Below are 72,089 nucleotides of genomic sequence, written 5' to 3'. Positions count from 1 at the left end.
TGCAGGTGGAAACCACATCTTAATTGTGTGTGTGTGTGTGTGTGTGTGTGTGTGTGTGTGTGTGTGTGTGTGTGTGTGTGTGTGTGTGTGTGTGTGTGTGTGTGTGTCAGACTCATTTTACCAATCTGGACTCAACTCAAGGGTAGACGTAACATAGTAAACGTAAATCTGGAGCACTCCATGATATGTTACGTTTTATATGGTATGTATTAATTTGTGGATGTCCATCATCCATTTCGTATAATATGTTATGCATTGCACTTCCTACAAAATGTTACAAATTTGCTAAACATATAGTATGTTACGAATTCCAATTTGTTAGCCAATTTGTTAGCCAGGTGGCTAGCACTAACATTAGCCAGGTGGCTATACTATGGCACCTTGGCAGTCTTGTAGCCAATGAGATAAGCTTTCCAGGGATATGCAGTTGAGTGGGTGGGACAAAACAAGGCCCAGAACCTTTTATGCGTAATGGGCACTATTTCTACCTGGCTCCGAGACGAGACGCACCGAGCACACTACCTTACATTGTAAACAGATTTCATAAAATATGTCTTCCCAAGAGGGGAAAAAAAGGAAAAACAAAGAATATCGAACAGGAATCTAAAAAGAAGGCAGCTATGAATAAGTATACCGACATAGAAGCTTTGTCGGATCAGCGATTTTGGAAACGAGGACTTTGACTTGGGCCAAGGAAGTCAATTATTCTCATGACTTTATAAAGCTAATTTACTATATGTATTTAATTTTTTATAAGTTGTATTGCTTTTTGGTCTTAGGATTTAGTTGACATAGGCCTATGTAACAAGTAACTCCAATGTTATATAATTCCAAAGTAGTTATTGTCTATGTTTCATATTAGTTCACTGTTCTAAGTTTCATCCTTGTAACTTTGGAGAGGCCATTAAACTCTCATGGCCATTGGAGGAGCCACTAACCTCTCATGGCCATTGGAGAGGCCATTAAACTCTCATGGCCATTGGAGGAGCCACTAACCTCTCATGGCCATTGGAGGAGCCACTAACCTCTCATGGCCATTGGAGAGGCCACTAAACTCTCATGGCCATTGGAGAGGCCACTAAACTCTCATGGCCATTGGAGAGGCCACTAAACTCTCATGGCCATTGGAGAGGCCATTAAACTCTCATGGCCACTAAACTCTCATGGCCATTGGAGAGGCCACTAAACTCTCATGGCCATTGGAGAGGCCATTAAACTCTCATGGCCACTAAACTCTCATGGCCATTGGAGAGGCCATTAAACTCTCATGGCCACTAAACTCTCATGGCCATTGGAGAGGCCACTAAACTCTCATGGCCACGAAACTCTCATGGCCACTAAACTCTCATGGCCACTAAACTCTCATGGCCACTAAACTCTCATGGCCATTCAACTCTCATGGCCATTAAACTCTCATGGCCATTAAACTCTCATGGCCACTAAACTCTCATGGCCACTAAACTCTCATGGCCATTAAACTCTCATGGCCACTAAACTCTCATGGCCACTAAACTCTCATGGCCACTAAACTCTCATGGCCACTAAACTCTCATGGCCACTAAACTCTCATGGCCATTAAACTCTCATGGCCATTAAACTCTCATGGCCACTAAACTCTCATGGCCTTTGTTTATTTGTTTGCATTGTGTGTGTGCTTCACACCTTATATATGAGTCACTGTACAGATAAAGTTTAGGCTTGGTGTGTTTACTTTACAGTAATGTCGTTTTCTAAATTTAGTCAACTGTAATTCTGTGTGTCTTACAACAGTATATCCCTTTATTTTATTCACCACAGAGTGGAGGATGCAGAGGGTTTGGATGATGACGTTTGGGAGCCACCCCTTTTTCTCTGTACTGGGAACACTAATTAGTAATGCCACCTTTACTCCACACACAGAGACACATACAAAGCTCTCCCTCGCCCTCCATTTGGCAAACTTGACCATAATTCTATCCTCCTGATTCCTGCTTACAAGCACAAATTAAAGCAGGAAGCACCACTGACTCGATCAATAAAAAAGTGGTCGGATGAAGCAGATGCTAAATTACAGGACTGTTTTGCTATCACAGACTGGAATATGTTCCGGGATTCTTCCGATGGCATTGAGGAGTACACCACATCAGTCACTGGCTTCATCAATAAGTGCATTGATGACGTCGTCCCCACAGTGACCGTACATACATACCCCAACCAGAAGCCATGGATTACAGGCAACATCCGCACTGAGCTAAAGGCAAGAGCTGCCGTTTTCAGGGAGCGGGACTCTAACCTTATAAGAAATCTCGCTATGCCCTCCGATGAACCATCGAACAGGCAAAGCATCAATACAGGACTAAGATCGAATCGTACTAGACTGGCACCAATGCTTGTCGGATGTGGCAGGGCTTGCAAACCATTACAGACTACAAAAGGAAGCACAGCCGAGAGCTGCCCAGTGACACAAGCCTACCAGACGAGCTAAACTACTTCTATTCTCGCATTCAAGGCAAATAACACTGAAACATGCATGAGAGCACCATCTGTTCCGGGAGACTGTGTGATCACGCTCTCCACAGCCGATGTAAGTTAGACGTTTAAACAGGTCAACATTCACAAGGCCGCAGGGCCAGACGGATTACCAGGACGTGTACTGTGAGCATGCGCTGACCAACTGGCAAGTGTCTTCACTTACATTTTCAACCTCTCCTTGTCCGAGTCTGTAATACCAACATGTTTTTTTCAGACCCCCATAGTTCCTGTGGCCAAGAACACTAAGGTAACCTGCCGAAATGACTACTTCCCTACCGACCCGTAGGGAAGTAACCAAGCTCACCTCACAGCATACGGCATTCAATAACAACCATGTTTCACCCAAGGAGGGTGAAAAATGACAATGGTGCATGGGTGAGGAAGAATTTATTTATTTTATTTTATCTTTATTTAACTAGGTAAGTCAGTTAAGAACAAATTCTTATTTACAATGATACCCTACCAAAAGGCAAAATGCCTCCTGCGGGGACGGGGTCCTGGGATTCAAAATATAAAATAAATACAATATAAATATAGGACAAAACACACATCACAACGAGACAACACAACACTACATAAAGAGAGACCTAAGACAACAACATAGCAAGGCAGCAACACATGACAACACAGCATGGTAGCAGCACAACATGACAACAACATGGTAGCAGCACAAAACATGGTACCAACATTATTGGGCACAGACAACAGCACAAAGGGCAAGAAGGTAGAGACAACAATACATCACACAAAGCAGCCACAACTGTCAGTAAGAGTGTCCATGATTGAGTCTTTGAATGAAGAGATGGAGATAAAACTGTCCAGTTTGAGTGTTTATTGCAGCTCGTTCCAGTCGCTAGCTGCAGCAAACTGAAAAGAGGAGCGACCCAGGGATGTGTGTGCTTTGGGGACCTTTAACAGAATGTGACTGGCAAAACGGGTGTTGTATGTGGAGGATGAGGGCTGCAGTAGATATCTCAGATAGGCCTCACTTCCCCCTAAGAGGGTTTTATAAATAAGCATCAAACAGTGGGTCTTGCGACAGGTATACAGAGATGAGGAGTATAGAGTGCAGTGATGTGTCCTATAAGGAGCATTGGTGGCAAATCTGATGGCCGAATAGTAAAGAACATCTAGCCACTCGAGAGCACCCTTACCTGTTGATCTATAAATTACATCTCCGTAATCTAGCATGGCTAGGATGATCATCTGAATCAGGATTAGTTTGGCAGCTGGGGTGAAAGAGGAGCGATTACGATATAGAAAACAAAGTCTAGATTTAACTTTAGCCTGCAGCTTTGATATGTGCTGAGAGAAGGACAGTGTACCATCTAGCCATACTCCCAAGTGCTTGTATGAGGTGACTACTTCAAGCTCTAAACCCTCAGAGGTAGTAATCACACATGTGGGAAGAGGGGCATTATTCTTACCAAACCACATGACCTTTATTTTGGAGGTGTACAAACAAGGTTAAGGGCAGAGAAAGCTTGTTGGACACTAAGAAAGCTTTGTTGTAGAGCATTTAACACAACATCCGGGGAGGGGCCAGCTGAGTATAAGACTATCAATCTGCATATAAATGGATGAAAGAGCTTCCTACTGTCCGAGCTATGTTGTTGATGTAAATTGAGAGGAACGTGGGGGCTAGGTATGAGCCTTGGGGTACTCCCTTGGTGACAGGTAGTGGCTGAGACAGCTGAGACAGCCACTACCATTCCTGTTTCTGTGAAGGACTACAATGCCAGCATGGGGGGTGTCAACCTATCTGACGCTCTGATAGGCTACTACCAGGTCCTCCACAAGACCAGGAAGTGGTATAAGACTTTTTCCTACCAATTTGTGGACATTGCTACAGTAAATGCTTACATTCTTCACAAGCAGATGGACAAAGCAAAAGGTCAAACCCCTCTCCCCCAGTTGGCCTTCCAAGAGCAGCTGGTGTTAGAAATGGCTGAATTGGGGGCCCAAAGCAACCTCACAACTATCACAAGACCCCCCACAAAAGGTGAGCGCCACTATCCAACACACATGTCAAAAGACAAAAAGGGGGGGGTTGAAATGCTAGATCTTCTGTCTGAAATGCCAGTTTTCTTTCTGTTTCCTGTCACACAGCTTCCTTACGTTGGCATGGGAACTGTCTGGCGCTATGGAAACAGAGAAGCCATCCGTCTGCATCTCGCTTTGTGGACGGTATAGACTGGAGGGAGGGAGGAGAGTAAAGAGGGATGGGAGGGAGGAGAGGAGAGAGGGATGGGAGGTGTGGGGGAAAAAGAGGATTGGGGAAGAGATGGAATTTCATTGATGTGACAAACGTGGCATGCACACAGCCATTTATATTCTCAAATATGAGTCCATCTCCACGATCGTTTAATAAATGAGGTCTCTCTCTCTAACAAACACAACACAAACTGACCTGCGTTTGCGGAGTCGCCTGTTCTCAGTCCTGAAGCGGTGGAGTTGCGTAGCGAAGAAGACAATGATGATAATAGGTATGAGGGTCAGAGAGGCCACGCCCACTACCACACACAGCACCTGGAAGTCTGTCACCACCCAATCACAACGAGAGCCCTTATTCCACATATAGTCCTGAGCATTACACCTAGGGAGAAAGGAGGGAGAACTATCCCACTGAGGACTCTGTTCAATTACCTGCAGAATGCTCCTGTCCCTGTAACGATGGTACACACTCCTCTGTTGTAGCAGAAGTCCGGCTGTGCATCACACTGAGACACACACTCACCTCCGACCTCTGACCTCACAAAGCCCAGACCACACCCATCTGACCCCTGAGGAGGGGAAGGAGGGGCTGGGGATCGTCATTGCCGGGGGTAACAGAGGGGACAGTAGAGCCAGTGAGCGATGGGTTTTCATCCTCAATGTCTGCTGGAGGGTTCAGGGTTGGCTCAGGGTCAAGGGTCATTTCTATGGCAGAAAGATCGTCGTCGGGGGACATGTAGAAGTCTGAAAGGGTCTCCCGCCCGCTGCTGCAGGGGCTGAGCTACAGCGGTCAGCCAGTCAGAATTAGACAAGAGATCAGAGGACGGTCGGTGTTATTGAACTCTACCTTGATGATGTCATCTGAGCTTTCCGGAGTTTCCCCGCCAGTTAGCTCGTCTCTGATTGGCTGATTGTCCTCTTCAGAGGAGTCCAGGTGTGAGTGTCTTCTGTGAAAGTGGTCATGCTTGGTGGCGCTGAGAGGAAGTCCAGCCCCTAGTCCTAACCCTAAACCAATCAGCTCTGCTGAGTCATCACCGATAAGCACCGCCCTTTTTGCAGCAGAGAAAGAAGATTGGCTGTGCTTGATTTCCGTCCTGCTGGCAGTGGCCAATGAGAGTTCTCCTGTCAAGTCAATCAGAAACAACAAACAGATACAGTATACACACAGGAGACCGACAACACCAAAGGATCTGATTCACCACGCAGACATGATCATTCAAAATCCAGGCCAGCAAGACAGGAAGCCAAGGTGCTCAATTAACTGCTCTCTGATATTTCTCTGTCTTTTTCCCTCCATCTCATTCTCTCTCCCCCACCTCTCTGTCTTTCTCCCTCCCCCTTTCAGTTTCTCTCCTCCATCTCTCATTCTCTCTCCCTCCATCTCTCATTCTCTCTCCCCCTCTCAGTTTCTCTCCTCCATCTCTCATTCTCTCTCCCACCCTCCCCCCTGTCTCTCCATCTCTTCCCCCTTCCTCAATCCCTCTATAATGTGGAGAAGACGCTGTGTGTCAGAGTGGATTAGGAGCAGTGCTGTTCATGGTATACTGACCACGGATTAGGATTACAGCTACAGGTTCAACTCTGACCATGTAGAACTGACAGGGACACTGACGATGGGAGAGGAGAAATGTATGGACACGCCATTAAATATACAGTTTGTCACTATAGTAACAGATCTATAGCCATAGAAACAGAGCTTTGGTTTGATTGGTCAGATCTCAGTCCCAACAACCTCCCCTCGCAGGAGAGCAAGGGATTATGGGTAGCTACACATATTATGATAGTGCGTGCGTATGTTGACACTGATTCATTGTGACAGAATGTTGTTCTCTGGGACTACAGGGCAGATGGTCCTCGCTGGGTGGGTCCACACACATTTCAATACACACACACATGCAGTTCAAGTTCCTTATCTCTTCTACACCACTAACCGATCAACTCCAACTCTCTCTGTGTGTGTGAGAGGGAGAGAGAGAGAGAGAGAGAGAGAGAGAGAGAGAGAGAGAGAGAGAGAGAGAGAGAGAGAGAGAGAGAGAGAGAGAGAGAGAGAGAGAGAGAGAGAGAGAGAGAGAGAGAGAGAGAGAGAGAGACAGAGAGACAGAGAGACAGAGAGACAGAGAGACAGAGAGAGAGCGGTGGCCCGTTGGCTAAACAACAACGGTGATGGATAAAGAAGCTCTCAGAACCAGACTTTATCACAGCAGTACAGTAACACACATTCCATACTATATCCTAATACCAGCGACAGAAAATGGATTTTAGTCTCTCTCTCTCTCTCTCTCTCTCTCTCTCTCTCTCTCTCTCTCTCTCTCTCTCTCTCTCTCTCTCTCTCTCTCTCTCTCTCTCTCTCTCTCTCTCTCTCTCTCTCTCTCTCTCTCTCTCTCTCTCTCTCTCTCTCTCTCTCTCTCTCTCTCTCTCTCTCTCTCTCTCTCTCTCCCTCTCTCTCTCTCTCTCTCTCTCTCTCTCTCTCTCTCTCTCTCTCTCTCTCTCTCTCCTGCTGAGCCCACATTGCCTGACTTCTGTGGTGAAATAGTGAACACACACACACACACACACACACACACACACACACACACACACACACACACACACACACACACACACACACACACACACACACACACACACACACACACACACACACACACGCACGCACACAGGCACGCACACAGGCACACAGGCACACAGGGCTGGCGTGTGTGTGATTCCACTTGACATACTCTGACCCACAGAGAGACGACAGTGCTGACTGGATTCTGAATGTAATCACCCGATGGTTCTCCTGCGTGATGCCAGGCGCTCTGTTAAGCCTTTGTGACTGTGACACGCCATACATCTACCCTCTCCCTCACATGCCTCCCAATTTGTTCTCTCTTTTTATTCTCCCCAGTCATTTTTCAGTAATGTGTGTGTGTGTGTGTGTGTGTGTGTGTGTGTGTGTGTGTGTGTGTGTGTGTGTGTGTGTGTGTGTGTGTGTGTGTGTGTGTGTGTGTGTGTGTGTGTGTGAGAGACAGAGCGAAAGACAGAGACAGAGAGAGAGAGATTTGAGACTGATGTTCATGGATAGCTCAGGTCATCCATCCTATTACGGCCCAATAGAATATCCTCCTCTCTCCTGTCTCTCCCATCCCTCTTCTCTCTCCCATCCCTCTCCTCTCTTTCCCATCCCTCTCCTCTCTCTCCCATCCCTCTCCTCCCCACCCCTCTCCCCTCTCCCATCCCTCTCCTTCCTCTCCCATCCCTCTCCTCTCTCCTCCCTTCTTCCTCCCCAGCTCTCTCCTTTCACCTCTTCCCCCTCCCTCTCCTCCCCCTCCAGAGCAGAACTAAACTGTCCCACACCCACACCCCCCCACACACACACGGGTGGGAGGGAGGGAGTTGACACAAAGACAACAACGTGTTTTACAGAATATATTAATGTTAGACAATGTTATAATTATGTTATATTCTATTTGACCTTTTTCTATACAATAATAATGTCTGTGATCTTGAACTGAAGGTAAAAATAAACAGTCCACTCACCCGATATCTCAAACTGGCACCACAATAAGTACAAGAGTATCCTAGACAAGACAAGCCTTTCAAACAGGTGACTGACCAGGGAGGACCAAACTGGACCCGTCTCAAACCCTTCTTCACATTGATATACTTTTCAGGCCAGATGGACAAAGCAATGAAACAAACAATAAATGGGTTAGTTTTCAGGGTGTATTGCCCGACGATGATCTGTTTTTGTAAGTGGTGATTATTTACTTAAGCAGACAGTGAAGATAGATATATGTGACGGGACAAGAGACAGTCCCTGAGAAAGGGGTTTTGGTTGGTTAAACTAGTATGAATTAGATGTTTAGAAATGCTACGTTTTCTATTTATGTAACAACAAATCACAAATTAAGTGAATTAGAAAAGAATGTGTCAGATCAAATCAGAAGCTGGATAACACTCAGGTTCAACGTGTCATAACCCTCAGGTTCAACGGGTCATAACACTCAGGTTCAACGTGTCATAACCCTCAGGTTCAACGTGTCATAACCCTCAGGTTCAACGTGTCATAACACTCAGGTTCAACGTGTCATAACCCTCAGGTTCAACGTGTCATAACCCTCAGGTTCAACGTGTCATAACCCTCAGGTTCAACGTGTCATAACCCTCAGGTTCAACGTGTCATAACCCTCAGGTTCAACGGGTCATAACATTCAGGTTCAACGTGTCATAACACTCATGTTCAACGTGTCATAACCCTCAGGTTCAACGTGTCATAACCCTCAGGTTCAACGGGTCATAACACTCAGGTTCAACGGGTCATAACACTCAGGTTCAACGTGTCATAACACTCATGTTCAACGTGTCATAACCCTCAGGTTCAACGTGTCATAACACTCAGGTTCAACGTGTCATAACACTCATGTTCAACGTGTCATAACCCTCAGGTTCAACGGGTCATAACACTCAGGTTCAACGGGTCATAACCCTCAGGTTCAATGTGTCATAACACTCAGGTTCAACGTGTCATAACACTCAGGTTCAATGTGTCATAACCCTCAGGTTCAACGTGTCATAACACTCATGTTCAACGTGTCATAACCCTCAGGTTCAACGTGTCATAACACTCATGTTCAACGTGTCATAACACTCATGTTCAACGTTTCATAACACTCATGTTCAACGTGTCATAACACTCAGGTTCAACGTGTCATAACACTCAGGTTCAACGTGTCATAACACTCAGGTTCAACGCTGAGCTGCCTAGAGGGAGAGACGTACAGAGACACAGGGTCACACTCAGACAAAAATATGCACGCACACACACACACACACACACACACACACACACACACACACACACACACACACACACACACACACACACACACACACACACACACACACACACACACACACGAGTTCAATGCAATGTTGTGTATTGAACGTTCCATTATGCTACGATGCTGATATAGATAAGCAACAAGCCTAACACATCCCTGTCCTCTAGTGTGTTTTACTGTCCCGTGGTGTAGGAGGCCTAAATCACAACAGAGAAAAGGTTAGAACACACACACAAACACAATGTTCTCTAATACAACACACACACACACAACGTTCTCTAATACAACACACACACACACACACACACAACGTTCTCTAATACAACACACACACACACAACGTTCTCTAATACAACACACACACACAACGTTCTCTAATACAACACACACACACAATACGTTCTCTAATACAACACACACACACAACATTCTCTAATACAACACACACACACAACATTCTCTAATACAACACACACACACACACAACATTCTCTAATACAACACACACACACAATACGTTCTCTAATACAACACACACACACAACGTTCTCTAATACAACACACACACACAACATTCTCTAATACAACACACACACACAATACGTTCTCTAATACAACACACACACACAATACGTTCTCTAATACAACACACACACACACAACATTCTCTAATACAACACACACACACACAACATTCTCTAATACAACACACACACACAATACGTTCTCTAATACAACACACACACACAACATTCTCTAATACAACACACACACACAATACGTTCTCTAATACAACACACACACACAATACGTTCTCTAATACAACACACACACACACTACGTTCTCTAATACAACACACACACACACAATACGTTCTCTAATACAACACACACACACACAACGTTCTCTAATACAACACACACACACAATACGTTCTCTAATACAACACACACACACACAACGTTCTCTAATACAACACACACACACAATACGTTCTCTAATACAACACACACACACAATACGTTCTCTAATACAACACACACACACACAACGTTCTCTAATACAACACACACACACACAACGTTCTCTAATACAACACACACACACAATACGTTCTCTAATACAACACACACACACACAACATTCTCTAATACAACACACACACACACAACGTTCTCTAATACAACACACACACACAATACGTTCTCTAATACAACACACACACACAATACGTTCTCTAATACAACACACACACACAACGTTCTCTAATACAACACACACACACAACGTTCTCTAATACAACACACACACACAACGTTCTCTAATACAACACACACACACACAACGTTCTCTAATACAACACACACAGAAACAACGTTCTCTAATACAACACAGGTGAGAACAGGTGAGAGAGCAGAACAGGTGAGAGACATAGTTTGTGTATGTGTGTACTCACTAGTAAACGCGAGGCTGAAGAAATAGCTGGCGGCAGCACCACTCTGAATCACCAAGATCACATCACGTAGAGTACCCTGCAGAAAACACTATTAGACACAAGCTCTCACACACCTGTGTCCTCAGGTTGTACATGACGCCCATGATACTGGACAGGAAACTAAACTCGCCTTTAGAAGCCAACTTCTTTTCATTCTTCTTCTTGGAACCTAAAGCTGGGTGTTTGTCTCTTGTTGCAGCTGCAGAAGCCGTTCTGGTGCTGGCCATAGCTGCTAGCTACATTAGTTGGCCAGTTAGGGGGTCTATATTTTCGAAATAATAATGTATAAGCAGACTAGCTGCAATGGCAGCTATAACTCCCACTGCCTCTGCTGCTGCCAATGTCCACTCCACAGTACAGCCTGTTTGTTGGTGTTAGCAGTTATGCTAATTTCGCTTGCTATAGAGTGCGTGCCGCTACACGCGAGCAACACATGCATGTCCAGCTTGTACACACACACCAGTCTTGATGTTGCCCCGCTGGATGTAAACCACTGGGCTATAATATTAGTTTAGTTTGCTGACAGAATAAGTTATGTGTTAGCTAGCCGGCTAGCACTACTCAGTTTCTCCTTTCTTCTTGGTTCCTGTTGTAGTAAAATCAGTTGCAGCGGCTGTCAAATATCGCCCTCTAGCGTCGGTTTACAGACCGCCTCTGCTTGTCCGTTTTCATTCTTGATAAGGAAACGTTTACTTGCTGCAGATAGGCCTACCGTTTGTCGTTTCATAAATGCACTACTGAAAATGACGGCGCTGACGTGTCAAATGTCTGTGTTTACTGTTGAATGCTAAAATGTTTCGCTATGCGTGTCACAGTTCCAGCGTATCAGATGGGTGCACCTGTCCTATCTATAGCCACACCTAGAAAACTTTTCCGCAAAACCAGTCCCATGACAGGTGACGTCACCGGGAATATGGGCAGAGGTGGATTGACCAGGATATATATATAGAGAGAAAGAGAGATTGTGGAGAAAACGAATAAAGAGAAATTGATTGCGGAAATTAACTGTTGGGATCATTTCAGCGAGAATGTCTGTGCTATTCTGTTGCTGTGTCTCTCCTTCCGAAGACAATGACGAGGTATTGTATTGGAACAGGAAAGAAACATGATTTATTGTCTGGGGTTAAACTACACAGTAAAAAAGTTGCCTATAACTTTATTTTTCGCGAAGGAACATCATTTGTGGAATCAGACACATAAACACGGACGGCGGGTAGCCAGCCTATTGGTTAAGAGGTTGATCCAGTAACCGAATCCCCGAGCTGACTAGGTGAAAAATCTGCTCTTGAGCTGGACACAACCATAGTTGCTCCTGTAAATTTCTCTGGATAAGAGCGTCTGCTAAATTACTCAAATGTAAAAAATAATCACACATGCATTAGGCTACTTTCAAATAATAAGCTTGATCAGATCATATTTACAACTAACCAATGTAATAGTGCACAACACATGACCTACGTGTATCTGCATCAGGAAGTGTTATGCCACAATATTACCCACTTGAGTAAAACACACACTACTGAATATAATAGGTCTGTTGTTACAGTGTTTTAGACATGGATTGGATTTGTTTAACCCGCCCATACCTCAGTCACACAGTGGAACGTGTGTGTTACAGAGACAGCCTCTACTTCACACCAAGCCTTCAAAATCAGCCAGAGTCGGCCAGACAGCCTCGACCAGCACCCACAGGTTCAATCACACATATTACCATCATATTACAAGTGTGTGTGTGTGTGTGTGTGTGTGTGTGTGTGTGTGTGTGTGTGTGTGTGTGTGTGTGTGTGTGTGTGTGTGTGTGTGTGTGTGTGTGTGTGTGTGTGTGTGCGCGTATGTGCGTATGTGCATGCACATGCTTTGTTGTGTGTGTGTGAGTCGGAGTGGTCAGTTGGTCCCAAAGCGTGTGTGTGTTATTGACTATGTTTGTGTGTGTGTGTGTGTTTCAGTGAGTCAGAGTGGCCGGTTGGTTCCGAAGTGTGTGGGTCTAATAGACTTGGACCAGCGGTTCTCTGATGTAGCCGTGACGTTCAACCAACAACAGGAGAGCTATGATGCCATGAAGGAACGCATCATCTCTCTGCGACGCACCTACGACTGTAACAATGACAGCAACCTGACTCTTACAGAGTGTGTGAGGAAGATTAAAGAGGAGCACAGTGAGACACACACACACTTGTTTTAGTATCCTTGTGAGGACCAAACAATTGATTCCCATTCAAAATCCTTTTTTCCCTAACCCCTTACCCTAACTCCTAACCTAACCCCTTACCCTAACTCCTAACCGTAATTGTAACCCTAACCTAAAATAACCTTTTTTTCCTTGTGGAGACTGGCTAAATGTCCCCAATTGTCTGAATTTTCCTTGTTTTACTATCATTGTTAGGACTTCTGGTCCCCACGAGGATAGTGAAACCAACCCCCAAAAAACATGCAGGCATAACAGAGCCATGTCAGTCCTCTCTCTTCCTGACCTCACACAGTTACAACTCCGTCATCAAGTTCGCTGACGACACGACACGACAGTAGTAGGTGTGTAACCATGGTGATGAAGGGGTATGACTTCTCTCTCTCAGTGGTTCCGCTGAGGTCTACGGTCGAGGGGGAGGAGTCTCCGCCTAGCCGTCTCCGATTGGCTCAGGAGGAGCTCTGGGGCATTTCCCAGGGCGCCAAAGCCATAAGTGCCGCTGGGACCAAGCTCCAGGAGCTGATAGGCTGGCTGCTGAATGGGGGGGAGCGAATGGCGGAGCAGGTCAGGGAGGCGGCACCAACACATCAGGACCGCTGTAGGCTGGAGGAGAACCTGATTGAGACCATGCAGGAAGTGAGAAGGGCGAGGGAGCTTTCACTAGGTTACCGTCAGCAGGCTGGAGAGGTCCAAACTGAGGCTGCACAGATAGCAGGACTGGCCTGACACACACTGTGGAGAACCACCTGTGGCTCCCCCAAAACGTAGCAGTTTCTGCAGTCCACTCAGACACTCTTCTGCCATGTTACATAGCCTGTTTATACACTTATGGTTGAGTTATGAGTAGTTCTACTGTTGTGGCCAATAGTTAGGCTACACTCTAGGCCTAATTGCCATTGAAACCTATAGGCCTAAAATGGCCACCAGCTGAAAGGTAATTTAGATATTTAATTTGGCACCGGCTGCCATATGTTACCGCATCGAGAATATTGAAATACTGCTACTTTTTAATTAAACTGCCTTTTTCGTCAGCACGCTAGGCTAGCTAATGCTTAAGCAACCCATTGGATTCCACAACACTTCCGGAAGCTACTCACCCCAATGGTAGGCGTTGTATTTTAATGGAAAGCAATGGGCTGCATTAGCATTAGCTAGCCTAGCATGAGGAGGAAAAAGGCAGTCTACTTGAAAACTAGCAGTATTGCTATATTCTCGATTTGTCATTTCTTGATATTGAGATAATTAGGAGTAAGCTACAACAATATCTTCCATCCCTGGATTGAGGTACATTTTTGAGCCATATCACGCTATTATCCCGGTAGTATGTTTCCCTGTATAGCTATTCCACTCTGTAATGTATACATCATTTGTCTCTTCCTTTATAGTGATTCCCCTCTATCTGGGGACCTAGTGCTGTTGTCCCTCTATCTGGGGACCCAGTGCTGTTGTCCCTCTATCTGGGGACCTAGTGTTGTTGTCCCTCTATCTGGGGACCTAGTGTTGTTGTCCCTCTATCTGGGGACCTAGTGCTGTTGGTCCTCTATCTGGGGACCCAGTGCTGTTGTCCCTCTATCTGGGGACCTAGTGCTGTTGTCCCTCTATCTGGGGACCTAGTGCTGTTGTCCCTCTATCTGGGGACCTAGTGCTGTTGTCCCTCTATCTGGGGACCTAGTGCTGTTGTCCCTCTATCTGGGGACCTAGTGCTGTTGTCCCTCTATCTGGGAACCTAGTGTTGTTGTCCCTCTATCTGGGGACCTAGTGCTGTTGGTCCTCTATCTGGGGACCTAGTGCTGTTGGTCCTCTATCTGGGGACCTAGTGCTGTTGTCCCTCTATCTGGGGACCTAGTGCTGTTGTCCCTCTATCTGGGGACCTAGTGCTGTTGGTCCTCTATCTGGGGACCTAGTGCTGTTGTCCCTCTATCTGGGGACCCAGTGCTGTTGTCCCTCTATCTGGGGACCTAGTGCTGTTGTCCCTCTATCTGGGGACCTAGTGCTGTTGTCCCTCTATCTGGGGACCTAGTGCTGTTGTCCCTCTATCTGTGGACCCAGTGCTGTTGTCCCTCTATCTGGGGACCTAGTGCTGTTGTCCCTTTATCTGGGGACCTAGTGTTGTTGTCCCTCTATCTGGGGACCCAGTGCTGTTGTCCCTCTATCTGGGGATCTAGTGCTGTTGTCCCTCTATCTGGGGACCTAGTGCTGTGGTTCCTTACACCTTGCACTGGTAACTCTATGGGTTCACCTATTATCGGATGGTACTCTCTTTCACACACACTGAGAGGAGAGAGACCTCTGGGGACGCTGACCTCTGGGGACACTGACCTCTGGGTCACTTTTAAATATTTTGGGAATCAATGTAGGCTATTTTTACTATCATGTAAAAAGCACGCTATGGACCTACACTGTTAGAAAACACTCTCCTGCAGGGTTCGGCTGGCCTTGGAGTGCCACAGATTTTGACTGGTTATAGATAGTGTTTAAGTATTGTATTGTGAGTATGTCTATAAACTAGTTAGAGAAATTAGCTGAGATATATCCTGATTTATTCTGGATAGGAATTCCAATTCTAAATCCTAATCTAGTCAAAACAATGTTGATTAAACCGCTGTCGATATTAGAGATCATGTTAGGGTTTCTTCTGTGTTAATACTGTATGTTAATGTGTTTTATAACAAATTAAAACTGCACTCTGTTGTTAGTGTCTTAAGATGTGTATGAACATGGTTGAGTGACATAGCGGAGTATTACTACATGGTACACTGCACATCTAAACCACTTAGCACACAGAGACTCCTTATTTGTACTGACAGGACCCCGCAGCAGGACAGGGAGATGTAGGGAGGGAGGGACTGTGTGGGGGGGGGGGGGGTTAAGGGTGGGAGAGAGATGTGTGTGTGATTGAGAGAGAGAAAAAGGGAGATGAGAAGATGGAGGAAAAGCTTTGCTACTGACATGTTGCACTGTAGTGTGGACTAGGACAAGCTAGTCCATGTGTCTGGTCAATCATTTATATAATGTATTAGTTCAAATGTTACTGCAATTATCTGAAAGGCGTTTTTCTGCAGCGATAACCGTTGCAGGACCATTAGCTATGCACATCTTACACTGCACCTCATAAACTACTGGCAGATGGAGGCTTGTCTATGAATGTACCAAGTTATCATAATATATTTACAGTTACATTTTACATCAACCTGGTATAATTATTATTAAACCATTATATTTTTCTGGTTAATAACAATTATATAATATAAGTCAATAGGCCTTGCAGTGATAACCATGTAGATACAATTTATAATACAGCATATTATAAATACATACCCTTTAAAGAGTTGAGAACATTGTATACTTTCCCTTTTAAAATCACATATAAAGATGAATTTCAATGTTACAAATATCAGATATTATATAAAACACAATGGTTCATACATGACCAGAGTCTCTTCCTCTTCCCGTGGTCTGCCCTGACTGTCAGAGATGACAGCGACAATCCACCGTATTTGCGGAAATTATGATGTCCCGCCCCTATACCAAATTGCATTGGTCGCTATTTCTGGAGGCGAGGGGGTTACATTTTATACTGTTTGACCATTTGCTCACATGCCTGTCATTCCGAATTAATCCTCGAATTCAAGATAGTAGGAATTGTGATCGTAAATGAAGATGGAGGTGTATGTTGATAAATGATTTAGATTAGTAATTGATAGCTACCCATATGCCTGGACGGAACAATAGTGGATTTGGAGACAAAGGAAATCTCGAGATAGCATGATAGTAAGTAAATAATACATTTTCCAGCTAGCTCGTCTTCTTGGAGAGGACATTCTGACTGTATGCACATTTTCAGTTTGAAATCTGACTGAGTTGGCGAATGTTGGATTCTACTCTGGGAAACAAATATAGCTAGCTAAAGTAGTTACTGCTACTAGCGACCTCACACAAAGTAGATTGCAATAACTGTTAGGTAAAATAGCTATCTACAATAGGAAGCTAGCTAACAGATTTCTGTAGAGCTCGCCGGCGAAGCTTTGAGAACTAGGAATCTTGCCAACTACTGTTAGCATCTACTGTAGCTAGCTAACTAACGTTGAGTCAACTGTGTCAGGCGTGAGTTGAAAATCATAATTTGTAGCTGGTTTCGTGACTAGGTTGGCAAGATAACTACGATCGCTGGTTAGATAGTAAACTAGTTGCTAGTTAGCTAACTGTACTGCCATGACAAGCCCAGGTGACTTCCGTAACCGGGACAGCTGTCAAAAAGTTTGTCCATCAGCTAGCTAGCTGGTAATCTATACCCTAGTCTTATTTCCAGCAGTACCCGTTTCAGTCTGGTTTAGTCTCCATATGATGTAGCTAATCAATTGATTATGATTTGTATTGTAGTGACGGTCAACTAGCTACTGCTTAGTGTTTATGGCAGTAGATATTGTGGCTGTACACTGATCAATAGTCTTGTAGCATCGATCTGCGGTGGATACCACAGACTCACCAGGCTGGGTATAATTTGTGGAACGTTCAAACAGGAATCTGTTCCAAAAACTTCGCAAAGTACAAGGTTGCCAACAAACAACTCATACAAAGTAGCACGATCAATTCACCTTGCTAACTAGCTGCCGAATAGGCATCAACTAACCACGTAGATTATTCTTAATGTTTGTCCATAGGCAACCAGAGTGAGGACAGACATTTTTCGGAATAAACGTGGTAAGTGAAAAACTTAACAATAGCCCACTCCCTATCCGGTATCTTATTATGCCGCTATACAACGTTGTATGCGTTGTTTGTTGGCAACCTTGTTATTTACGAAGTTTTTGTAACAGATTCCTGTTGGAAAGTTCCACAAATTATACCCACCCGACTCACCACTGTAGAGACAGACACGCACACACTGCTATAGGGCAGTTTCACAGTAATGGAATTACACTTTGACTCAGATTCTACACTTTAAAATGTATGCCAAACAAAAACTATTGATTTCAAAGTTTAACAAACCATGCACAAGGACTACTTTGAATAATTTACACAGACATTTTCACAAAAACACATTTACTGGAAGAATTGTGCTGAAGCACATTTTTGTAAATCTCCCTCAGTTTTTATGTGACCACGTTTTTCAAAAACTCTTAAATATCTGCACCAAATTTAAGATTCAAAGATGTCTGCAGAAAGAACATGGTCATGACATGACACTTGAGTTTTGAAAAATAAATAAAAAGATGGTTATTGAACTACAATAAGTGAAGTGGATTTACATCTGGTAAAGGAATAAGATCATGTGACCCTTATCTGTACTACACAGAAATATATAATTATGGATATGAATATCACTGTGATGTATCTTCAATAGGTACACAGATAGAAATATCCAATATCCGTCTTTTGCATATTTGGGTATTCTACACACTGGCTATTATTATAATGAGCTCCTCCCCCAAATAGCACCACGGCAAAGACAGTACAGTACTGCTTCTCCAATACAAATCCCAGATCACAAATGTAGGCGATGCCATGGCGACGTTGGCTAGCTAAACTCATGTGTAGAAACACGTCATCGGCCCTAACGGTCGTCTTGCGCTGGACTGCTCATGTGCAGGCCATCAAATCAAAGGCACTCCTTTAAATATAAAGTGGTTTTTGACAACAACAACAAAAATAGTTTGTCACTCACGAGGTAGGAGTAATAATAAGTTCAGCTACTTGAGACATTGTCTGGAATCTAGGTTGTGGCTTTAGATTTTTGAGAAAATTGACAATTTAAGGAACAGTGTTTCACTTCTCTCATTGACTTCTCTAAGTCCAAACCCCGGCCTGGTCTGCTTCACAAGTGTTCCTGGAAGTCTCGCGATGTTGCACCTCTGGGTTTAGAAACTCTTTGACCACGGTCTGTACCATACCAAATTTGAACCAATCACAGTACAATACACTACATTATACTGTACTGCACCAGGGGTCTCATTAATGCAGAATTATGTGTTTTTAATGCAAAAATATATTTTTAAAAGCGTGTAAGAAATGTGTTTTCCATGAAGGAAAGCTATAGTTGCACAACCCTGATCAGTCTATTGATGCAAAAAAACACTGACTTTCAATATGAAACACAGGTGACGAGTTCTAAACGCAAACGTGTTGATAGGCTCTGACCTCTGCTGTACTGAACTCTACTGTAAAATATAGTACTGTGCTCTACTGTAATTACTGTGCTGTCCGAACTTGTGAAACGGACTTCTATCATTGGTTCAGATTTGGTCCGGCCAGAGCAGACTGACCAAATTTCAACTACTTTTAAACGTTCCTGGACGTCCGGGTGTCATCGGTGCTCAGTGGCTGAGGATGCTTATTACAGTAAATGGGGAGAGTTATGAGCTGAACATAACAGTATGCCAGTGGAAGGCAGGACAGTAGCAGGTAACTACTATGATTTCCCATTGTAGCCAATTCAGTTGCAGTAAAATAATTCATATCCCTTAATAATTCATAAATTTCATATCAGCAAAATAGAAAATGAAACTAATTGGTAGGTCTCCACTTGTTACTTCTGTGATCTTTCGTTATCCTCCCTCCACGTGAGGGAGAGACATTAGAAAATATCTTCAAGCTATGTGGGTTTTTGGTAACGGAATTACAAGGCAATGTTTCTTTAACTTACAGAAAGCAGAAACATTTATCAAAAACGTAATATGTGTTGATAGTAGTTGGCAGGGGACTTTGGGCTCCCGAGTGGCACAGCGGTCTAAGGCCCTGCATCTCAGTGCTGGAGGCGTCACTACAGACCCTGGTTCGATTCCAGGCTGTATCACAACCGGCCCGTGATTGGGAGTCCCATAGGGCGGTGCATAATTGGCCCTGTTCGGGGTAGGCCGTCATTGTAAATAAGAATTTGTTCTTAACTGACTTGCCTAGTTAAATAAATAAAACATCTACATTGTTTTTGATGTATTTCTAATACAGTAAGACTTTTTCTAGTAGATGTTGTCTAAGACCCCTTTTCCATCTGTTTGACCTTAATTTCTCTAAAATATAGACTCTCTTAGCTTTCATTTGACACCCGCTCATGGCTCCTGATAGGAGAGAGCTTGGCCTAACAGCAGTATGAGGAGAGAGCACTCAGTAAATATGATCAGAGCTAAGCCGATACTGTGGTTCCTCAATTAAAAGTTGACATTATGCTGTGGTGCATTGAGGTGCACTAAGGTATAGTACGGTTTTGACTTTATGCTGTGGTGCACTATGGTATAGTACGGTATTGACGTTATGCTGTGGTGCACTATGGTATAGTACGGTATTGACTTTATGCTGTGGTGCACTATGGTATAGTACGGTATTGACGTTAAGCTGTGGTGCACTATGGTATAGTACGGTATTGACGTTATGCTGTGGTGCACTATGGTATAGTACGGTTTTGACTTTATGCTGTGGTGCACTATGGTATAGTACGGTTTTGACTTTATGCTGTGGTGCACTATGGTATAGTACGGTATTGACGTTAAGCTGTGGTGCACTATGGTATAGTACGGTATTGACGTTATGCTGTGGTGCACTATGGTATAGTACGGTTTTGACTTTATGCTGTGGTGCACTATGGTATAGTACGGTATTGACGTTAAGCTGTGGTGCACTATGGTATAGTACGGTATTGACGTTATGCTGTGGTGCACTATGGTATAGTACGGTTTTGACTTTATGCTGTGGTGCACTACGGTATAGTACGGTATTGACTTTATGCTGTGGTGCACTATGGTATAGTACGGTATTGACTTTATGCTGTGGTGCACTATGGTATAGTACGGTATTGACGTTATGCTGTGGTGCACTATGGTATAGTACGGTTTTAACTTTATGCTGTGGTGCACTATGGTATAGTACGGTATTGACGTTAAGCTGTGGTGCACTATGGTATAGTACGGTATTGACGTTAAGCTGTGGTGCACTATGGTATAGTACGGTATTGACGTTAAGCTGTGGTGCACTATGGTATAGTACGGTATTGACGTTATGCTGTGGTGCACTATGGTATAGTACGGTTTTGACTTTATGCTGTGGTGCACTACGGTATAGTACGGTATTGACTTTATGCTGTGGTGCACTATGGTATAGTACGGTATTGACTTTATGCTGTGGTGCACTACGGTATAGTACGGTATTGACTTTATGCTGTGGTGCAGTATGGTATAGTACGGTTTTGACTTTATGCTGTGGTGCACTATGGTATAGTACGGTATTGACATTATGCTGTGGTGCACTATGGTATAGTACGGTATTGACATTATGCTGTGGTGCACTATGGTATAGTACGGTATTGACGTTAAGCTGTGGTGCACTATAGTATAGTACGGTATTGACGTTAAGCTGTGGTGCACTATGGTATAGTACGGTATTGACGTTAAGCTGTGGTGCACTATGGTATAGTACGGTATTGACGTTATGCTGTGGTGCACTATGGTATAGTACGGTATTGACTTTATGCTGTGGTGCACTATGGTATAGTACGGTATTGACATTATGCTGTGGTGCACTATGGTATAGTACGGTATATTACGTCACCGCAAGTGGGAGTTAGAACGCTGATTATTCTTTTGGGTTCGGTGTAAAGCGTTGGTACCCAGGCGCTATTGCGTCTCTCTCCTCACTGAATGAATGAGGTGAATTGATGGAAACCAGATAGGAACTGATAAATGTACACGACTTCGCCATTTTGAAATTGAATGAACTGAATAATGATGAGGATGAAGAAGAGGGTGATTTTTGAATTTAGAACAATAGTGTAAAAATAGCAGGAAACGGATGTCCGTGCCCGGTCAGCTGGCTTCTCTTCTCTGACACCACTAATCCAGCTGTAGGTGAAGCTTTATCCTTAGGAATCACACAGTTACCGGGTCAACAGTAGGCTGTTTACTTGCCTCCCAAGGGGAGTGTGGCCTCTTTGAAACGATGGAGGAAAATCAACAAGATCCCCAAGTATTCTTTCACAATAGCTGCTGGCCCTATGGTATCTGCAGTTTTGCGCTGGGAAATGTCCCACTCTGCGGTGAATAGCATCCTCTTCACAAGCACCCACTCGTTGTTTATGTAACTGGCTGTAAGGCGCAAGTGTTCTATTTTTAGGAAATCGTCAGTCCACATGTCAAGTGTAATTACGCCGTTACCCAAATTCTCTCAACTCCGGGACCACCCGCCAGCTGATTTATTTTTGGGGGGCCGATACAGGTCTCTATAGTGGTAGAGGAGATGGACTCTCTGACAGAAACATTCACACCTCCCCAATAATTTAGTCTAATAGTTTGGCTAGGTGTGGAAATTCCCCAATTTGTGCCACAGTTTAGGCTACTGATAGATGCTGCGGTTAGTCATCTGAGCGAGGATAGGAGCGATGTTTTAACCTTCTGAATGAATGGGTTTAACCTGTTGAATGAATTGGGTTTAACCTTCCGAATGAATGGTTATGGAATGTTACTGAATAGATAACAAGAATATAGAATAAAGATCTGTTGGCATCAAATCAGATTTTATGTCACATGCGCCGATTATATGTGGTGTAGATTTTACCGTCCTTGCTTACGACCCCTTCTTCCCAACAATCAACAGCTGTGCATTATGAGTCTGACAGCACAGTGGGTCGTCGAGGATTTCACACTGAGGAAAGCCGTATTGCATGCTGGTTCTCATACCGCTGCTGCCATTTCAATGGCATTTGAGAACATGTTTGAAACTTGGAAACATTTGAACACACCCCGGTATTCCATCTGTTTAAACGGTTTAAACATTTTGCTCACATCGGCCACAGAGTGAGAACACACAGACATCTGGAAAAACAGGGTCTTTCACGCAAGGCACAGTGTTATATTCCTCGACGTGTAAAAAGGCATTTAGCTTGTTTGGGAGAACTGCTTCGCTGGGCAACTCATGGCTGCGTTTCCCTTTTGTAATCCGTTATTGTTTGCTCTGCCGCATAGGACGATCATCGGAGCCGGTGTAATAGGATTCCACCTTCTATATTGCCCTTTTATTTGTATTGTTTGATGTCTCGTCGAAGTTCGTAGCGGGCTTTCTTGTGTCCGTGTCCCATTCCTTGAAAGCGGTAGCTCTGGCCTGTATCCCAGCGCGGATATTGCCTGTACTTCATGGTTTTTGGTTTGGATACGTTCTTAATCACTGTGGGGACAACATCGTCTATGCACTTATTGAACTCAACGCTATCAGATGAATCGCGGGAACGTCAAATGTTATGTTCCTTTTGATGGCATAGAAGGCCCTTCTTGCAATGTCTCACAGATCGTTTACAGCTTTGTGGAAGTTACCTGTGGCGCTGATGTTTAGGCCGAGGTATGTATAGTTTTTTTTGTGTACTCAAGGACAACGGTGTGTCTAGATGGAATTTGTATTTGTGGTCCTGGCAACTGGACCTTCTTTGGAACACCATTATTTTTGTCTTACTGAGATTCACGGTCAGGGCCCAGGTCTGACAGAATCTGTGCAGATTCAGGTGCAGCAGCACCAGATCATCAGCAAACAGTAGACATTTGACTTCAAATTCTAGTAGGGTGAGGTCGGGTGCTGCAGACTGTTCTAGTGCCCTCGCCAATTCTCTCTCCGCTCTCTCTCTCTCTCTCTCTCTCTCTCTCTCTCTCTTTCTCTTTCTCTTTCTCTTTCTCTTTCTCTATCTCTCTCTCTATCTCTATCTCTATCTCTATCTCTATCTCTATCTCTATCTCTATCTCTATCTCTATCTCTATCTCTATCTCTCTCTCTCTCTCTCTCTCTCTCTCTCTCTCTCTCTCTCTCTCTCTCTCTCTCTCTCTCTCTCTCTCTCTCTCTCTCTCTCTCTCTCTCTCTCTCTCTCTCTCTCTCTCTCTCTCTCTCTTTCTCTTTCTCTTTCTCTTTCTCTTTCTCTTTCTCTCTCTTTCTCTCTCCCTCTCGGTCTCTTTTCTGTTTCTACAGGAAAAAACATCTGGGGCAGCACTTTCTTCTCACTTCCAAGCTCTCCAAAACAGGGTGTTCTGATTGGTCCATTCACTTCCTGGCTTTTGCTCCTGTCTGATAACATGCCAGAGCAGCGTTTGCTTGTCCTGTCCATTTTCACAGCACTTGTTCACTTCCCTTCATGGTTTTATAAGGAAAAAGACTGGTGTAGGCAAGCCCATGCTCACACCAATCCAGTTTTAAGTGGGTGGGGTGGGGAGGAGTGTGTTATTTGGGAGAAAGGACAGAGAATTGGGACTCATTAGAGTGTGAGTGGGTTAGGAGGTGAGGTCATGATGACTGAGGTGTGTGTGTGTGTGTTTGTGTGAGAGACTGGGAATGGAGTGTGTTTGTGTGAGAGACTGGGAATGGAGTGTGTTTGTGTGAGAGACTGGGAATGGAGTGTGTTTGTGTGAGAGACTGGGAATGGAGTGTGTTTGTGTGAGAGACTGGGAATGGAGTGTGTGTGTGTGTGTGTGAGAGAGACTGGGAATGGAGTGTGTGTGTGTGTGAGACTGGGAATGGAGTGTGTGTGTGTGAGACTGGGAATGGAGTGTGTTTGTGTGAGAGACTGGGAATGGAGTGTGTTTGTGTGAGAGACTGGGAATGGAGTGTGTGTGTGTGTGTGAGACTGGGAATGGAGTGTGTGTGTGTGTGTGTGTGAGACTGGGAATGGAGTGTGTGTGTGTGAGAGACTGGGAATGGAGTGTGTGTGTGTGGGAGACTGGGAATGGAGTGTGTGTGTGTGAGACTGGGAATGGAGTGTGTTTGTGTGAGACTGGGAATGGAGTGTGTTTGTGTGAGAGACTGGGAATGGAGTGTGTTTGTGTGAGAGACTGGGAATGGAGTGTGTGTGTGTGTGTGAGACTGGGAATGGAGTGTGTGTGTGTGAGACTGGGAATGGAGTGTGTGTGTGTGTGTGTGAGAGACTGGGAATGGAGTGTGTGTGTGTGGGAGACTGGGAATGGAGTGTGTTTGTGTGAGACTGGGAATGGAGTGTGTTTGTGTGAGAGACTGGGAATGGAGTGTGTGTGTGTGTGAGACTGGAAATGGAGTGTGTGTGTGTGTGAGACTGGAAATGGAGTGTGTGTGTGTGTGTGAGACTGGAAATGGAGTGTGTGTGTGGGGGGTTCCAGCTAGAATGATTGGCATGCTCTCTGCAGGTTTCCATTGACCCAGGTTTTTTTTAATAAAAGAAATGTCGCAAAATGTTTTATGGAAACGGCAGATATAGGAGACATTTTTATCCATTCAACTGGGTCAAACTTTATTTATTGCGACAAATGATGATGGAAACAGTAAATTCCGTAACTGTAAGCTCCACCCCACATTTAATTTGAAATGTCTACTACTTGCAAAATAAAAAAATTACTATAAATAATCACGTTTCTTTGCAGGACAATGATTGTCCTGACTTTCAAGAAGGCCTTCACCTTGCAGTTCTGATTGGCTGGCATATTTCACCATCCAATTATTTCAGATGTACAGGAATGCAAGTTTCACCTTGGCGACCACGGACCGTGGCGATACGTTGGCACATGAGAATTATTAGAATATGGCACATATTAGTCAATTATTGCATTCTATCCAAGCTGGCTTTCGCGGGCTGCCTGAGACATGAAGCAGATACATTGCCTCAAAGTATTCATACCTCTTGACTTATTCCACATTTTGTTGTGTTACAGCCTGAATTCAAAATGGATTAAATGTTTGTTTTTCTCACTCAATCTACAAACAATACCCCATAATGACAACGTGAAAACATGTTTTTAGACATTTCTGCAAATGTATTGAAATGAAATACACTATATTTACAAAATTATTTCTGTATGTGGACAAATTAGTGGATTTGGCTATTTTAGCCACACCCGTTTCTGACAGGTGTATAAAATCGAGCACACAGCCATACAATCTCCATGTCCTTACTCAAGATCTCAGTGACTTTCAACATGGTATAGGATGCTACCTTTCCAACAAGTCAGTTTGTCAAATTTCTGCCCTGCTAGAGTTGCCCCGGTCAACTGTAAGTGCTGTTATTGTGAAGTGGAAACGTCTAGGAGCAATAACAGCTCAGCCGCGAAGTGGTAAGCCACACAAGCTTACAGAACGGGACCGCCGAGTGCTGAAGCACATAGCGCTTAAAAATCATCTGTACTCAGTTTCAACACTCCCTACCGAGTTCCAAACTGCCCCTGGAAGCAACGTCAGCAGAAGAACTGTTCGTCGGGAGCTTCATGAAATGGGTTTCCATGGCTGAACAGCTGCACACAAGCCTAAGATCACCATGCGCAATGCCAAGCGTCGGCTGGAGTGGTGTTAAGCTTGCCGCCATTGGACTCTGGAGCAGTGGAAACGTGTTCTCTGGAGTGATGAATCACGCTTCACCATCTGGGTTTGGCGGATGCCAGGAGAATACTACCTGCTCCAATGCATAGTGCCAACTGTAAAGTTTGATGGAGGAGGAATAATGGTCTGGGCTGTTTTTCATGGTTCATGCTCCTTCGTTCCAGTGAAGGGAAATCTTAACGCTACAGCATACAGCATACAATGACATGTGCTTCCAACTTTCTGGCAACAATTTGGGAAAGGCCCTTTCCTGTTTCAGCATGACAATGCCCCAGTGCACAAATCGAGGTCCGTACAGAAATGGTTTGTTGATCGGTGTGGAAGAACTTGACTTGCCTGCACAGAGCCCTGACCTCAACCCCATCAAACACCTCTGGGATGAATTTGAATGCCGACTGCGAGCCAGGCCTAATCGCACAACATCAGTGCCCGACTTCACTAATGCTCTTGTGGCTGAATGGAAGCAAGTCCCTGCAGCAATGTTCCAACATCCAGTGGAAAGCCTTCCCTGAAGAGTGGAGTGGAGTGGAGTGGAGGCTGTTATAGCTGCAACAAGGGCACCAACTCCATATTAATACCCATGATTTTGGAATGAGATGTTTGACGAGCAGGTGTCCACATATTTTTGGTCATGTAGTGTATCATATTTACCTAAGTACTCACACTACTGAGTCAATACTTTGTAGAAGCATCTTTGGCAGCAATTACTGCTGTGAGTCTTTCTGGGGAAGTCCCTAAGATCTTTCCACACCTGGATTGTGCAACATTTTTTTATTATTTTCAAAATTCTTCAAGCTCTGTCAAATTGGTTGTTGACCATTGCTAGACAAACATTTTCAGGCCTTACCATAGATTTTCAAGTAGATTTAAGTCAAAACTGTAACTCGGCCACTCGGGAACATTCACTGTCTTCTTGGTAAGCAACTCCAGTGTATATTTGGCCTTGTGTTTTAGGTTATTGTCCTGCTGAAAGATGAATTCATCTCCCAGTGTCTGGTGGAAAGCAGACTGAACCAGGTTTTCCTCTAGGATTTTGCCTGTGCTTAGCTCCATTCCGTTTCTTTTTTTTTATCCTGAAAAACTCCCCAGTCCTTAACGATTACAAGCATACACATAACATGATGCAGCCACCACTATGCTTGAAAACATGAGGAGTAGTACTCAGTAATGTGTTGTATTGGATTTGCCCCAAACATAACATTTTATATTCAGGGCAAAAAGTGAATTGCTTTGCCACATTTTTTGCAGTATTTCTTTCGTGCCTTGTTGCAAACAGGATGCATGTTTTGGAATATTTTTATTATGTACAGATTTCTTTCTTTTCACTCTGTCAATTAGGTTAGTATTGTGGAGTAACTACAATGTTGTTGATCCATCCTCAATTTTCTCATATTACAGCCATTAGAGTTTAACTGTTTTAAAGTCACTATTGGCCTCATGGTGAAATCCCTGAGCGGTTTGCTTCCTCTCCATTAACTGAGTTAGGAAGGACACCTGTATCTTTGTAGTGACTGGGTGTATTGATACGCCATCCAGAGCTTAATTAATAACTTCAGTAGGCTCAAAGGGATATTCAATGTCTGCTTTTTTTATATTTACCAATCTACCAATAGGTGCCCTTTGCGAAGCATTGCAAAACCTCCCTGGTCTTTGTGGTTAAATCTGTGTTTGAAATTCACTGCTCGACTGAGGGACTTTTACCTGTTTGGGGTACAGAGATGAGGTAGTCATTCAACAATCATGTTAAATCACTTATTGCACACAGTGAGTCCTGCAACTTATAATGTGTCTTAAGCAAATTCTTACTCTTGAACCTATTTAGACTTGCCATAACAAAGGAGTTGAATACTAATTGACTCAAGACATTTCAGATTTATTTGTATTTTTCTTTACTATTAATTAAAAATTAAAAGATGTTTAAAAAATTCCACTTTCACATTATGGGGTATTGTGTTTTAGGCCATTGACAAAAACAATCTCATTTTAATCCTTTTGAAATTCAGGCTGTGATATAACAAAATGTGGAGAAAGTCAAAGGGGCGTGAATACGTTCTGAAGGCTCTGTAGGTGGGAGGGCATACAGGCGGGCACCAATTTATTAATGCACAATTTGCCTAAATGGGTGGTGGAAACACTTCAACCATTACGTTTTTATTCGCCACTGTAGTTTTTACTGGTTTCTTTATTTTACATTTTAGGTGTGTCCAGCTGTTTTTCTTGACACAAGATAGTTCAATGTAAACGCACCTTAGCAGGCAATTGTCAACAAAAATAATAATGTGCAAACGTTCCAAAGGTCGACAACAAATCACTGGACAAGTTAATAAAAACATACCTACAGAGGGGAATAGTAGAACCAACACTCTGAAGTCCCTGTTTGGTGTTGGGCATACCTGACCTGGCTGCCTCGCAACACTCCACTGTCTCTCTACCCGGTTGAAATGACGGACTTCCAGTGATCCCCTGTTGCCATGGTCAAAGTTTGGTCGTTATGTGTTCTCTAGTCTGGTAGGCGGGGTCCATGGAAACATACTGTAGCTGGATGATATTTACATGATTCATCTAGCTCTGTTTATACCATACAAGGAGATGTCTGTGTGTGTGTGTGTGTGTGTGGTCTCGTGGAACCAGACAAAATGTGTGTGTGTGTGTGTGACTGACGTCTCATATGAATATAAAGAATCTTAAAAAGTGGAATTTCTTCAACTAAGTTGAGCACATGTTCCTGCATGAGAGTTCTCTCTCTCTCAATTCATTTCAATTTAAGTTGACTTTATTGACATGGAAAACATATGTTAACATTGCCAATGCAAGTGAACTAGATAGTAAACAAAAGTAAAATGAACAGTAAACATTACACTCACAAAAGTTCCAAGGGAATAAAGATATTTCAAATGTCATATTATGGCTATATACAGTGTTGTAACTATGTTCAAATAGTTAAAGTACGAAAGGGAAAATACATAAATATGGGTTGTATTTACAATGGTGTTTGTTCTTCACTGTTTTCTCTCTCTTTCTCCCTCTTTCTTTCTCACTCATTCTCTCTCTCACTCACACACTTTTATGTAACTTGCGGAGAGCCTGAAGTAACATAATAAAGAGAGGAAGTGAAAGAGAGCGAGGGAGAGTGCTGTTGATAATGAGAGAGCTGAAAAACAGCTGAGAATGTCTGAAATTGCAATCAAGGGAGAAACGAGAAGGAAGGAAGGCTTTTTGTATTGTGTGTCTTTTTGTATTAAAGGTCAACTTTAGGCACAAACTCCTTTCTCAATTTTCAAAAATAAATGAGGTGTGTCTTTTTAGTGGTTCATTGATGTCATTCTGGACATGCTTTCCGTGACTACTGTAGCTAGCTAGCTAGTTCAGTAGCTGAGCTAGCCAGATGTAGCTAGCTAGTTCAGTAGCTGAGCTAGCTAGTTCAGTAGCTGAGCTAGCTAGTTCAGTAGCTGAGCTAGCTAGTTCAGTAGCTGAGCTAGCCAGATGTAGCTAGCTAGTTCAGTAGCTGAGCTAGCTAGTTCAGTAGCTGAGCTAGCTAGTTCAGTAGCTGAGCTAGCCAGATGTAGCTAGCTAGTTCAGTAGCTGAGCTAGCTAGTTCAGTAGCTGAGCTAGCCAGATGTAGCTAGCTAGTTCAGTAGCTGAGCTAGCTAGTTCAGTAGCTGAGCTAGCTAGTTCAGTAGCTGAGCTAGCCAGATGTAGCTGAGCTAGTTCAGTAGCTGAGCTAGTTCAGTAGCTGAGCTAGCTAGTTCAGTAGCTGAGCTAGCTAGTTCAGTAGCTGAGCTAGCTAGTTCAGTAGCTGAGCTAGCCAGATGTAGCTAGCTAGTTGTTGAAGTCATTTCACAGGATTTGTTTTTGGGCGAAAGCTGTAGAGATCGGTAAGAAAAGGCACTTCTGTAGCTTAATATCTTAATAATTTTTTTTGTTTTTAAGCTTTAAATGACCTAGTATGATGGTGCATTGATCAGTTATACAGTTTAAAGTTGTTATATTTGCGTTTTTGCCCAAAGTTAACTTTTAACAACAGCCTCTTTGCTTGCTTCCCAGGTAGAGGTGTGTCCACAGCAGATGACGGAAGATGTTGGCTATGAACCAAGGAGTGGTGGAGGAATGGCTGTCAGAGTTTAAGGTGAGGGAGGTGTGTGTGTATTAGAGGAGAACCAGTGTCAATGTGTCTACATCAGTATTCACTGCACCTCTGTCACTCTGTCACTGTCACTCTGTCTCACTCTCAATTCAAAGGGGCTTTATTGGCATGGGAAACATATGTTTACCAAAGCAAGTGAAATAAACAAATTCAACATCAACAAAAAGCTATTAGAACCGTAAACATTGCACTCAAAAAGGTTTAAAAAATGATAAAGATATTTCAAGTGTTAGATGATAATATATGTATAGTGTTTTAGCGGTAAGATAAATTAACAGAAGTATTGGTTGTATTTATAATGGTGTTTTGTGTTCCACTGGTTGCTCTGCCCACCAATCTTGCTGCTGTGATTGGTATTTCGCCTAAAAGATATGAGAGTAATTTTTTTAATTACTTTTTACCCTTTTTTTTCTGTAATATCCAATTGGTAGTTAGTCTTGTCCCGTTGCTGCATGTGTCCTCCGAAACACGACCCCGCCAAGCCGCACTGCTTCTTGACACAATGTCCGCTTAACCCGGAAGCCAGCCTTAGGCTGTGGGAAATAGTTAAAGTGCAAAAGGGAAAATAAATAAACATAAATATAGGTTGTATTTACAATGGTGTTTGTTCTTCACTGGTTTCCCTTTTCTTGTGGCAACAGGTCACACATCTTGCTGCTGTGATGACACACTGTGGTATTTCACACAGTAGATATGGGAGTTTATCAAAATTAGGTTTTGTTTTTTAAATTTTGTGGGTCTATGTAATCTAAGTGAAATATGTGTCTCTAATATGGTCATACATTTGACAGGAGGTTAGGAAGTGAATCTCAGTTTCCACCTACTTTGTACTGTTTAGGGACAGACAGCATTCCAATTTGCTCTGTTTTTTTGGTTGACTCTTTCCAGTGTGTCAAGTAGTTATCTTTTTGCTTTCTCATAATTTGGTTGGGTCTAGTTGTGTTGCTGTCCTTGGTGGTCTGTTTTGTGTTTGAACAGAGCCACAGAACCAGCTGGCTGAGGGGACTCTTATCTAGTTTAATCTGTGTGGGCATCGCTTCCTTTTAGGTGGCTGTAGAGTTTAACAGCTCTTTTGTCCTAATTCTGCTCTGCATGCTTTGTTTGAGGTTTTGTGTTGAAGGTGAAGGATATTTTTGTAGAACGCTGCATGCAGTCTCAATTGGTTGATTGTCCCATTTTGTGAATTCTTGGTTAGTGAGTGGACCGCATACTTCACAATCATAGAGGTTCTATAACTGATGGAAGCATTTTTAGCCAGATCCTAGTTGGGATGTAGAGTTTTATGTTCATTTGGATGGCATAGAACACCTTCTTGCCTTGTCTCTTAGATCATTCACAGCTTTGTGGAAGTTATCTGTGGTATTGGTGTTGAGGTAGGTACAGTGGATTCGGAAAGTATTCAGACCCCTTGACATTTTTCACATTTTTGTTACATTACAGCCTTATTCTAAAATGTATTAAATTGTGGGTAGGGGGGGTTCTCATCAAACTACACACAATACCCCATAATGACAAAGCAAAAACAGGTTTTTAGAAATTGTTGCAAATTTGTGTTCAGACCCTTTACTCAGTACTTTGTTGAAGCACCTTTGGCAGCGATTACAGCCTCGAGTCTTCTTGTGTATGATGCTACAAGCTTGGCACACCTGTATTTGGGGAGTTTCTCCCATTCTTCTCTGCAGATCCTCTCAAGCTCTGTCAGGTTGGATGTGGAGCATCGCTTTACAGCTATTTTCAGGTCTCTCCAGAGATATTCGAACGGGTTCAAGTCTGGGCTCTGGCTGGGCCGCTCAAGGACATTCAGAGACTTGTCCCGAAGCCAGTCCTGCGTTGTCTTGGCTGTGTGCTTAGGGTTGGTGTCCGGTTATAAGATGATCCTTTGCCCCAGTCTGAGGTCCTGAGCGCTCTGGAGCAGGTTTTCATCAAGGATCTCTCTGTACTTTGCGCCGTTCATCTTTCTCTCGATCCTGACAATCCCAGTCTCTGCCGGCCACTCTACCATAAAGGCCTGATTGGTGGAGTGTTGCAGAGATGTTTGTCCTTCTGGATGGTTCTCCCATCTCCACAGGGGAACTCTGGCGCTCTGTCAGAGTGACCATCGGGTTCTTGGTCACCTCCAATCGTCTCCCCCGATTGCTAAGTTTGACCTGGCGGCCCGGTTGTTCCAAACATTCTTCCTTTTTAAGAATGATGGAGGCCACTGTGTTCTTGGGGACCTTCAATGCTGCAGAAATGTTTGGGTACCCTTCTCAGATCTGTGCCTCGACACAATCCTGTCTCGGAGCTCTACAGACAATTCCTTCGACCTCATGGCTTGGTTTTTGCTCTGACATGCACTGTCAACTGTGGGACCTTATATAGACAGGTGTGTACCTTTCCAAATCATGTCCAATCAATTGTATTTACCACAGGTGGACTCCAATCAAGTTGTAGAAACATCTCAAGGATGATCAATGGAAACAGGATGCACCTGAGCTCAATTTCAAGTCTCATAGCAAAGGGTCTGAATACTTATATAAATAAGGTGTTTCTGTTTAGTTTTTTAAATATATATATATATACATACATTTGCAAATGTTTCTAAAAACCTGTTTTTGCTTTGTCATTATGGGGTATTGTGTGTAGATTTGAGATTATATATATTTTATTTATTTTAAGTCCATCTTAGAATAAGGCTAACTTAACAAAATGTGGAAAAAGTAAAGGGGTCTGAATACTTTCCGAAGGCACTGTATAATTATTTGTGTGTTCTAAGGCAACGGTGTCTAGATAGAATTTGTAGTTGTTGTCCTGGCAACTGGACCTTTTTTGGAACACCATTATTTTGGTCTTAGTGAGATTCACTGTTTGGACCCAATCTGTGCAGAAGATCTAGATGCTGCTGCCGGCACTTCTTGGTTGGGGACAGAAGCACCAGATCATCAGCAAACAGTAGATATTTGACTTCAGATTCTAGTAGGGTGAGGACAGGTGCTGCAGACTGTTCTAGTGCCCTCGCCAATTCACTGATATATATGTTGAAGGGGGTGGGGCTTAAGCTGCATCCCTGTCTCACCCCACGGCCCTGTGGGAAGAAATGTGTGTTTATTGCCAATTTTAACTGCACACTTGTTGTTTGTGTACATGGATTTTATAATGTCGTATGTTTTTCCCCCAACACCACTTTCCATCAATGTGTATAGCAGACCCTCATGCCAAATTTGAGTCAAAAGCTTTTTTGAAATCAACAAAGCATGAGAGGACTTTGTTATATTTGTTGCTCTCTCTCACTCACTCATTCTCTCACACGTGTACACACACATCGTTACCTGTTATTTCAAGGTTACTCCGAGTACAGAGTGTTGATCTGTGTGATATTGTACAGACCCTTCCTGACAGTGCAGTGTCCAGCTACGCAGCGTCTCTGAAGGAGAAAGGCTCCCTGGTCCCAGCGCTCTACAAAGTCATCAGAGAGAACTACAGTGACGTACGTACCACACACACACACACACACACACACACACACACACACACACACACACACACACACTGATACAATCATTTTCCACTAGTATTGCTTCATTCTGAATAATACTAGCCAGGAGCTTCTGTTTTTTGCTAAATAACCAGCTAACTTTTTAAAGTGGTTTAGATGAAACAACAACCTAGGTATGTTGAAACTAAAACTTAAAGTGAACTCTCCTCTCAAACCTTGTCCTCTCTATCTCTCTTCTAGCTGTTGGAACCCGTGTGTCACCAGCTGTTTGAGTTCTACCGTAGCGGGGAGCTTTGGCTGCAGCGGTTTGTGCTGCAGTTCCTCCCTGAGCTGCTCTGGTCCCTCCTCCTGGCTCCGTCTGCAGCCAGGGACCCACACACCTCAGGCTGTATAGAGGCCCTGCTACTGGGGATATACAACCTGGTGAGAGACACACCAACACACACACTCTCTCGCTGTCTCTCTCTCTCTCTCTCTCTCTCTCTCTCTCTCTCTCTCTCTCTCTCTCTCTCAGAATAACAGAGTAGGTCAGCTGTCAGTCATCATCCTGTCTCAGCGATTACTCATCCTGACATTTAGCAGCTCTGACATCGCCTGGCAGGCCTTTGAACACACATTCACACACACACCACTCAGACACACACACACACACACACACACACACACACACACACACACACACACACACACACACACACACACACACACACACACACACACACCACTCAGACACACACACACACACACACACACACACACACACACACACACACACACACACACACTCAGACACACACACACACACACACACACACACACACACACACACACACACACACACACACACACACACACACACACACATGGCTTTCTTGGCACGCTCTTATAACAGATGTTATTTCCTTCAACCTGACATTCCGTCTCCCCCCCCCCCCCCCTTCTCTCTATGTAGGAGATCGTAGATAAGGATGGACAGAGTAAAGTCCTCTCTTTCACTGTCCCCTCCCTCTCCAAACCCTCAGTTTACCACGAGGTAAGTACAAGTCTTTCTCTATGAACAGTAGTGTATGGATAGAGATGACCAACTGTTCAGTCTTCCCCAGATGAAAGTGTTTCTAATCCATGACTCGAAACGTTCTATGGATCAAGTTATTAATATGAATAAACCCCTCCCCCAGCCCTCCCACATTGGCTCCCTGGCGTTGACTGAAGGGGCTTTAGCCAATCACGGGCTGAGTAGAGTGGTGTACAGCGGGCCTCACCTACAGAGAGAAACATTCACTGCTCAGAACAGGTCAGAGACGGAGAGCTATGGTTGAGTTGGAACTCGACTGCTGTGTGCTACATTTCTTTCCTGACTAATTGACTGTTGTGTAACAGTTCTTGGTTTGTGTTAATGTTGCATTTTGTATGTGTGTGTGTGTGTGGTTTTACTATTGTTGTGGGGACAAAACAAGGTCAATTCGGACAAGGGGGACATTTCGCCGGTCCCCACAAGGGAAAAAGCCTGTTTTAGGTTTAGGGGTTGGAAATAAAGTTAGTGAGGAGTTATGGGTTAGTGATTAGGAAAAATAAGATTTTTAATGGGAATAAATGTTTTGGTCGCCACAAGGATAGTAAAACAAACGTGTGTGTGTGTGTGTGTGTGTGTGTGTGTGTGTGTGTGTGTGTGTGTGTGTGTGTGTGTGTGTGTGTGTGTGTGTGTGTGTGTGTGTAGGTTCGAGGTGCTGACCTTCCTGCTGTTGAGTTACAATGCGTCCCTCAGTTACATGTCCTCCTCCTCTCTGCAGTCCCTCTGCCAGCTCAGCTCCAGGTAACACACAGATAATACTTCATGACCCTGCGCTGTTCTGCCATCAGGGAAAGTCCATTCTCAACACACACTCACATGCGTACACACACACACACACACACACACGCCAGCATCCGCTCAACTGATCCTCTTTAAGACTTGAGCGTGGAACTGAGCCAAGATACTACCACTTCCTAGAGAGGCTAGGACACACATCTCTCTGTGAGGACTACTTCATCTGCTGGCAGTGTGTTGAACACTGAGCTAAAGCCACTCAGAGAGGTGATTGGCTCACTACACTTCTACTGGAAAAGAACATGAATGCTGGCACCACTGTGGCCTTTAGGAACAGGGCTGCTTGAGGTTAATACATTTAGACACAAGTAAGAGACTTCCTTGTCCCAAACATTACGTTTGCTTGCAAAACCTGCCAAAACATAGCAGTATAGCTCGACTGGTATGGATTTTTCAAATCATAGTGCTCTTTTATAAAACAAAATACGCTGGCTGACACATTTCTCAAAGTTTGTCCTTTGTGTTTCGGTTGGTTGACTCTGTTCTCTGTACTGTGATTGGTTGACTATTCTCTGCCCTGTGATTTGGTTAACAGGGTGTGTATCTGTGGTTTCCCACGACAACATTTGAGGAGGTATAAAGGCATCAGCTCTCGTCTGACCGTCACCTCTGAGTTCCTGGTTCAACTCGTCACTGGGATACACTACGCACTGTGAGAACACACACACCAGAGGAGGCTTGTGGGAAGAGCTATAGGAGGACGGGCTCATTGTAATGGCTGAAATAGAATAAATAAAACGGCATCAAACATATGAAAACCACATGTTTGACTCTGTTCCATTCATTACAATGAGCCCATCCTCCTATAGCTCCCCCCACCAGCCACCTCTGATACACACTAGCCCTAACCTCTGACCCCTGATTTTAACCTTGACCCGGACCCTGTGTGTGTGTGTGTGTGTGTGTGTGTGTGTGTGTGTGTGTGTGTGTGTGTGTGTGTGTGTGTGTGTGTGTGTGTGTGTGTGTGTGTGTGTGTGTGTGTGTGTGTGTGTGTGTGTGTGTGTGTGTGTTCCAGGTGTAATGGGGAGATGGACCTGGGTTCCAAGGCGCTGGATGATGTTCTGTACCGAGCTCAGCTAGAATTGTTCCCTGAAGCTCTACTGGTGGGTGACATCTCACACACACACACACGCCGGTGTGTGCCAGGACACTGACCTCTCCCATGGTGTGTGGGGTGCCAGTAATCCCAGTAGATTATTCAATGTTGAGACATTGAGATGTTAATCTTGAAGGCTGCTGCCGTGTCTCACAGCTTCACAGCAGGCAGCGGTTGTTCAACAGTTCCGTTGTCAATGCCTAACATTGTGTGTTTAGGTGGGTAATGCCATCAAGTCCTCCCAACAGTGTGCAGCGCTGAAATCTGGCGCTAGTAAAGAAGGAACTCGCATCATTCAGGTGGAGATGACCCCTACTTCGTCTAGGTACGTTATGTATCAATTCTATCGACACCGTTTTCATGTTTCATCTATAGGTATAGTTTCGTAGATTCATATTTTTTTGTGTGGACATTTGAATATATTGGATTTTGACATTGCATTCCATAACGGTAGCATGTGCCACGTTAGATCAATATTGTTTTCTGATGGGTGATGATTTTAAATGACGTTTCCTGTTTACCTGTTTTGAACTACTAATAATTGCCCCTCTCAATGTGCATTCCGTCCTTTAGGATCTCACGGAACGCAGTCACATCACTCTCTATCAGAGGACACCGCTGGAAACGACATGGTAAGATACAATCACACACACATTGACACAAACACGACTGGGTTGAGAAACACTATCCTAGTCTCAGTAGGGTATCTGACCTATTCTCTGTAGCTTGTCTAGTGATTTAAAGACATTAGTCTGTCTGTCTCTGTAGTGGCCTGTCTGTAGGACAATTACTGACTACTAATGAGAGGTTATCAGTTCCAGACCCTTCCCATCCACGCAGCTCGACTGACTACTAATGAGAGGTTATCAGTTCCAGACCCTTCCCATCCACGCAGCTCGACTGACTACTAATGAGAGGTTATCAGTTCCAGACCCTTCCCATCCACGCAGCTCGACTGACTACTAATGAGAGGTTATCAGTTCCAGACCCTTCCCATCCACGCAGCTCGACTGACTACTAATGAGAGGTTATCAGTTCCAGACCCTTCCCATCCACGCAGCTCGACTGACTACTGTTAGGTTCCTCTTTTTCAGAGTAAATAACTCAAGGACACGAGAGAAGCTTAACCAAGTTTAATTCTTCCCAAAGGGTCGTTACAGCTGTAAAACATTTCACACAAGCACGGATATTTAACCCTTTCTCCTAGGCTGTCTCCTCCTCCACAACTGAACAGTCAATACATCTCTGTTGCTAGACAGAACCTTAGTGATATCTGTTCTTTCTTACTTCATCTGACCTGACCTCTACACCAAAGTGCTCACTCCTCCCCAACTCAAGGCTGTCATGGTTATTGATAGCAGACTGTGTCTCTTCTCCTCCCAGAGGATCCCTGATGGCTAACAATAACATATCCTGACATAATGTAAACCTTATACATTACCCTCTCACCCTCAGTGAGTGACATATCCTGACGTAATGTAAACGTTATACATTACCCTCTCACCCTCAGTGAGTGACATATCCTGACGTAATGTAAACGTTATACATTACCCTCTCACCCTCAGTGAGTGACATATCCTGACGTAACGTAAACGTTATACATTACCCTCTCACCCTCAGTGAGTGACATATCCTGACGTAACGTAAACGTTATACATTACCCTCTCACCCTCAGTGAGTGACATATCCTGACGTAACGTAAACGTTATACATTACCCTCTCACCCTCAGTGAGTGACATACCCTGACGTAACGTAAACATTATACATTACCCTCTCACCCTCAGTGAGTGACATATCCTGACGTAATGTAAACGTTATACATTACCCTCTCACCCTCAGTGAGTGACAGTTCCTGACATAATGTAAACGTTATACATTACCCTCTCACCCTCAGTGAGTGACATATCCTGACGTAACGTAAACGTTATACATTACCCTCTCACCCTCAGTGAGTGACATATCCTGACGTAACGTAAACGTTATACATTACCCTCTCACCCTCAGTGAGTGACATATCCTGACGTAACGTAAACGTTATACATTACCCTCTCACCCTCAGTGAGTGACATATCCTGACGTAACGTAAACGTTATACATTACCCTCTCACCCTCAGTGAGTGACATATCCTGACATAATGTAAACGTTATACATTACCCTCTCACCCTCAGTGAGTGACATATCCTGACGTAATGTAAACGTTATACATTACCCTCTCACCCTCAGTGAGTGACATATCCTGACGTAACGTAAACGTTATACATTACCCTCTCACCCTCAGTGAGTGACATATCCTGACGTAACGTAAACGTTATACATTACCCTCTCACCCTCAGTGAGTGACATATCCTGACGTAATGTAAACGTTATGTATTACCCTCTCACCCTCAGTGAGTGACATATCCTGACGTAATGTAAACGTTATGTATTACCCTCTCACCCTCAGTGAGTGACATATCCTGACGTAATGTAAACGTTATACATTACCCTCTCACCATCAGTGAGTGACATATCCTGACGTAATGTAAACGTTATACATTACCCTCTCACCCTCAGTGACATTGTTAGTTTCCAAGATCTCCACCCAACACATTCCTAAGCATCTGTCTTTCTACAGAGAACCATTAACTTCTGACATAAAACCCAGTCTCGTCACTCCATTATATACTCTGCTTCTGATCTTTAGTATCTCAATGTTCAAAGTTTACCCAGAATCCAATACTACTAATGAGAGGTTATCAGTTCCAGACCCTTCCCATCCACACAGCTCTACTGACTACTAATGAGAGGTTATCAGCTCCAGACCCTTCCCATCCACACAGCTCTACTGACTACTAATGAGAGGTTATCAGCTCCAGACCCTTCCCATCCACACAGCTCTACTGACTACTAATGAGAGGTTATCAGTTCCAGACCCTTCCCATCCCACAGCTCTACTGACTACTAATGAGAGGTTATCAGTTCCAGACCCTTCCCATCCACACAGCTCTACTGACTACTAATGAGAGGTTATCAGTTCCAGACCCTTCCCATCCACGCAGCTCTACTGACTACTAATGAGAGGTTATCAGTTCCAGACCCTTCCCATCCACACAGCTCTACTGACTACTAATGAGAGGTTATCAGCTCCAGACCCTTCCCATCCACACAGCTCTACTGACTACTAATGAGAGGTTATCAGTTCCAGGAGGAACTGGAGTTCAGCATGTCATGGGTTCTCCACATCAAGATATTTACTTATCTATGTATTATTCACTACATCACTGCTCATCTGTCTCCACATTGTCCTCTATACATTATCACTGTCAAATCAACTGTTTTTAGTCACATGCGCCGAATACAACAGGTGTACAGTGAAATGCTTACTTACAAGCCCCTTACCAACAATGCCGTTTCAAAAAAATACAGATAACAATAAGAGATAATAGAAACAAGTAGTTAGCAGCAGTGAAATAACATATTGCTGATGCATTATCACTGTATATACATATTACGGATGCATTATCACTGTATATACATATTATGGATGCATTATCACTGTATATACATATTACGGATGCATTATCACTGTATATACATATTACGGATGCATTATCACTGTATATACATATTACGGATGCATTATCACTGTATATACATATTACGGATGCATTATCACTATGTACATATTACGGATGCATTATCACTGCCTGTACATATTACGGATGCATTATCACTATGTACATATTATGGATGCATTATCACTGTATGTACATATTACGGGTGCATTATCACTGTATGTACATATTACGGATGCATTATCACTGTATATACATATTACGGATGCATTATCACCGCCTGTACATATCACTGATGCATTATCACTGTATATACATATTACGGATGCATTATCACCGCCTGTACATATCACTGATGCAGTATCACTGTATATACATATTACGGATGCATTATCACTGTATGTACATATTACGGATACATTATCACAGTATGTACATATTACGGGTGCATTATCACTGTACGTACATATTACGGATGCATTATCACGGTATGTACATATTACGGATGCATTATCACCGCCTGTACATATCACTGATGCATTATCACTGTATATACATATTACGGATGCATTATCACTGTATATACATGTTACAGATGCATTATCAAGGCTTGTACATATTACCGATGCATTATCACTGTATATACATATTACGGATGCATTATCAAGGCTTGTACATATTACCGATGCATTATCACTGCCTATACAGTTGAAGTCGGAAGTTTACATACACTTCGGTTTGAGTCATTAAAACTTGTTTTTCAACCACTCCACAAATTTCTTGTTAACAAACTATAGTTTTGGCAAGTCGGTTAGGACATCTACTTTGTGCATGACACAAGTCTTTTTCCAACAAATGTTTACAGACAGATTATTTCACTTATAATTCCCTGTATCACAATTCCAGTGGGTCAGAAGTTTACATACACTAAGTTGACTGTGCCTTTAAACAGCTTGGAAAATTCCAGAAAATGATGTCATGGCTTTAGAAGCTTCTGATAGGCTAATTGACATCATTTGAGTCAATTGGAGGTGTACCTGTGAATGTATTTCAAGGCCTACCTTCAAACTCAGTGCCTATTTGCTTGGCATCATGAGAAAATCAAAAGAAACGAGCCGACCTCAGAAAACAAATTGTAGACCTCCACAAGTCTGGTTCATCCTTGGGAGCAATTTCCAAATGCCTGAAGGTACCACGTTCATCTGTACAAACAATAGTACGCAAGTATAAACACCATGGGACCACGCAGCCGTCATACCGCTCAGGAAGGAGACGCGTTCTGTCTCCTAGAGATGAACATACTTTGGTGCAAAAAGTGCGACTCAATCCCAGAACAACAGCAAAGGACCTTGTGAAGATGCTGGAGGAAACGGGTATAAAAGTGTCTATATCCACAGTAAAACGAGTCCTTTATCGACATAACCTGAAAGGCCGCTCAGCAAGGAAGAAGTCACTGCTCCATAACCACCATAAAAAAGCCAGACTACGGTTTGAAACTGCACATGGGGACAAAGATTGTACTTTTTGGAGCAATATCCTCTGGTCTGATGAAACAAAAACAGAACTGTTTGGCCATAATGACCATCCTTATGTTTGGTGGGAAATTGGGGAGGCTTGCAATCCGAAGAACACCATCCCAACCGTGAAGCACGGGGGTGGCAGCATCATGTTGTGGGGGTGCTTTGCTGCAGAAGGGTCTGGTGCACTTCACAAAATAGATGGCATCATGAGGCAGGAAAATTATGTGGATATATTGAAGCAACATCTCAAGACATCAGTCAGGAAGTTAAAGCTTGGTCGCAAATGGGTCTTCCAAATGGACAATGACCCAAAACATACTTACAAAATGGCTTAAGTACAACAAAGTCAAGGTATTGGAGTGGCCATCACAAAGCCCTGACCTCAATCCTATAGAAAATTTGTGGTCAGAACTGAAAAAGCATGTGCGAGCAAGGAGGCTTACAAACCTGACTCAGTTACACCAGCTCTGTCAGGAGGAATGGACCAAAATTCACCCAACTTATTGTGGGAAACTTGTGGAAGTCTACCCAAAACGTTTGACCCAAGTTAAACAATTTAAAGGCAATGCTACCAAATACTAATTGAGTGTATGTAAACTTCTGACCCACTGGGAATGTGATGAAAGAAATAAAAGCTGAAGTAAATAATTCTCTCTCCTATTATTCTGACATTTCACATTCTTAAAATAAAGTGGTGATCCTAACTGACCTAAGACAGGGTATTTTTACTAGGATTAAATGTTAGGAATTGTGGAAAACTGAGTTTAAATGTATTTGGCAAAGGTGTATGTAAACTTCCGACTTCAACTGTATGTATTACTGATGCATTCACTGTATTTTTGTCATTCATGACCAACACACAATATTACATTTCTACATGATCACTGTCTATACATGATCACTGTCTATACATGATCACTGTCTCATCTTTTTGCACAGTTTACTGTATTATTATACATGCGTGTTCATTATCACTGTCTGCATGTGCATTATCACTATACTCTGTATACTGTGTGATCATGATTTTTTTTTTTGCCATCACATTTATTTTACTGTCTGTGTTTGTGTGTCTGTCTCATATCTGTGTCCCCATCTCCATGACCCCAGAGTCCCAGGAGGTCAGTGTAGACAGTGACCTGGCGGCCCCTGGAGGTCAAGGGTCATCCATCCCAGAGATCAGTGTGACGATGCCCAATGGAGACTCTCTGCGACCCCGTGACCCCCGACCATTAACCCAGCCCGAGCCGGAGCCGCTGGGGTCAGCCTCAGAGGTCAGCCCCACCCACGACCTCAGTCTTAGAGGTCAAGAGGTCAGGAGGCAGAAGTCTGTGAGGCGATTGGTGGACGAGGGTTCTGGGCCCGCCTCCGCAGGGAGGGCCCAGTACTAAGACCCTCCCCATCCCCGGGGTAACCGAGGTAACAGTGTGTGGAGGCGTGGTCTTATCTAAGCATGACGGCTGATTGGTTTGCTGACTAACTTTTGCCGTGCGGCGTTGCCTCCTGATATCTACAGTACCAGTCAAAAGTTTGTATTTTTACTATTTTCTACATTGTAGAATAATAGTGAAGACATCAAAACTATGAAAAAACACATATGGAATCTTGTAGTAACCAAAAAAGTGTTAAACAAATCCAAATATATTTGAGATTCTTCAAAGTAGCCACCCTTTGCTACTTGATGACAGCTTTGCACACTCTTGGCATTCTCTCAACCAGCTTAATGAGGTAGTCACCTGGAATGCATTTCAATTAATAGGTGTGCCTTGTTAAAAGTTAATTTGTGGAATTTCTTTCCTTAATTCATTTGAGCCAATCAGTTTTGTTGTGACATGGTAGGGGTGGTATACAGAAGGTAGCCCTATTTGGTAAAAGACCAAGTCCATATTATGGCAAGAACCGCTCAAATAAGCAAAGAGAAACTACAGTCTATTACTTTAAGACATGAAGGTCAGTCAATCCGTAAAACTAAAAGTTTCTTCAAGTGCAGTCGCAAAAACCAAGTGCTATGATGAAACTGGCTCTCATGAGGACCGCCACAGGAAAGGAAGACCCAGAGTAACCTCTGCTGCTGAGGATAAGTTCATTAGAGTTACCAGCCTCAGAAATTGCAGCCTAAATAAATGCTTCAGAGTTCAAGTAACAGACACATCTCAACATCAACTGTTCAGAGGAGACTGTGTGAATCAGGCCTTCGTGGTCGAATTGCTGCAAAGAAAACACTACTAAAGGACACCAATAAGAAGAAGAGACTTGCTTGGGCCAAGAAACACGGGCAATGGACATTAGACTGGTGGAAATCTGTCCTTTGGTCTGATGAGTTCAAATTTTAAATGTTTGGTTCCAACCGCCGTGACTTTGAGACACAAAGTAGGTGAACTGATGATCTCCGCATGTGTGGTTCCCACCGTGAAGCATGGAGGAGGAGGTGTGATGGTGTGGGGGTGCTTTACTGGTGACACTGCCTGTGATTTATTTAGAATTCAAGGCACACTTAACCAGCATGGCTACCACAGCATTCTGCAGCGATACGCCATCCCATCTGGTTTGCGCTTAGTAGGACTATCATTTGTTTTTCAACAGGACAATGACCCAACACACCTCCCAGGCTGTGTAAGGGCTATTTGACCAAGGAGAGTCACCCAAACTCAATCCAATTGAGATGGTTTGGGATGAGTTGGACCACAGAATGAAGGAAAACCAGCCAACAAGTACCCAGCATATGTGGGAGCTCCTTTAAAGACTGTTGGAAAAGCATTCCTCATGAAGCTAGTTGAGAGAATGCTAAGAGTATGCAAAGCTGTCATCAAGGCAAAGTTTATTTTTTTGGTTACTACATGATTCCAAATGTGTTATTTCATAGTTTATTATTCTACAATGTAGACAATAGTAAAAATAAAGAGAAACCCTAGGTGTTACTGTATGTCCTCTGGGCTCTTTCTTCCTCCTCACTCTCTCCATCCATTCTCCCTCTGTTCTCCATTCACTGGTGAAGGAAGTTTGGTATTTTGGTCTCTAAAACGCCTTGCTCCAACACATCACTGAGTTGCCGGGGGTGACAGACTGCTCTCTTCTGATTGGTTAGCTGTAGCAGCTGAGGAGGATAGGCAGCTCTGGATTGGCCATTAGGTCACTGTGCTCATCAAATCAGAAAGGGCTTCTATCTAGTCTGCTCATACTGGGAGTCTCTTGCCCAGATGTTATAAAGTTTTTATTTAGTATTAATTTCAGTTTTAATGAAGGACCTGCCTATCTGTCCGTCTGCTAATATAAGATAGTAATCAGTGTTTGCGTGTGTGTGTGTGTGTGTGTGTGGTGGGTATGCGTTTTGCTTTCTACTACTCCTGTTGCCCAGACCTCTGCCTGTTGCTGGCCTCTGATAACTGGTGATACCTGATAAGTTAACTGATCACAGTACCACTAACTGCTATCACACAGTAGTACAGCTGAATGGCAACCAGTGCTTGAAGTGGAATGTAAAAAGGTGCTCTCTCCTTCTCGCTCTCCCTCCTTCTCTCGCTAGACGCAGTGGATTTGGGTTCCCCGGACGAGTTGATGGATATCTCGGAAGTGGACGAAGGGGTGTGGCCTAAAAGAGGGTCCGGCCCGGACTACCTGACTCCGCCCACTATCACTATCAGCAACAGTATCACCCCTGGGGTGGGAGGGACCAAGACAGGAAGCAGGAAGTGGCATTTAGGTGGACGGTCGCATAAGGAGAAGGAGACTTGTACTCCAGGGGGGCAGGCCTTGATCGAGAACCTGGATCTGTCAATCAAACGTCTGACGCTGACGTCCAGCCAATCGGTGCCCAAGGGGCCGAGCCATAGCGCTCTAAGCAGCCTATCGCGTACAGCCAGCGCCGTGTTCTCCCGCTCCTTCGAAGGAAACAACACTGGAGGTAACCGTGGTAACCCAGAGGCTGGCCGCTATTCATGCAGTGGCAGTCTACAGGAGGAGGAGCTAGGCTATATAAGCCCCTCCCACACCCAGCGCTCGCCAAGCATCAGGGTGCACTTTAGGAGTGACCTGTGAACCCTGATATTTAACCCTTGACTTCTCACCACCCATCTAAACCCTCTAACCCCATGCCCCTGTACCTTTTGATCTGGACTCCCAGCCTGCCAGTGGGACTGGAACCCAAACTCATTAACACATGCCCTCCCTTCTTTCCTCTCCACACCATTCTTCATCTCCCCCACCTCTTCTTCTCCAGTAGGACAGCTTCTCACCTCCAAAGGCCGGCTCCTCTCCTCCCCCTCCCCTCTCCCCAAAACAAGAGCCTGGTGTGAGAGAGCCGGGAGCCTGGGTCCAGCCCTCATCCCTGGAGTTATTGAACCACCCCCCCCCTGGTGGTAACTAGACAGAACTGCAGACTGGACAGAGTGACTCATTACAATTGTTTTTGTAAAAGGTTTGGAAATTGAGTATTTTAAGAGACTCCTGTTTGTCCTGCTTGGCTTTCCATTCATCCCTCCTGACCATGCCCCTGGTGTGTGTGTGTGAGAGAGAGAATGAATGGGAGAGTTTAGAGCCCCCAATCCGCACCCCAATGGTAATCCTGTACTCCTACCCATCATGCACTAGGGTTTGAACAACCCCAACACAATGCCAAGTTCACACTCCTGTTGCCATAGCATCCCACAAAACGATTAAACGAGAGATTGCTAAATTGTAGAAACCTCTCATAATTTTTGGAATGTCGTAAATGTCTGAAAAGTATTGATTGATGTTATCCTATTAGAAGCAATATTTTCTCACTGATCTCATCAATAAACAAGCTTATTGGGGGTTGTATGTTTCAGATCAATAAGTTGATTGGGATGGGTTTGTTTTAATGTTTGTTTTGATGATGTATGAACTGTTTTTGTAAACTGTGGTATGTTCCAATGACGAAGAGAGAGACTAGGGTTTTTTAAAGATACACTCTGCAATATGACACCATCATACACAGTGGGGTGACTTCCTGCTAACAGTATTGATATAAGTGTAATGGTGAATCCCAAACCCTCACCCCTGCCAACTCGCTTGGAGGACCCTCCGTTTGTCACATGTTGCTTTCGAAGAGTGGCGAGGGTGACTTCCAGAGAGTGGCGAGGGATCACTAAACCCATCATCTTCGGGACACGCTCGTGACTTGAATGATGTAATTCATGTTCCACGTTTAAATAATTAAATGAGCTTGACATTTTAAATGAACAAATCCCCCTGTTGTTTTACAAGATATATAAACCTCAGTAACAGTTAAATGTTTAATTTGTGAGGTTTTTCATCTGTTACACGTGTCAATCAGACAAACAAACAACTGCAAAGGGACTTATAATTGGGCACGCCTCTCCAGTCTTTTGTATCAAGTTGCGGTGTGTGTCGGGATAGCACTTCGCTCTGCAGCCTTGCTGGCTTGGCCAACGTGGCTATCCGAGGGTCTAATTAGCCCCTAACCCCCTCGATTTAATTTTCACTCCCTCAGCTTTGGGACACTTGTGCATACAGTATGGCGGAGGCATGTGTGAACACTCAAATGAAGGGAGTGATTCAGCCTATGTAGTAGCAGGAAGTCACCCCACCGTGTATGCTGATGTCATATTGCAGAGTCTACCTTTTAACTGTGGTGTTCTATGTACAGCAGACAAAGTCCGGTTATAAATGTGGCATTTTCCTACGAGACCAGATAGTTGTTGTTTTAGCAGTGTTGAATTCCTTCAGTGTTAAAGCACAAGAAAACCCAACCCTGCACAACCACCATCCCAAACATTCCCCTGGGCTTAGGAGGAGTGGCTATAGGGGCGTAGGAGGAGGGGCGTAGGAGGAGTGGCTATAGGGGCGTAGGAGGAGGGGCTATAGGGGTGTAGGAGGAGCGGCTATAGGGGTGTAGGAGGAGCGGCTATAGGGGTGTAGGAGGAGGGGCTATAGGGGCGTAGGAGGAGGGGCTATAGGGGCGTAGGAGGAGGGGCTATAGGGGCGTAGGGAGGAGCGGCTATAGGGATGTAGGAGGAGGGGCTATAGGGGCGTAGGAGGAGTGGCTATAGGGGCTTGGGAGGAGCGGCTATAGGGGCTTGGGAGGAGCGGCTATAGGGGCTTGGGAGGAGCGGCTATAGGGGCTAGGGAGGAGCGGCTATAGGGGCTTGGGAGGAGTGGCTATAGGGGCGTAGGAGGAGTGGCTATAGGGGCGTAGGAGGAGCGGCTATAGGGGCGTAGGAGGAGCGGCTATAGGGGCGTAGGAGGAGGGGCTATAGGGGTGTAGGAGGAGCGGCTATAGGGGTGTAGGAGGAGGGGCTATAGGGGCGTAGGAGGAGGGGCTATAGGGGCTTGGGAGGAGCGGCTATAGGGGCTAGGGAGGAGCGGCTATAGGGGCTAGGGAGGAGCGGCTATAGGGGCTTGGGAGGAGCGGCTATAGGGGCTTGGGAGGAGCGGCTATAGGGGCTAGGGAGGAGCGGCTATAGGGGCGTGGGAGGAGCGGCTATAGGGGCTTGGGAGGAGCGGCTATAGGGGCTAGGGAGGAGCGGCTATAGGGGCTAGGGAGGAGCGGCTATAGGGGCTAGGGAGGAGCGGCTATAGGGGCGTAGGAGGAGCGGCTATAGGGGCTTGGGAGGAGCGGCTATAGGGGCTTGGGAGGAGCGGCTATAGGGGCTTGGGAGGAGCGGCTATAGGGGCTAGGGAGGAGCGGCTATAGGGGCTTGGGAGGAGCGGCTATAGGGGCTAGGGAGGAGCGGCTATAGGGGCTAGGGAGGAGCGGCTATAGGGGATTGGGAGGAGCGGCTATAGGGGCTAGGGAGGAGCGGCTATAGGGGCTTGGGAGGAGCGGCTATAGGGGCTAGGGAGGAGCGGCTATAGGGGCTTGGGAATTTGGAGTAGGCCTATTCAAGCTAGGGTTGATCTTTTGATTGATTGGTCTTTAATTAATCTGTTCTCTGGTCTATCATAACCTGCTTTATAATGTAATACACACAAATATCACCCTTGAGGAGAGGTGTACTGCTGACTAGCAGAACAATAAAGTCAAAGTCACACTCTTCTCCATTTTAGTTGCAATAAAGTTCACTGCGGTAAAGATGGAGAGAAGTGTTGGGAGCATAGAAATAGAATGAATTGAACGGTCTTGGAAGCTCTAACCCTGGCAATTTGGCTGGTAAACTCATGGGTACACTTGCAATGGCTGCCTGGTATTGTGATGCAATAATTTTCAAAGTAATGTAGAATGTTCATTTAAATTGTTAACTGATGTGGCTCATGCAATGGAATGTATTTTTTGTAATGTCAGTTGAGTTTTAACAAATCACAGCACATATTGATGTTTACACTTCCTGCTTTTACTTCATGCTTTGTGCCTATGGGTACACTTGCAATGTCCGCCAGTCCATCCATTATGCCATCATTGACTTGAATTGTGACATCCGTTCTATTCATTTTATTTCTATGATTAGGAGTCCGTAGATCAGACAGAACACTGTTGTTTCCTACTGGAGATCTGAATGCAGAATAAAGTCTGCCCCTCTGGAACCTTTTGTGTTCTAGAACCAGAATTCTATCATAACCAGAGTTTTGTTCGTCAGTGTTCTAGATCTGTTTTATATTCATATGGTGGAACGATAACAATCATGTTTCTGTATTGTGTTGTTTTACGGTATGTCATGAATCTGTACATATTGATGGACTTCAATTGTTTGGGATTTTCTGTCTGAAGATAACTTACTGATAGAGATACTCTCTCTGAGAATAAAGTATTTCTATATTTCTGTTGCTGTTCTTCATCACACACATGCAAGCACAAACACACACTCATCCTCACTCAGGAGATGACATGATGGGCCTAGTTCTCAAACCCAAACATCTGAGTGAAAGTATGCATCCAGTTTGTGTATGTATGTTATCAGCATGCATATTTCAGTATGTAATATGTTAATTTTAGGCGTTGTAATGTTCAGAAGAACATTAGTATGAGGAGTTTGCTTGGAGCTAATCTCACATGGAAAGATTCACGTGTAAACGGCGAAGTGACAATTTTCGCGAGAATTGTACTTCTGGGTAACGAGATTAGTTTGGAGCAGAAACATTTGCGCCCACAAAGTGGCGCTCGTCACAATTGTGATTGTACCAACTGTCGCAAAAAGCAAAACCTTCTGTCTTGCTTTACGGCCAAGCTTCCTCCGTCGACTTCCTCTTTTTCACGTCCTTCAGGGAATCAGTGAACCTGCTTACATACCTGTGTACCTTTGCCGGTGTTTACCTGCATAGTACCATGGCGAAGCTCAGCAAGGAGACCAAACAACGTTTGCAGACGGTATTCCAGACCGGACAGTTCGTTATCCGCTGGGGTTTCATCCCCACGGTGCTCTATCTGGGTTAGTACGGGGCTAGCTGATTAGCTTAGCATGCTACCAGTTCGGTTTCCGGGGGCATGGAGTAGGCTTAGAAACAATGTGCACCCCGGACCGAGTTTGCGAAACGTTGAGCTATGGCTCACAGTGGTCAGTTATCATAGTCAGGGTTGTGAATGGGGGGGAAATGAAACCAGAGAGAGACAGACCCTGAATTAACCCAGGTATGCCCCAACTGTCAAAGGAAACTAGTTAGCAAAAAGTAGGCAAAACGCACATTGGGACTCATCGTGTTAAGCCTTAGTTTGTTTAAGTGGGTGTGGTGTGTGTGCGCAGGGGTAGCTGCGGTAAGATTGCTGTGGCAGAAGCTTTCCGGGTCAAATGTTATGCTGGACACTACTGTTTTTGTGTGTGCGTGTTTGAACCGTATTACAGGAGAAATCAGAATCACGATGCCCCCACGGGAGAATCCAACCTTTTTTTATTTAGCTAGTTTCACTTGACAACAGGGGCGTACCTGGTTTCATTTCCCCATTCACACCCCTAGCTATGATAACTGGCCACTGTGAGCCACAGCTCAGAGTTTCCCAAATTCGGTGCTGGGGACCCCATGGTTTGCAAATTTTGGGGATTTGCCTTAGCGCTACACCGTGATGAGTTGATCATTTGAATCAACTGTGTGGTCCTAGGGCAAAAACAACTAAATGTGCACCCCTTGGAGTCCCCAGGACCGAGTTTGGGAAAAGTCATAACTAGCTGGTTTAGCTATTATTTCGACAGGAAGTCCCTTTGTCAGGCTACGGCCATAAATCTCCATAAATGTGGGGGGCGTGGCTTAGCTAACTGAAAGAGGAAAAACGTACCGCTGATCATGCAATTCCAATCGCATGCAGTGGTCGCATAACACAAACGAGCTTCCCCTAACTCGAATTTGTGAATATTAAACAGATGTCAAGGAGGAGGGAGCCTTACTCAGCCTACCACCTCCCTCCCTTTTTTGTGTTGTTGCTACTTTGAAGAATCTCAAATATACAATATATTTTGATTTAACACCTTTTTGTTGTTGGTTACTACATGATTCCATATGTGTTTTTTCATTGCTTTGATGTCTTCACTATTATTCTACAATGTAGAAAATAGTAAAAATAAAAGAACAACCCTGGAATGAGTAGGTGTGTACAAACCTTTGACTGGTGCTATATATGTCATTTTTATTGGTTGCAAGAATTTTGTATAATTGAAAAATTCAAAGTTTTGAATCCGGTGTCATTTTGTGTATCAGTTCATAAACCATGTGCCAGGAAATTGGTACATCAAATCTCTTCCCAACTATTTAGCAATCTATATGGCACAGCTGTCAATTTTATTTGTTTTGACATGAAACTGCACCATTCCTTTCCAAATGTCCCCCTCTCCCCTCTAGGTGCTAGCTGAGGGTTGTGTGTGGGTGCTTAATGACTTGTATTTAGAGAATAGTGCAGAATGCACATTGCTATTGGGTATCATCAAGTTTGATTCCCACAGCGCATCTCTCATGCTGTTTTGCTACCAGACCAGTAGTTATATTTAGGTCCGGAGTGGTTACAGCTTCTCTGGGAGCGAGATAGTTACACTGGGGAACCTCTGAGTGTCTGCCACAAGCTAGCATGGCTACACAGTACACACACACTATCTTTAGAGAACTTGATGGGGAAACCCGGAATGTTTGCAGTGTCAGGAATGTGAATGGTGATGCAATGTGGCATGAATGAATGAAGAGTGAATGAATATGGTTGTAGAAATAGACATGTCACTTATGATGACACACTGAGTTTCACAAGCTAGCTGTCCACTCTTAAAACACGGTTACTATTCTCTCATCCCTTCACGACAGTCAGTAACAGGTGTTAGAGACCAAAACATTTCCAGACGGTTCTAGGTTTTGAATCGCCGCCGTTCGTTCACACCCAGCTAGTGGCTGCTGTTAGCCGTTTGTCTTTGCGCTGTGTCTTTATAGTTATTAGGGTAGTCAGTTCCAACATTCAGTTTCCTTCCCTGACATCTCTATTGGACCACAGGTACAACTGCTGGCCAGGAGGAAAGGGGGGAGAGGGAAGCGAGAGGACGAGAGAGATTGGGGTGGAGAAAGGGTCAGGAAGTAGGGGAAATCCAGTCTCTGCCTGCCCGATGGTCTGGAATGTTATGACGCTTCAAGTGTTGGTTGCGCAACACTCATGTTCACCCCTTGTCAGGAACAGGCTACTGATGCTAGTAAACTACATGGCCACGTGTGAGTCAGAGGATATGATGGAGACTGTTTTATTGGAGAACAGCGCAGATACTAACAGATGTTACGCAGGCTTTGAAAAAACGAAGCTCAGGAATGCAACAATGCAATCTGGTTGAAACTACAGTATCAGTCAAAAGTTTGTACACACCTACTCATTCAAGGGTTTTTCTTTGCTTCTCTTCATCTCTGCTCTTTGTTTTTGATTGACAGGTTTTGCTCGTGGCGGGGATCCTGGAATGCCTGAGCCAAACATCCTAAGGTATGCTGTGTGTCTTTGTCTGGGGTTTGGCCTCCTGATATAGGGAATAGGGAGCCATGGATCTGGTCAAAGTAGGGCACTATATAGGGAATAGTGTTCCATGGATCTGGTCAAAGTAGGGCACTATATAGGGAATAGGGAGCCATACCATTCAGACGAAGATGACCTCTGACCTTGTTTTCTCTCTTCCAGTCTGCTGTGGGGCTGAGAACAACCCTGACCTGGCCAATCACCTCATCCAACCGTGGTCATGTGACTCCCAGCTGTCACCACAGAAACAGACGCCATCTTACCCTCACCAGTTTCTATATGGCTAATATATTATAGGTTGGATGGAGCTTTCATTGTCACGTCACTCAGGTTGCATCGGAGACATGAAGCTCTGAATGTTCCTGTCATTCTGAAATGCCGAATGGCGTGATGGACATCTTATTCTGAAACAGGTCCTTTACTGCGCCGTGACCAACGTTTCTCTATTGTTTTGTTTCCTCTCTGTTTGGGAACATGTAAAACTTTTATCTTGTCATTTGGTCATGGATCTGTGTTTGTCTGTTTACTTGAAATGATCCTATATTAAATGTCTGCCTGTTGGTTGAAAGTGGACCTGAGTTTGTCTATAAATCACCTTTTGAGAGAAGATGACTGTTTGTGATTCACTGGTTGGTCAATTCACTTACCGATCAGTGGAAATAATGTTTTGTTGTGGTGACAACGTGTGAATACCCATCTGATTGAAACTACAGTCCCAGTCAAAAGTTTGGACACACCTACTCATTCAAGGGTTTTTCTTTATTTTTTACTATTTTCTCCATTGTAGAGTAATAGTGAAGACATCAACACTATCAAATAACACATGGAATCATGTAGTAACCAAAAAAAGTGTTAAAAAAAGAAAGTATATTTTAGTTTCTTCAGTAGTCACCCTTTGCCTTGAAAACAGTTTTGTACACTCTTGGCATTCTCTCAACCAGCTTCATGACGAATGCTTTTCCAACAGTCTTGAAGGAGTTCCCACATATGCTGAGCACTTGTTGGCTGCTTTTCCTTCAGTCTGGGGTCCATTTAATCCCAAACCATCTCAATTGGGTTGAGGTCTGGTGAGTGTGGAGGCCAGGTCAAATAGCTCTTACACAGCCTGGAGGTGTGTTTTGAGTCATTGTCCTGTTCAAAAACAAATTATAGTCCCACTAAGCGCAAACCAGCTAGGATGGCGTATCGCTGCAGAATGCTGTGGTAGCCATACTGGTTAAGTGTGCCTTGAATTCAAAATAAATCACAGACAGTGTCACCAGCAAAGCACCATCACACCACCTCCATGCTTCACGGTGGGAACCACACATACAGAGATCATCCGTTCACCTACTCTGCGTCTCACAAAGACACGGTGGTTGGAACCAAACATCTCAAATTTGGACTCATCAGACCAAAGGACACATTTCTACCGGTCTAATGTCCATTGCTTGTGTTTCTTGGCCCAAGCAAGTCTCTTCTTTTTATTAGTGTCCTTTAGTAGTGGTTTCTTTGGAGCAATTCAATCATGAAGGCCTGAGTCACGCAGTCTCCTGAATAGTTGATGTTGAGATGTGTCTGTTACTTGAACTCTGAAGCATTTATTTGGGCTGCAGTCTGAGGTGCAGGTAACTCTAATTAACTTATCCTCTGCAGGAGAGGTAACTCTGGGTCATCTTTTCCTATGGCGGTCCTCATGAGAGCCAGTTTCATCATAGTGCTTGGTTTTTGCGACTGCACTTGAAAAAACGTTCAAAGTTCTTGAAGTTTTCCTGATTGACTGACCATGTCTTAAAGTATTGATGGACTGTCATTTCTCTTTGCTTATTTGAGCTGTTCTTGCCATAATATGGACTTGGTATTTTACCAAATAGGGCTATCTTCTGTATACCAACCCTACCATGTCACAACACAACTGATTGGCTTAAACACATTAAGAAGGAAAGAAATTCCACAAATTAACTTTTAACAAGGCACACCTGTTAATTTAAATGCATTCCAGGTGACTACCTCATGAAGCTGGTTGAGAGAATGACAAGAGTGTGCAAAGCTGTCATCAAGTCTAAGGGTGGCTACTTTGAAGAATCTCAAATATGTATATGTTTAATAGTTTTTTGGTTACTATATGATTCCATATGTGTTATTTCATGGTGTTGATGTCTTCACTATTATTCTACAATATAGAAAATAGTAAAAAATAAAGAAAACCCCTGGATTGAGTAGGTGTGTCCAAACTCTGACTGGTACTGTATGTTCAGTAAACAAACAACACAGGAGCAACACGTTTCTATATTATTTGAGACCATTTATTATTCATTGTTGTATCCACAACATCACAGTGTCTGTCCAACATGTAGTCACTGATGTACTGTTAAGGCGCTTTGAGATACATTTAATTCTGTGGTTGAAATCCATCAACAGCATGTCATCATTAGATAAATACATTCTGAGTCCATTTGTATGGAAATAAATAACCTTTGCTTTAAAAAAAATATATATATTTTTATCTGAGGCACAAAGCTTCTCGAGATCAAATGAATGAATCTGATTAAATAAAATAAATTAATTAAATGCATTTCATCTCAACCATAAATATATTGATCATTTTCAAGTTAAGTCAAGTTTTACATTCAATAAATAAATAAAAAGAAACCGCTGCGTTAGAGAATAAGACACTGCAAGTTTCTGCTCCAGGCCTGATATAACACATCTCTGCCCATAGCAGTGTTGTCATGGTTACTGGAAGTCTTTGCCACTTTTTCCCATGCGGCGGAGTGCTCTCTTGGTGTCAACCAGGAAGTTACGTAGCTCCCTAAGGATGGCGTGAACGCTTGTCTTCCTCTCCCACTCTGTCCCTGTAGGCACCTCACCCAGAACACGCTTCCTCTCACTGGCAGACAGGTCCTCTACTACCTCAGCAGCCTTCATCTTGAGAGAGAGCGAGAGAGATACACTACGTTAGGTCAATCTGTGTGCCACAAGACTGCTAAACCTTAGGCATCTGAATTAATCAAATTCTGGGAAATCGGCTCATGGACCACAATGAAAGTTATTTTTTTCTTTTTTTAATGATATTTAAGTTGTATTCCAATATAATATAACACTTTTATATTACATATTACTATTACATACCTGGTCTTTGACCAGCCCTATCAGGACAGTGGTCTGTTGTGTGACAGAGGGGACTAGGGTTGATTGAGGGTATTCAGCCTTAATGTGCTGAAGAAGAAGCTGGTACACTTGCAGACCCCGACTGATCTCCTGCAGACATGCCTCCTATAGGAGAGGGGACAACAATCACCCTCAATCAATTAATCAATTAGTCACATTTTATTTAAACTCCCTAGGTCCTAGATTCTAGAAGGAAGACATTGAGGAACAAGGCTCAGACTGTCAGCCAATAAAGATATCTGCACATGTTGCTACCTAGTCCATCTGCTTCTGCCATTTAAATGCGTCTTTTTCAGTTAGGGGATTTTTCATTTTGATCACAAAAGGAATGGCTTGGCTTCATTATTTGGACTGAATTCCAGACACAGGTCAGGGACATTTATTCATTGATCTCCATCTTTACCTTGTTGGAGGTGGAGCAGAGACTCTTGGAGAGGTGTGGGGGGGTGGATGGGACCTGGTGCTGTGAGAACGATGACATCTCTTCCACGGGCTTCTGAAACTCCTCCACAAACTACAGTGGTGGAAAAAGTACCCAATTGTCATACTTAAGTAACAGTAAAGATACCTTAATAGAAAATGACTCAAGTACAAGTGAAAGTCACTCAATAAAATACTACTTGAGTAAAAGTCTAATAGTATTTGGTTTTAAATATATTTAAGTATCAAAAGTAAAACTACAAGTATAAATCATTTAAAATTACTTATATTAAGCAAATCAGATGGCACAATTTTCTAGTTTTTTAAATTTTACAGATAGCTAGGGGCACACTCCAACATTTATAATTTACAAATTAGGCATTTGTGTTTAGATAAGAGGCAGTAGGGATGAACAGGGATGCTCTCTTAAGTGTGAATTGGACAATTGTCTTGTCCTTCTAAGCATTCAACATGTAACAAGTACTTTTGGGCGTCAGGGAAAATGTATGGAGTAAAAAGTATATGCTTTTCTTTAGGAATGTAGAGAAGCAAAAGTTGTCATAAAGAGTCAAATAAAGTACAGATACCCAAAAAAAACTACTGAAGTAGTACTTTCAAGTATTTTTACTTTACACTAGTGACAAACTACAACACAAGGACGAATAAAATGTGTATTTTTCAGATTGGTTTAACTTATTATTTTCGATGTTAGTAGGCCTATTGTTGTTTTCAACTATAACGTTAACATTTTTAAACACATCTAAAACAACTCACCTGTTGGTTGCGCAAGGTGGTTACCTCGTGAACGAGCATCTTGATAATTTGCTCCCACTTCGGGGGCGCGCCCGTTTCACCGTCTGTCCCGAGCTCCTCTCCTGAGGTCCATCCGGAGGTCATGAGCTCAGAGAGCGCGCTGGGCACTGGACTCCCCTTAACTAACACCACGAGCACCGAGAGGAGTGAGAGATCTGAAAGGGAAGGGGAGAGTAGAACGAGTGAGTGATAAAATGCAACCCAGCTTCTTTGACCAGGGAGAACGGCAGATTAGAGTGACGTCAGACGTACAGCGTGTAGAAGAATTCATGTTCCAGCTAATTGTTTGTAGGCTCTGGGTCCAGTGATGCTCCTGACTGATGATGAAGTTGGTAGGCTACTTGTTTTGTCAGACTGATGCTGCATGCCCCAGCATTTATATTCTTACACATCACAGGGGTTTCCTCCTCTCCTCCCCCTATTCTGTTCTCTTCTTTAGCATCTTTCCATCATTATCAGTCAGACATATTGGATACTTCCTGAATGTCACCCTATTACAGACTAATATCTCTCCATTAGAGACTTCCTGTAGTCATATATTTGTGAATGTGTCCCAAACGGTACCTATTCTCTACTTAGTGCACTATTTTTGACCAGAGCCAAGGAGGGAGCCCTGGTAAAAAGTAGTGTACTATGTAGGGAATAGGTGTCATTTGGGACATAGACAAAATAATGACTACAGGAAGTCTCTAATTGAGAGATAGTAGTCCATCATCATATAACCTGTCATGTTACGCAGGTCAGTAGGTCTCTCTACTCTGCACCATGGAACACCTCAAATAGGTATCAGGCCTATCTAGAATGCAGGGTTAGGATAATTCTCTCAATTCATCCCAGATAACAGTTAGTTCAGGGTTGTGGTAATTCTCTCAATTCATCCCAGATAACAGTTAGTTCTGGGTTGGGGTAATTCTCTCAAATCATCCCAGATAACAGTTAGTTCTGGGTTGTGGTAATTCTCTCAATTCATCCCAGATAACAGTTAGTTCTGGGTTGTGGTAATTCTCTCAATTCATCCCAGATAACAGTTAGTTCAGGGTTGGGGTAATTCTCTCAAATCATCCCAGATAACAGTTAGTTCTGGGTTGTGGTAATTCTCTCAATTCATCCCAGATAACGGTTAGTTTTGGCCCACATCAGCCAGGGTCGGTTTAACTACCGGACAGATTTTGTGCATACGCTTGAGTAAAAGTAGATGCTATACATCAAATTCCTTATATTAAGCAAACCAGACGGCACAATTGTATTGTTTTTAATTTATGTACAGACAGACAGGGGCACACTAACATTCAGATATCACGAGTGAGTCCGGCAGATCAGTAGGGATGACAACGCATTATATTTATAGGTACATAAATTGGACCATATTGCTCAGCTTGGTCTCATTGATGTCCTGCCTGAGCATTTCGAAATATAACAAGTTATTTTGGGGTGTGAGGGAAATGTATGAGAGTAAAAAGTACATATTTTCTTAAGGAATGTAGTGAAATAAAAGAAAAAGTTGTCAAAAATATTTAAACAATGACTTAAGTACGACTTTAAAGTATTTTTACTTAGTACTTTACACCACTGGGGCCACAACACAGACGAACTGCGCAAAGTCTGGTTGAGATTGTCTTTTCTTTTGTACCAAGTCTGTTGTGTGTTATGTGTGAGGAGTGAGGTTTGTTTCTTTATTCTGTAAGTGTCTACCACGATCCATGCATATATATTCAACATAACTCACAAATAAAACTATGATCTGTGAATATATAAAAATATTTCATAAATAAAACCATAATCTGTAAATATGTTAAAACATTTTAAATTAAACCATTATCTGTGAATATGTAAAGATATTTCACAAATATTCACCATATATCCCAAATACATCCATGATCTGTAAATATATTCAACATAGCACACAAATACAATAAAAATGTCAACAAATGTTGAACGATTTGTGAGCAAAATCCCTAACATTTACAACTGTGAAATATGCATTTGCACATTCGAAAAGTGCTTACAGAATTTTTTGAAAATTTGTCCGCCTGTAGATGTGTTACAATCCACAAATATGGCTTCAGATGAAAGTTGGCTATCTCCATTCATTGGGATAATCTTTGTTTTACGTAACACGCAGAGTGATGACATCTCGGCATTCTCATTCGGTCATTTCTTCTGAGAACTATTTTTAGCGAGAAGAATAGCTAAACAACAGCTTTATGAATTGTGAGTACAACGTTTATTTATTCAACAAATTATGTTTTAATGTTCAACAAATGGCTTTCATATGAATGTTAAATTCAATCATTGGGGTGTGCAACACCGAGTGTGTGATTTTGACATCAGCCCACTAGCCAAACTAGCAGGTGATCTCGTCAGTTGGTTAGACAAAAAAAACCAAAGTTAAACTAACTAGATAATTGTTAATTCGGGAATGTGTCAATTTTGAAGAACAGCTCCGTTTTAAAATCCTGAATTGGTGATTTGGCTAGCCAGCTAATGAGAAATGTTGCAAATAATATGTTTCAATCTGTGATTTGTTTGCAGGACCAAGCACTTTCCCAACTGGTGTGGAGGTAAGAAATTGTAACTTTATCTGATATATTTTTTTTAATTGACGTGGGACCGCCGAAAAAGATGGCAGCACATTAGAGAGCTCTTAATACCTGCATGTAAATACTGAAATGTAACGGCATACACTTTAATTTGTCTTCAAATATTTGACTTGAAGTACAGTTTAATATAAAAATAATTTACATTTTGAAACATCTCGCTAAAGTGGCGTTATTGGAATGTCGACACGCTGAAAACTTCTTCAAGCCTAACGCGGTATTCACAGAAGGCCACATCGATTAGCAAACAACAGCAAGTCCTCCCGAATACCCCCACAAATACATGGGTAAACCCGGAGAAATCTGAAGGATCTATTTGAGCAAACTAATCCCGTGGATGCAGAATATCATGGCAGAAGGATTTGGATTTGACGACAGGAACGAATTCGAAATTGAACGAACCCATTGCAGTTTAACCATGCCTGGCGAGAATGGGCCCCCGATAACGGTTCTCATCCGCTTCCAACGATATACAGCCTGGAACAAGGTACGTAGAAAGCAAAGGGTGGCGTTCAGTGGGAAGGCCACCGGCTGTCTTTTTTTTTTTACCAGACCTGTCCAAGGAACTGGCAATGATGAGGACGAAGTTTGCAACTGCGAAGAAACAACTACACAAAAGTAACTTTACTTGGGAGGGAAAGAAAATTATTTTCAAGGACAATGTGGAGGCAGAGAGATTATTGCTAAAGAAAGGTGTTTAGCCTAGATAAAGAAGACGAGACAAGGTAAAATACAAGTTGAATTGTATGCCGTTCGCAATACAAATTAAGGATAGCCTGTGTTTGTGCGACTCTGGGAGAGTGTTGCTAATTTAGCCTTCCAAGCGCCTCACGGACCATTAGGAATTTTGAGTTGAGACTGCAGGTTCTCTTCTGCAGCATCAGACAGTTCTGTGATGATTGGCTCATTGGGAATAATCGTTACGTTCCTAGTTGCTTTGATTTATTTTGGGATTGGTGTTCTACGTTTATTTTTCACTGTTTTATTGTACAGCAGAAGCACTTTACTCTCACAGGCTATAACTACTCAGAGCAAATGTGGCTAATGGTTATTTAAACATCTCTTGGAACATAAATGGTTGTGGGTACCAAGTGAAGAGGAAAAGATTGACATATTTAAAATCAAAACAGGTGTATATTGTGTTCATACAGGAATCACATTTAACAGATACAGAGGCACTGAAGTTAGAGAAGGCTTGGTTGCAGAAGGATATCATAGCTCATTTAATTCCAAACAAAATCTGGGGATTATTCTGATAGGCAAAATAGTTAATTTTGTAATGTTGAAGCAACACTGATGAGTTTGGCAGGCTTATCTGCATTGAGGCTCTTATAAATGGGATTAAGGTAGTGTTACGCAACATATATTCTCCCAAAAAGGAGGACTCAGATTTTTTGCACGAAGTCAAATTTATACTGGTTAATATAGAAGGGTAGATCATCTTTGCTGGAGACTTTAGTGATGGACAATATTATTGATATAAGTACATTTACAGGTAACTTTACGCCAAAGGATAGACGTGTAATACATATGCTAGCAGAAGATATGGGCCTTATAGATATAGGAGATTAGTCCATCCTAATGATAGAGAACATACTTTTTTTTTCTCCCACTGTCACACATGCCAGGAATAGATTTCTTCTTGATATCTAATTTCATGGTTATTAATGTAATTGATTGCAAGATTGGGCCCATTGTCCTCACAGATCATGCTATAGTAGAGTTACATGTTGATATCAACTCTGAAAATGTGAGAAAGGGTAGATTTAGACTTAACACCATGCTATTACAAGATGAGATATTTAGCCAATCACTAGCAGATGATCTTAGATCCTTTTTTGAGATCAACATAGGCTCAACTGAAGAGGGTTCCACAGTATGGGGAACCTCTAAAGCATATATTAGAGGTTAACTAACATGTGTCTAAGAAGAGGGAAGAGGTGACGCAGTAAAAAGTTTAGAAACAGATGTGGTTTGGCAAGACATTTTACAGATAGCACATTTAAAACTGCCTGCACATATACATTTCAGTTGCATGAAATATATAACAGCAAAAAGGCAGAATATGCACTGTTTTTACCGGTTTTTATGAGGGAGGTGAGAAGAAAGGCAGGCTACTAGCAAGACAACAAAAAATGCAGAACACTTCTAACGTTATTCCAGCAATTAAGAAGGGCAACGAGATGGTGACCCCATCCAAAGACATAATCCGTATGTTTCAATGTTTTTATGAAGATTTATATACATCCTCCTGTTCAGCCACATAGATATGGATACTTTTTTTTGTCTGGTATAGAATTACCTAGATTATCAGAGGACCTGGACTGTACTATAAAAAAGAGGAGTTTAGAGCTGCCATTTTTATTTATGAAAGCAGGGAAGTCACCTGTATTGTACCTGTATTGACAGTGGTTTACCAGGAAGCATTAAAAATGGCTCCCTTCCGGACACCTTTAATGAGTCTTTGATATTGCTGACCCCTAAAATGGATGGAGATACTACAGAATTTATGAATTTTAGAGCTAACAGCCTCCTAAACGATACGCTTAGAAGGCCCTACCTAATATCATACATAGTGACCTAGTAGAACTGATTAAGAACAGGACCTGATAATATGAGGAGACTCTTAAATTTCATGTGGTTAAACCGCTCAAATATAGTTCCCACCGCTGCTGTCTCCTTAGATAAAGGTTACATAAATAAAATGATGCTGAGAAGGCATTTGATAGGGTAGAGTGGGCTTTTCTCTTAAGAACCCTAGGAAAATTGGGTTTTGGACCTGACTTTTGTAAAGGGATAGGGGTCCTCTATTCCAATCCTAAAACAACAGTACTTACCAATGGAATTATGTCTCTTTTTTAAAGTTGTTCTAAAGGCACAAGGCAGGGTTGCTCGCTCTCCCCTCTCTTGTTTACCAAAGTTTTAGAGCCTCTTGCGACAATGATAAGAACAGATGCAGAAATCAGGGGTGTACATGGAGAAGGAAAAGAACACAAGCTGCTTATGTATACAGATTATATTCTACTGCTGATCTCTGATCCTCTTCAGTCTGTACTACCATTACTTACTTCTATTGAATCATATTCTAGTATGTCAGGCTACAAAATGAATTGGAATAAGTCGGAAGCAATGCCAATTACTGGCATATGTCACTCTTACCCCATTTAATTTTAAATGTGTTCCTACTGGGATTAAATATTTGGGTATTGAGTAAATATTTGGAGGAAGTGATATGGCACTACTAGTCAAGATTAAGACCAATTTAGAAAAATGTGAAAATATAAAACTTTCTTTATGGGGAAAGATCCCACAATTGAATTTCAGTGCCTTTGCAAAGTATTCAGACCCCTTGACTTTTTCCACATTTTGTTACGTTACAGCCTTAAAATTGATTAAATATTTTTTTAAACCTCAGCAATCTACACACAATACCCCATAATGCAAAAACAGGTTTTTATTTTTTCGTGCAAATCTTTTAAAAATAAAAACCAGAAATACCTTATTTACATAAGCATTCAGCCCCTTTGCTATGAGACTCGAAATTGAGCTCAGGTGCATCCTGTTTCCATTGATCATCCTTGAGATGTTTCTACAACTTGATTGGAGTACACCTGTGGTAAATGCAATTGATTGGACATGATTTGGAAAGACACACACCTGTCTATATAAGGTCCTACAGTTGACAGTGCAGGTCAGAGCAAAAACCAAGCCATGATGTCGAAGGAATTGTCTATAGAGCGCCAAGACAGGATTGTGTCGAGGCACAGATCTGGGGAAGGGTACCAAAAAATGTCTGCAGCATTGAAGGTTCCCAAGAACACAGTGGCCTCCATCATTCTTAAATAGAAGATGTTTGGAACCCCCAAGCCTCTTCCTAGAGCTGGCCTCCCAGCCAAACTGAGCAATCGGGGGAGAAGAGCCTTCATCAGGGAGGTGACCAAGAACCCGATGGTCACTCTTACAGAGCTCCAGAGTTCCTCTGTGGCGATGGGAGAACCTTCCAGAAGGAAAACCATCTCTGTAGCATTCCACCAATCAGGCCTTTATGGTAGAGTGGCCAGACGGAAGACACTCCTCAGTAAAAGGCACATGACAGCCCGCTTGGAATTTACCAAAAGGCACCTAAAGACTCCCAGACCATGAGAAACAAGATTCTCTGGTCTGATGAAACCAAGATTGAACTCTTTGGCCTGAAAACCAAGCGTCACATCTGGCGGAAACCTGGCACCATCCCTATGGTGAAGCATGGTGGTGGCAGCATCATGCTGTGGGGGTGTTTTTCAGTGGCAGGGACTGGGAGACTAGTCAGGATCGAGCTAAAGATGAACGGAGCAAAGTAGAGAGATCCTTGATGAAAACCTGCTCAGGACCTCAGACTGGGGCGAAGGTTCACCTTCCAACAGGACAACGACACTAAGCACACAGCCAAGACAACACAGGAGTGGCTTTGGGACAAGTCTCTGAATGTCCTTGAGTGGCCCAGCCAGAGCCCAGACTTGAACCCAATCGAAAATCTCTGGAGACCTGAAAATAGCTATGCAGCAACGCTCCCCATCCAACCTGACAGAGCTTGAGAGGATCTGCAGAGAAGAATGGGAGAAACTCCCCAAATACAGGTGTGTCAAGCTTGTAGCGTCATACCCAAGAAGAATCTATGCTGTAATCGCTGCCAAAGGTGCTTCAACAAAGTACTGAATAAAGGGTCTGAATACTTATGTAAATGTGATTTTAATAAAATATCAAATATTTCTAAAAACCTATTTTTTCTTTGTCATTATGGGATATTGTATCTAGTTTAATGGGGGGGGGGGGGACTATTTAATCAATTTTAGAATAAGGCTGTAACGTAACAAAATGTGGAAAAAGTCAAGCGGTCTGAATGCTTTCCGAAGGCACTGTATATTTCTGCAATGTTACCTATGAATATACCAGACTGGTATTTTAAACAATATGACAAATTAACTAAATACTTATTGTTGGACAGGACATAAACAGGATTAATAGGAAGAAGCTGAGCTCACCAATGGATGTAGGAAGCGTGGCTTTACCAGTTGTTAAATTGTAAAAAATTTCATTTGAAATTGCTAAATTGGCGAAACATTGGGGCAAAAGGGATGCTGGCTTGGATTGATAACAATAGAAACAGGAACCAAGTTATCCTTTCACCCCTGTTGATTCTCTGTCACATAGTCTTACAGGGGAGAGGTCTGTTGAAACTCCCAACCCAATTTCCCTATACTCAAAAGAGATGTGGAGAACAGTACACAAGATATGTGGAATTTCACATCTAAAACAAGGATACTCATCATTGTGGCACAATCCTAGGCTACGGATAGGAAAGAAGTCTGTATACTGGAAAAAGTGGGTAATGAAAGGAATTCATACTATAGGTGATCGGTACAATGGAGAGGTTTTAATGTCCTACTCAGATCTGGTTATAAAACAGGATGTGGGAGACGAGGGATATTAATGGAAGTATTTCCAATTGAGGGAACAAAATTCAGTAAAGAACCCAATAGCGGACTATTTCGAATTACCCAAACACAAAGCAGCCATTTTGTTTTTACTCAATATTTAGTCATCTGCAGAGTAGACTGTAAAAACCTCAGAATAATATGGCAAATTGACCTTAAGTGTGAAATTGAGGATGATACTTGGTTGAAGATCTTGTCCAGCCCAGGGAGGAACATAAGGGAAGCCAGGGGGAAACTTACTCAATATAAGATACTACATAGGTTTTATTGGACCCCAACAAGGCTTCATAACAGGGGTCTGACCAACAGTTCTCTGTGTTGGAAATGCCAAAAAGACACTGGGACATTTTTACACATAATATGGGAATGTACATTCGTGCTGCCTTTTTCTGGAAGGATGTGTTGACATCTGGAGCAATGGTTGGGGTTAACAACTCCAGTTTCACAGAGAATATGTCTCTTGGGTGATGAAACAAGAGTTACTTAATTTAACAAATGAGGAATTTGCACTGATTGTAGCTCCCTCCAGTAACCACGAGCACAACCGTTCCTTGATTTTAACTGGCGGCTTTATTCTGTAGATTTAGTCAGAATTATCACCTTCCGTGAGAACTATAAAGTAAATGAAAAATACAGTTAAGCACACTCTTACAACCTCCTTATCTTACGAGTGACTTATTCGCTTGATATAACTCTGAAGTGCTTAGATACATAAACAGTTTGCCGGCGCTATAACAGTATCAGATTAAACACATGAATAAAGGAAAAATACCTCATTGGCTGCTTATTACAGAAGGGAGGAAATCAAACTTCACACTTATTATTCCTGGCATGAATTCACACTTCATTCTTAATTATTATAACTTTACGATCCTAACATACATGCTTCAACCTTTACGAACTAACCCGATGACATGAAAACTTAACTAACACAGCTAAGTTTTTGCCTTCCCTCCAAAAGTGTGTTGCTACAATAAGGATCCCCGTTACAACAGTTATTAGCTACGTAGTTCCGCTTGTCTTATCATTTCCCCCGCACATCAAACATGTAAACAATGTAAACAAAAAACAATGACATAACCTGTAAGTCTAACTGTCAGTTACACGGATCACTGTTGGTATGGTTATAGCAGCTAGAGTAATCCTTTGAATTTGGAAGGGTCGTACCACTCCTACTCTGAAACAGTGGATAGAATCAATGTTGGAGGCAGCATCTTATGAACAAACGCTTGCTAGGATCACTGGAAGAAACGACAAGTCTAGAAGCTGGACGTGTTTTATTTGTCATGTTGTTTCTAAGACTGGATGAGCAGCTTACCGATCGCTGCAGCTGTACACAGCCCATCTGTAAATAGCCCATCCAACTACCTACCTCATCCCCATATTGTTTTTATTTAAAAATATATATCTTTTACACACCAGTATTTCTACTTGCACATCATCATCTGCACATCTATCACTCCAGTGTTAATTTTCTAAATTGTAATTACTTCGCCACTATTGGCCTATTTATTGCCTTACCTCCTTACTCCATTTGCACACACTGTATACAGAGTTTTCTATTGTGTTATTGACTGTACTTTTGTTTATTCCATGTGTAACTGTGTTGTTTGTGTCACACTGCTTTGCTTTATCTTGGCTAGGTCACAGTTGTAAATGAGAACTTGTTCTCAACTGGCCTACCTGGTTAAATAGAGGTAAAATATAGCTGTATCATTTGTCCTATATCAAACATATGATAGATCCTGTGTCACTCTGAGAAGACTGTTACAAGTTGTGCTGTTGGTGCTGCAAGCTGTCATGACACCGACAGTCACCAACAGACTTTTAGAAAGGTTTGCTGAAAGAGGTTCTCGTGCTGAAAGAGGTTCTCGTGCTGAAAGAGGTTCTCGTGCTGAAAGAGGTTCTCGTGCTGAAAGAGGTTCTCGTGCTGAAAGAGGTTCTCGTGCTGAAAGAGGTTCTCGTGCTGAAAGAGGTTCTCGTGCGAAGCAAAGACTTGTGGGCAGATTTCTGTATTGCACTCTAGGGTTTGTTTCTGGACCAGACCATTGTTTTACAGCTTGAGTGCCCAGTGTCTGCCTTAAATGATGCAGAATCTTAAAGGGTGGCTGAACATTCTGGTTTGGCCTCCTTTTAGATTTGGTTCATTAAAAAATGCTAGCGCCATGACTGAGTTCAAACGTGGCTTGGTTTAGGGGTGTGTCTTGGTTTAGGGGTGTGTCTTGGTTTAGGGGTGTGTCTTGGTTTAGGGGTGTGTCTTGGTTTAGGGGTGTGTCTTGGTTTAGGGGTGTGGCTTGGTTTAGGGGTGTGGCTTGGTTTGGGTGTGTGGTTTGATGTGGGTGTCACGTCAGTTTTTTGAGAGTAGAATATATGTTTCTGACTAATATCGATGCCACATATGCTGTTTTCTAAAGGAGAAGTAGTTTTTTAGGGGGCAGTTGCTCTTTAACATTACATTTCTGTCCTAACCACAGGTTTCCCCTACAAGGAAAAGTCCAGTTCCACATGATGGTAATCTGACTGGCATAGGCTAATAATAACTCATTTTAGTTCACTTTTGACAACATTTTCACTACTTTCTCCCTCCCTGTTTTTGAAGTGAACCATGAAAACCATTTGTCACCCAAGCAGGTAGAACGTACAATATCCCATTGTGCATCTGGCTCCGTCAGACCCACCCCCAGAGCCGTCTGCGGTGCAACGCGTCCCTCTGTCTCCATGGTGATCGACCCCAGGTGCCCCTATGTGGAGGTCAGTGGACAGGTACTCCTGTGCTGCCTTACCAACCGGAAGAGCGTAAATCATCGACAGTGATCCAACGTGGTTTTGTTGACTTATTTGTTTTGATAGTGCTTGGTGAATGCTCTGTATATGTGTTGTTTATTATTATAAGAAGATAAGTTATAGATTAGTGGTTACAAAATAAAGAGAGATTGTGTGTGTCGCTCATAAGTGTTTTCAAATGTGTACTTTATGTGTGTGAGCCTGAATGGGTTGAATGGAGTGGCATTGAAGAGGGATAGTACTGTAGTACCATCATGAAGATACTCTCCTAGTTTGTTAGAAAAGTGTCTACCTTTTGATTGTCAGGCGCTGGCCAACTTGTCACTGCTCGTCAAATTAGGTCTGCATTTCCAAAAGAAAATGTCCCTCTTTGCCACGTATCCAATCAGAGCTCAGAACACTACAGTGCACATGCAGCGTCTTTGGACCCTGGCAGATAAATTAAGGGAGCTCATTCCTTGTTATAATAGAAATATACATACTGTACGTCGTTAAAAAAAAGTAATACTTCTGTCTCAATTTCTGAAGATCAGCACAGTCGAATGAAATGTGGATGAGGAGAAGGTCAGGCTGCTGTATCAGTTTTTGAATTGTAATATTGTATCATTTTCAGTTGAGTGACCCTTCACGCTTTGAGTTTGTGTTTCTCTGTGTGTCTCCCTCGTAGCTGGCTTCAACCAAGCAGCCCCAAAAGCCAGACACACCTCAATGTCCACCGCACCACTTGCTAGAGAAATATCTGAGCGTTCTCCAATTTTCTCTACCGTATCTTTAGAAGTGCATTCCCTAACATTCTCTGCTTTTTAAGGGGAATGTGAAAGGGAGCGTTCACTCCAAAATCAAAGTTTATTAAATGTTTTCAAACTCGGTGTAAAGTACTAAAGTAAAAATACTTTAAAGTACTACTTAAGTCGTTTTCGTGGTATCTGTACTTTACTATTTGGGATTTTTTTTTTTTACTTTTACTTCACTATATTCCTAACGAAAATAATGTACTTGTTACGTTTTGAATGCTTAGCAGGACAGGAAAATGGTTCAATTCACACACTTATCAAGAGAACATCCCTGGTCATCCCTACTGCCTCTGATCTGGAGGACTCACTAAACAGAGAACATCCCTGGTCATCCCTACTGCCTCTGATCTGGTGGACTCACTAAACAGAGAACAACCCTGGTCATCCCTACTACCTCTGATCTGGCGGACTCACTAAACAGAGAACATCCCTGGTCATCCCTACTGCCTCTGATCTGGTGGACTCACTAAACACACATGCTTCAGTTGTAAATGATGTCTGAGTGTGCCCCTGGCTATCCATAAATACATAAATTGTGCTGTCTGGTTTGCTTAATATGTAATTTGAAATCATTTATACTTTTCTTTCGATACTTAAGTATATTTTAGCAATTACATGTACTTTTGATATTTAAAACCAAATACTCAAGGGTTTTTGGAAAACATGGTTGCATAAAAACCTGACCTTCTGTTTACTGTAATTCTGTTACCAAAGTTTTCATCTGCACCGTTCTTCCACTAAATTCGTTTTTGTAACATGTTTAGTGAAAATTGTTAAACGTAGTCCTCATGTGTAGAGTTGTATGGTTTGTTAAACGTTGAAATGAATTGATTATTTTAATCAGCTGTGTAGTGCTAGGGCAAAACCCAGAATGTGCACCCAGGGGGATCCCCAGGACAGAGTTTGGAAAACACTGATCTAATATTATCTTACATTTGTTTCACTGTGTCATTTTCTCAATTTTCTAATCCACTCATGAGATTTAATAATAGAAACGGAGTTTCAATTACACATTTTTCTACCTAATCAAATGTTTATATCGTTTTTCAAAATTCTATAATTTACCTTGTTGCCATACACACAACACGTTGAAAAAGTACCCAAATGTCATACTTGAGTAAATTTAAAGATACCTTAATAGAAAGGGACGCCAGTAAAAGTCATCAAGTTAAATACTACTTGAGTCAAAGTATTTGGTCAAAGTTAAATATACTTAAGTATCAAAAGAAAATGTATAGTTTTACATGTGGAACAACAAAAGGCACTTTTTGTCATTCTACTTGGCAGTGTACTAACTGACAAGCCTTCTGGCATGATGTTTGTGACACCCTGGCCTTTATTGTTGGAGGTCCCTTTCCCACTTGACCCTGAAATATGCCTTCTGGGTAACTTCACAAATGTGAATTTGAGGAATAACTTCAAAATCTAATTGACAGAAATCGCCCCTGCAAGAAAACGTGTTGCATTGACATGGAAATCATATTCCCCTCTCCCATCCCCTCTCCCAATTACAAGATGGCTCTCTGAAATTAATAAGTGTATTCCTATGGAGAAGATTACCTATGCGTTAAGAAATCATTTCAACCACTTTGTGAAAATATGTCAACCCTTCCTGGTCTGTATGGAACCACTTCCATAGGTGAGCTTGCAGGTCGGTGTAGCTGTTGTCTCTCTGTGCTGTTTGTAGGGATTTCTGTATATGTTGGAATCTCTTGTCATTTTGTCTTATTTAGTCATTAGTATTATTACTATTCTAATTTAACTCTTATTTTTATTTTGTAATTTGTCATTGTTTTAATACATTTTCTAATTTGTCATTGTTTTAATTAATTTTCTAATTTGTCATTGTTTTAATGTATTTTTATTTTGGGGGTCTGGAGGGTTGATTTACCTTTTGTCGTAGTACTTATTCTTGCTGTGTTTTATTGTTCTGTTGAATAATTAAAAAAAATATATATTATTAAAATAAAAAGTTAAAGTATAAATTATTTGAAATTCCTTATATTATGCAAACCAGACGGCACAATTTTCTTGTTTTTTAATAGCCAGGGGCACACTCCAACACTCAGACATAATTTACAAACAATTTGGGTTTAGTGAGTCCGCAAAATCAGAGGCAGTAGGGATGACCAGGGATGTTCTCTTGATAAGGGTTAGGCATTCAAGCATTCAAAATATAACAAGTACTTTTAGGTGTCAGGGGGAAATGTATGGAGTAAAATGTACATTATTTTCTTTGGGAATGTAGTGGAATAAAACTAAAAGTTGCCAATAATATTAAATATTAAAATAAAGTACAGATACCTCAAACTACTGGAGTAGTACTTTATTTTTATTTAAGTACTTTACACCACTGCTCACACAAACACCAGGTTTCCCCCAGGCAACTTCATATTACACTCTTCTAACGACCATGGTGTGTTATGAGCAGCACAACTTGGTGTGTTATGAGCAGCAGCACAACTTGGTGTGTTATGAGCAGCAGCACAACTTGGTGTGTTATGAGCAACAGCACAACTTGGTGTGTTATGAGCAACAGCACAATTTGGTGTGTTATGAGCAACACAATTTGGTGTGTTATGAGCAACAGCACAACTTGGTGTGTTATGAGCAACAGCACAATTTGGTGTGTTATGAGCAACAGCACAATTTGGTGTGTTATGAGCAACACAACTTGGTGTGTTATGAGCAACAGCACAATTTGGTGTGTTATGAGCAACAGCACAATTTGGTGTGATATGAGCAGCAGCACAACTTGGTGTGTTATGAGCAACAGCACAATTTGGTGTGTTATGAGCAGCACAATTTGGTGTGTTATGAGCAGCACAATTTGGTGTGTTATGAGCAACAGCACAATTTGGTGTGTTATGAGCAACAGCACAACTTGGTGTGTTATGAGCAACAGCACAATTTGGTGTGATATGAGCAACAGCACAACTTGGTGTGTTATGAGCAACAGCACAATTTGGTGTGTTATGAGCAGCAGCACAACTTG

At 42.8% G+C, this 72,089-nt stretch overlaps 3 protein-coding genes and 3 long non-coding RNA genes across 8 annotated transcripts; 4 read left to right on the top strand and 2 right to left on the bottom strand.

The window, feature by feature from the left end:
* Positions 1-2,887: 2,887 nt before the first annotated feature.
* LOC139559184 (uncharacterized) lies at positions 2,888-6,117 on the bottom strand. Its single transcript, XR_011671708.1, has 2 exons — positions 4,922-6,117; positions 2,888-4,705 (listed from the first exon to the last, which is right to left on the bottom strand). It is a non-coding gene; the product is annotated as an uncharacterized lncRNA (long non-coding RNA).
* A 5,508-nt stretch (positions 6,118-11,625) lies between these two features.
* Positions 11,626-15,936, top strand: LOC139559183 (uncharacterized). Of its 2 annotated transcripts, XR_011671707.1 has the most exons (3): positions 11,626-12,126; positions 12,666-12,739; positions 12,994-15,936. It is a non-coding gene; the product is annotated as an uncharacterized lncRNA (long non-coding RNA). The 2 variants fall into 2 exon arrangements; XR_011671706.1 differs by having other exon boundaries at positions 11,626-12,739.
* Positions 15,937-16,866: 930 nt separating this feature from the next.
* On the top strand, positions 16,867-46,977 carry LOC139559182 (hyccin-like). 2 transcript variants are annotated; one of them, XM_071374955.1, is made up of 13 exons: positions 16,867-17,003; positions 30,576-30,657; positions 34,040-34,141; positions 34,391-34,573; positions 35,103-35,183; positions 35,329-35,444; positions 35,868-35,963; positions 36,553-36,669; positions 37,033-37,120; positions 37,332-37,438; positions 37,687-37,745; positions 43,297-43,605; positions 45,710-46,977. In XM_071374955.1, the coding sequence occupies exons 2-12, from the start codon at positions 30,607-30,609 to the stop codon at positions 43,575-43,577; spliced, it is 1,281 nt and encodes a 426-aa protein (XP_071231056.1). In that variant the 5' UTR covers positions 16,867-17,003; positions 30,576-30,606; the 3' UTR covers positions 43,578-43,605; positions 45,710-46,977. The 2 variants fall into 2 exon arrangements, with proteins under 2 accessions (XP_071231056.1, XP_071231055.1); XM_071374954.1 differs by lacking the exon at positions 43,297-43,605 and having other exon boundaries at positions 16,869-17,003.
* Positions 46,978-50,282: 3,305 nt separating this feature from the next.
* Positions 50,283-53,633, top strand: tomm7 (translocase of outer mitochondrial membrane 7 homolog (yeast)). The gene is made up of 3 exons (XM_071374953.1): positions 50,283-50,528; positions 52,984-53,032; positions 53,225-53,633. The coding sequence occupies exons 1-3, from the start codon at positions 50,426-50,428 to the stop codon at positions 53,238-53,240; spliced, it is 168 nt and encodes a 55-aa protein (XP_071231054.1). The 5' UTR covers positions 50,283-50,425; the 3' UTR covers positions 53,241-53,633.
* Positions 53,634-55,741: 2,108 nt separating this feature from the next.
* Positions 55,742-57,779, bottom strand: LOC139559180 (interleukin-6). The gene is made up of 5 exons (XM_071374952.1): positions 57,698-57,779; positions 57,407-57,600; positions 56,616-56,726; positions 56,174-56,317; positions 55,742-55,969 (listed from the first exon to the last, which is right to left on the bottom strand). The coding sequence occupies exons 1-5, from the start codon at positions 57,714-57,716 to the stop codon at positions 55,778-55,780; spliced, it is 660 nt and encodes a 219-aa protein (XP_071231053.1). The 5' UTR covers positions 57,717-57,779; the 3' UTR covers positions 55,742-55,777.
* Positions 57,780-59,537: 1,758 nt separating this feature from the next.
* LOC139559106 (uncharacterized) lies at positions 59,538-68,468 on the top strand. Its single transcript, XR_011671689.1, has 4 exons — positions 59,538-59,656; positions 59,978-60,006; positions 67,991-68,027; positions 68,145-68,468. It is a non-coding gene; the product is annotated as an uncharacterized lncRNA (long non-coding RNA).
* Positions 68,469-72,089: the final 3,621 nt, after the last annotated feature.

This window comes from Salvelinus alpinus, chromosome 29 (assembly GCF_045679555.1).
Source record: "Salvelinus alpinus chromosome 29, SLU_Salpinus.1, whole genome shotgun sequence".
In the NCBI taxonomy this organism is placed as follows: Eukaryota; Metazoa; Chordata; class Actinopteri; order Salmoniformes; family Salmonidae; genus Salvelinus; species Salvelinus alpinus.
Note: the sequence above shows the minus strand (reverse complement) of the source record. Positions and strands in the feature narration are given on the sequence as shown.

Excerpts from the sequence above, each read along its gene's own strand:
- LOC139559182 (XM_071374954.1), top strand. The coding sequence starts at position 30,607 with ATGTTGGCTATGAACCAAGGAGTGGTGGAGGAATGGCTGTCAGAGTTT. Across the intron at positions 35,445-35,867 it reads ACATTCACTGCTCAGAACAG|GTTCGAGGTGCTGACCTTCC; the intron begins GTCAGAGACGGA and ends GTGTGTGTGTAG. Across the intron at positions 37,121-37,331 it reads TGTTCCCTGAAGCTCTACTG|GTGGGTAATGCCATCAAGTC; the intron begins GTGGGTGACATC and ends TTGTGTGTTTAG.
- tomm7 (XM_071374953.1), top strand. The coding sequence starts at position 50,426 with ATGGCGAAGCTCAGCAAGGAGACCAAACAACGTTTGCAGACGGTATTC. Across the intron at positions 50,529-52,983 it reads CCCCACGGTGCTCTATCTGG|GTTTTGCTCGTGGCGGGGAT; the intron begins GTTAGTACGGGG and ends TTTGATTGACAG.
- LOC139559180 (XM_071374952.1), bottom strand. Across the intron at positions 56,727-57,406 it reads CCACCTTGCGCAACCAACAG|TTTGTGGAGGAGTTTCAGAA; the intron begins GTGAGTTGTTTT and ends CCACCACTGTAG. Across the intron at positions 55,970-56,173 it reads TAGGGCTGGTCAAAGACCAG|ATGAAGGCTGCTGAGGTAGT; the intron begins GTATGTAATAGT and ends CTCTCTCTCAAG.